Raw genomic sequence first — 60,948 nt, forward strand, 5'->3', positions numbered from 1 at the left:
ATATTTGTGGGCCCACATAAGTTTTCAATCAAGATAATATTTGTGTTTTCAATTCATCTCAGTAGGAATGATGCTATGAACGGTATGGATGTCATTGAAACATCACTTTCGACCCAAGGAGGTTTCAACAGTAGGAATTTCCCTACCCACCTTTTCCTTTAGTGCGGCCCACTTGAGTCTTGGATCCGGCTCATTTTTCGCCCTTTGTCCTAAAATGATCTCCAAAAACGGATGGATGGGGTGGATTTCTCACAAACACTACGGTTGGCCCTGACTGAACACATTGCAACACTGACCACCCTGAGGATTTCTCAATCATAGAAGTTCAATTCAATATCAGATTGCATACTGAGTTAGTCAGTACACTTTTATCGTACTGAGTAAACTCAGTTATGGCCATTATAAATGTATGCCGGTGGTCCACATTGTCCATCCATTTTTCCTGCTAATTTTAGGGGTTGATCTCAAAATTGAAATAAATCCAAAGCTCAAGTGAACCATGCCATAGGAAACAATGTAGAATAATGATTTCCACCGTTAAAACCTTCGTAGGGCCCACAATAATGTTTATTTGTCATCCAACCTGTTCATAATATAACAAAGACATGGATGAAGAGAAACCACAAACATCAGCTGGATCCAAAACTCCTGTGGCCACCAAGACTTTTTTAATGGTATAGGTTCAATCAAACTATTTCCTGTGGTGTGGTCCACTTGAGCTTTGGATATGCTTATGTTTTGGTCTCAAGCCCTAAAATTATCTGTTATAATTGATCAACGGAGTGGATAAAATAAATAAATAATGATACCCCACAGAGTTTACTTAGCATGCTAAGGGTATTGAGTTAGTACCAATCTACTTCCGATTCACATTGTTTCTATTTACTTCCATATTAAAAGGCATAATGGAATCCAACGCTAGCTGGACGCGGATTAGCTACGGACAGGTTCAGTAGCTGCTATGTCACCAAGCTCTTTGGGACTCACCATGATGCATGTGTTATATCCATACCATCCATTCACTTGGAGATATCAATTTAAGGCATAAGACAAAGAATGAGTCAGATCCAAAGCTCCAATGGACCCACCGCAGAAAACAGTAGATAGAGTGATGCCACCATTAAAATTTTCTAAGGGCCACAAAAGTTTTCGATCAAGCTGAAATTTGTGTTTTCCCTTCTTTCATGTATGTCTTAACTTATGAATAGGTTGGATCTCAGATAAACATCTAATGGACCTTAGGAAGGTTTCAACAGTGGGCGTCACTCTTCCCACTGTTTTCTGTGGTAGGGTCCTCTCCAGATTTGGATCTTACTCATCCTTTGTCTAATGCGCTAAAATGATCTCTCCAAATGGATGGCTGATGTGGATACAACACATACATTATGGTGGGTCCCACAGAACTTGGTGACATCACTTCCGTATCCAATCTGGCTACTCAACCTGTCAATATCTAATCGGCGTCTGATGCCAGCCTCCGTTCCTATGCTTTGAGGAGCTTCTCTAAGACGTGGCATCCGAGAGAAATCCTCAACTGCCCTTTGGTTTTAATTCTGGTGGTTAGATCTTTAAAATCCTCCGTTTTACCAACTCATTTTAGGATAGAGTTCAAAATTGAAGTATATCAAAGATAGATCAAGGTGGACCACACCACAGGAAACAGTGGGGATAATACGTCCATGGTTAAAGCCTTTCTAAGAGTGGGGGCCATCTTGATGGATTTATTATATATCCACGCCGTCCATTCATTATTACTGCCCATTTTAGGTGATGAGTTCAAAAATGAAGCAGATCCAAATTCCTAGTGGACCACCCTACAGGAAACAACAGGGATTCAATGCCCACCATTAAAAATGTCTTTCAAGGTAACAAAAGTTTCGAATCAAGCTGATATTTGATTTTAATGGTGGATGCCCAATCAATATTGTTTCTTAGGGTGTGATTGACTTGAGAGTTGGGTCTGCTTAATTTATGAAATCATGCCTTGAAATAAGCTTGAAAAATGGATGGACGGTGTGGATATACAATACATATATCAATGTGAACCCCATGGTCAGGGCTACACTGTGTTCAATTAGGGCCAACCGTAGTGTTCGTGAAAATCCACCCCGTCCATTAGTTTTTTGAGATTATTTTATGACATAAGGCAAAAAATGAGACGGATCCAAGGCTCAAGTGGGCCGAAAACGTTAGGATTGAATGCCCACAATTGAAATATTTGTGGGGCCACAGAAGTTTTAAATCAGGATAATATTTGTGTTTTCAGTTCATCTCAGTAGGAATGATGCTATGAATGGGGTGGATTTCTCAAAAAAAAACCACGGTAGGCCCCACCTAGGTTTTTAACGCAAGGCTTTTGCAGAAAATACGTGTGAGAGAGAGAGGTGGAGGGGTATTTTAATAACCGGTTTCACCGGTTTTGTTTCTCTAGTTTCCCTATAAAATCTCACCATTTGTTTAAAATTTTTACTATCCCACGAATAACGTGCCGCCAACACTTGAACTCATGGGAATGTAACATGCGGTCGAGCGCATAGTACTTTTCCACACACACACACACATACACACCTTATTTAGAAATTATTGTTTGGTGACATTTTAATTTTACATCCTAATTTTTTTAAAACTAACAAAAAAATTGATAAATTGTAATATATATATATATATATATATATATATATATATATATATATATATATATATATATATATATATATAAAACTTTTTTTAAAGAGTTTAATTGCCTTAAATGGGTAGTAGTTTAGGGTTTTAAGTATTTTTAAAAATATTAAAATGAACTCCTTAAAACCTCTTTGCAATCTCTCTCTCCCTCTCTCACTTGAAGGTGGGGCACCACATGATGAACTTACAATACATGCCACATAGGTTTTGCCCTACTTCAAATATTTTGTTTGATTTATTTTGATCCTTTTCCTCTATAAAGTCATTTAGAACGTGTTCTGCATTAAGCTGACAATAGATCAAGTTTAAGTTAGGTCACGGTAGTTAGGCCTAACTCGGACTCATTTAGTTCTGAATGAACCAAACTCATCTAAAATTCATCAAACATATGCTTGACCTGACCCAAACCCATTTAGTAGTAATTGTGTCAAGACACTTCATAGATTACACCGGACCAACATTGTTATACTTAGATTTTAGGGTGGAATATGGAGTTAAAGGTATGTTAGTCTTGACTAATTAATGGAATAAAAACAAACATGCATACATCATGTGCATGTGCCCATAGTTATGATATAACATCTCATATTTTTGTTATTTTGAATTTTTAAAAACTCTTTAAATTTTTTAATATAATTAGCTTACGTTGTTATTTATTGACCCTTAACACTCGAGATGAGCCTAATTGCTGGTTATACCAATAAAGAACTTCACAAATCTGATTAATTAAGTATAAGAAGTCAATGAATTCACTCGATTACTTGAACTTCAAGTCTAGCCTTGTGATTTGCTTATCTAGGGCCCAAACTTAGCCGACCTATTACTAGCTAATCAAGAAGGCAACCACAAATAAATAAAGACAAAACAAAAGCCAAGACAACTAAGGGTCATATCTTAATTAACAAATCAAATTGGCCCAGTTACTCATTTAATTTAAGAAATAATGGTTTATGGTGATTAGGATTGAATCGTCATTTTTACTAATTATAAATAATTTACATTATAAACTTAGTTAATCCAAACCTTAATCATTAGGCACAAAAAATATCGTTATCCAATTCATTTCAGAAATGCCCTGATTTTTTAAACTTGCTCTACACTGCTCGTTAGTGGCCCAATAAACCCAAGACTATAGAAAAACGTTCATCTTAGCGAGCTTGTCATCCATCGCAGGACATCGAACCATTAGATCGTGACCAAATTTAAGACAAAAACCTAAGGTAATACCCTACACATATCCATATAGTCAAGGCCTCGATCGACCATCAATGACCATAAAACTGACTTTTGATCATACCCATTGATCAGCGCATTCAAATGGTAGGTTAATCGAATCCATACATAGATCATCACCAGGGTCAACTATCCTACGGTGTATATCGACCCCATACCTCACAATGTACCCTGAAGGTTAGAAGCACCCTCACATAGGGTTAATGTAAAGAAAAACTATGCCTTAGGGCCATTTGCACATTTTCTGATGCTATAAATAGGGCATTCAAAGGCGACACTTGCTCTCATTCAATTTTTACCCTAGAGAATGAGAGAATGTGAGAAATGAGAAGAGAAAGAGCAAGCGCAGGGGAGATTGGTATCTCATTCACTGAATCCTTCAATCAAAGCCCCGGGCTCGATCGTTATCCTCCACCGAATTCGCCCCACTCGTGATTGAGAGTTAAGAAATGAATCCTACTTCCCAGCCTAAATTTTTCTAGAATGAATTGTATGAATCTCACCTAATTTCTTTGAATTTAGTGTATGAATCATTTTTTCAAAATTCTTAATCTTAACAGTTCAAAAATCAAAAAATCTTTCTTAAGGTGTGGGCCATTATTCCTAAGTTACCATTTATCAATCCCTGAGGATTTCAGTTAATGATTTATTATTGTAGATGGCATGGTGTATGTTAGCATATCTATATTTCAATTTTGATTGCAACATATGATATTGCTTATTTATTGATGCTCACATGTTTGATAAAATGTTTAATTGATTGTGTTGTATTGTTACTACTCATATGTTCGATGAAATGCTCAAGTGATTGTATTGTTAAATTTAAGCTTCATATGAAATCTCATTATAATTGTCTAATGAATTGTTAGCCCTTAGCGATATTTATATTTGCTTACGATATTAGGTCAGTTAGTAGATCGCCCGAACCAAGCGGTAGCCTGAGTTAGGTTAGCTACCATAGGCTTATTCGACTGACTTGATTTGAACATAGATGACCAACAGTAATTAGACTACATGGGATGCTTACACCAAATGCCGATTACACCGAAGTTTTCCCAAGTCAATCAAATAAGTCTACTAATTAACTGATCATGTATGTTCACCATGTATGACACGACTAAATTAAATATAGGATACTACATTCTCATGGACAAGTTCATTCATAACTGTTAGTGTATTACGATCCCACTAAGACTCATGAGTCGTGCATGGTGGTATGAGACACCGTGTTCGAGCTATCGGACTATGTTGTGGTAACGAATCTCCCCGTAGTGACTAGTGAGTATTGATGAAGGTAATAGATTGTTGTTCGAACGACCCCCGTCAAATACCCGGCTGATGGTTTCGTGCCAAAGTATTGTTCGAACAACCCGAGTGTGAATGGAATTGGATGATGAGTCATTTTCTTTGTGTTGATTTAATTTTTATATGACAAGCTCGCATCTCTAAACTGAGTGATTATACTTTGTGTTTGGGTGATGACCTATCCCGGGTTGATTCACATACATTTAGGTATTATATCATACCTTTGAAATTGTTAATTTGTGATATATAATGGGTGATATCTAAATTTGGGTCAATGGACGCTGGTGGGGAGTCGATACGTGCCATAACGAGACATGTGATCCAGATAAGGACTCGTGATATAACGTCAGTATCCTAGCTTCGCCAACCTACTGTTTAGACCGGAAATAATAGCTACTTGGCTAATCATGCATATCATTACATTGTTGGGTTGTGTTGCGGGCCAACCATTGCGCATATATTGCGTCATCGCTAGCAATAACATTTATGTGGAAAGTTTACGATTGTTGTATTCCCCAGCATTTTTCATGCTAAACATTGTTGAGTTGTACTGCAAACCAATCATTGCCCATATCATCATGCCATCCATGTATTTCAATAATTAACTTATAGATTGTTTGTTTTGCAATGTTATCCTTATATGTGTTGATTGAGCCGATAACATGTTTAACTTAGAACTAATAAAACCATTGAGTTAGCTATTCATTCCCACCTGGGATGGTATTTTAAAACACCAACTATGGAATATTATCAATGCAAGTACTATCAAGATCTCGGACAAGTAGGCTTAGATCGGCTTGCACCACTGCTGTTATGTTTTGGAGATTTGGCCAAAACTAAAAACTTTATACTTAATTATTTTAGGTATGAATATTGTGGCTTGTATAGTACTCATTTGTGCAAACATCACTCTTGGAGTTATACATTTTAAATATTAGATATATATTTCTGTGCTTAGTTATCTCTGCTTAACTTTTAATGACGCTGATTTAAAACTGCTAATTTGATTGGTGAACGTTAACCGGTCTGCGTGAGCACGTGAGAACTCGCCCACGTGTACTTTTATTAGGTTCACACCAAAAAAAACTTGGGATCAGAGTTTCCATACTCGAGTGTTGATTTTCGGGGTGTGACATATGGTTTATTAATTTGTTTAAGGTTTTGGGCTGGGACTGACCATCTTGCCTAACCATTTTTAAGATATATAAGCTGGTCGAGTGAGGCAAGGTTCAACCTATGCCCAACCCATTCACTTTAATAGGCCACTTTATGCAACTTGAGTATGACCAACTACCAATTTATCTTTGCCTAAACCCACCTCAGAAGCAGGTCAAGCCAATTGATCCAAGGGTTGACTCGGCCCACTGTCACAAATGGTTAGGTTCATTGATTGCTACGTGCACCAGTGTGATAGACAAATTATCACATTAAGAGGGCCCTGACCGGATGGTTAGCATCATCTGCTAGAGGAAATTTTCAGGTATCTTCCATCCACTGTGGGGCCCACCATATAAAAATGGTACAGTTTGCATGAAAAATCAAACGGGCCCTGGCCATAGCATGAGAAATCAAGCAGGGCCTCGTGATGAGTACAGACCAGTATGGTTTGTGATAGGTGTTCCCCAATGTCAGCTCATGACACCATCCATTAGTGTCCCCCTTAGGTAACTGACCCATGGACGATTGAGGAACCTATTTGAGTATGCTGCCACCACCAACCACTATGTCGTTGGACGAATTAGGCCCAGCTTAAATTGAACGACTGAATCATTGTTAAAAAATAAAAAACTATTGTTATTAGCAGGGGATGAAGATTTAGGCCATAATGCTAGATTGAACAACTTAAATCTTGATAAAAACATACTTGCTGTTTAGATTGGCAGGGGCTACGCGAACGCGTACCCCCTCGATCACAAATTATGACGTGCACTCTCCTACTAGAGGAGATGCTAAGCCAACGCTCCTCCTAAGTGCAATGGAAGCCGTTGACCTAAGCCATGGGCGTTCTTGATCACCCAAAAGCCCCGTCCAGGTAAGTATGGAGCCATGGTTGTACTCAACTTTCTTTAATACACTCCGTTTTTACTATCTTCTATTCTCTCTCCCCGATGTGGAACTAAATATTGCAAGTAGTTGCCCCCCTTCTATTCTGTACTCCTGCCATGTCATTCCGATGGTTCATGTCATCCGCCCCAACAGTTATACACGTGCCATATGTGTGACTCAAATTAATCAGATCATAGCCCAGCTTCAATAGGGGTCGTTAATCCAATTTTACGCTAGATTTTGACCAGGCTAACCGATTAATTATCATTGTATAATGAACGGATAGGATGAACATAATCAATGGTCCAGATTCAAAAACAGATCTCATCGTCTAGCAAATATTGGGCCTAAAGTTGGTCCCACCATCTGAACGATTTAATTCGAGTTTTGTGCCTGCCACATGTTCAATTACTGAGTGCATGCGCCCTTCTGGAAATCATCTTGATTTTGAGGGTTAGATTTTTGAAGTCTAGATTAAGGCCACAATCTATTAAATCGTAGCCACTCATCAATCATATCGTCGCATATTCAATTCAGACCGTTCAATCATGGGTGCCATTATAGATGGAGAATCAGCCATAAGTCACACTGATCGGGCAATGTTAAACATGTAATTTCACCCTTGGAACTTGTAACATTAACCATGTTATTTTTAACCGCTCATTTAATTGCTAGTAACAGGATGGTTAGTATTAGCAAATGACTCTGATTTTCAGACCATGTTCAGCCCAGCAATCAAATGGTCTGGATTGTGATAAATGCATGCCATATAAGCAGCTCCAATGCATGTGAAAGGTACATGCAAGGTGCTTTGCACCTTATGGACGGCTTGGATCTTGCGTAGAAGTGGTAGGGTCGGCCCTGGTCATGTCTATTTGGCCCAACATGGGTTCGGGCGTGGTTTTTACTTTGTGGGTTGGCTTTGGGTTGACTAACCTCACCCGATCCTAATTGACGATTGCGTACTAAGACCCGACAGGTAGCTAAACCCAAGAGGGCCCGGCCCAACTACCATTAGCTGGATTCAGGTATGGATATCCCAGGATCCAACCTGAACCTTGCCAGTCGGGAGCCCTTCCTCATAGCCTTCATGGGCTGTCACCCATATCAGATGGTCCCCACCAAGGAAATGGGATTGGGGAGAAAATGAAACTTCCAACTGGAAGATCTTGACCCTTTGGCCCATTTTTTATATTGGACCGTCGTTGTACCTTTGTTAGCAGCTATTTGTAAGTGAGGTCTCAAGTCCAACTGGTTGGATGATAAGTTACAATCCACCGGGGTATATCTTCCAACCTTTCATGTTCAAATGACATCAAACCCGTCCAATAGGTTTCCCGAATCATGAGGATTATCTTGCACAAAAATCAGCAACATATACTCATTGACTGGACCACCCTCATATTTTTATATTTATCAATTGATAGAAATTGTTTCTACGATGTGCCATTATTTGTGGGTACAGATTATTTTTAGACGAGGCGTTCCCCCATGGTGGGTCCAATATTGAAAGGATTGAATGTCTCTTGCACTTAATAAATTAGAAGTTACTCAGTAGACCATAACTTGTAGTCCAACCAATTGAACTAGAGACCTTCTCTTAATAGATATTATTAAGTAAAAATAAAGACTGGCATAAGTCTCTGCATCACCTTAACCCAGCTCAAAATTGACTTGAGTTTTGAACTATTCTATTATTAGATCACATATGGAAGGGTTAGAATCATAGTTCAAAAGGTTAGAAATTGATCCACTCAACTTAATGTCTAGCCTAGCCACGTCAAGTAAGCTAGAAGTTTGACTAAGTTTATGACTCGATTGGATATTATATAGAATTTTTTAAAAAATTAGTATGAATTATTAGTAAGAGGAAGAATTTTTGTTATAAGAATCTTGTGTTCAAATCTCCACAATGATGTCGATGGGCTCTGTGCATGCAACTTTGCATTTTTCATATATGCATGGATTCATTTAAGCTATGATGCAATTAGGAAGTAGTTACGTAGACGATGAACATGATGAGGATAACTACTCCGAATCCACAGAGCTTCTCTGGACTCCTCACAGAGACTTCTTGAATCCATGAGGAAAAAAGCAGAAAATAGAAATAAATTCTAATAAATTTGAAATTGATTAATTAATTAGTAAAAATAAGTTCACAACCCTTTAAATAGGGATACCAAGCAATGAGAAAGAAATCAGAATCAAACTACAACTAAAACTCCTAAAATCTGCAACTTACTATAAATAGTAAACTTACTATTTATAGATGGTCATGATGTCTAGTAGTGCATAAGGTTTTCGGCCAAAAATAGTAAGTGTCCTATTTGGCTTCACCAAACCGTTCTCCTGATTATTCTAAGCTCTTTTCATGTTGGACGCAACTCCTAAAACCTGACGGATGAAGAGTTATAATCAAACTAAAACTTACTATTTATAGTAAAAACGAAATTAAAACAGGAAAATGACCGTTGATCCAGGGGTATTTCACAAATCCGGCTTGCATAACCCGACATAGCAAGGTTGGTTGGCTAAAGCAGCTCATTCTACCCCAAAATCATATATTTTACGCCTGATAACTCATTTTGGACTGTGAGATACGGCCGATTTATGGTCCGATAGTCCAGATCACTTCTGTCGTCGACCGGGCCTTTTCTGATCCATCTTAGCCATGAAACTGTCCACGACCCGCTCTACATCAGAGTAGTTATATGTGTTAACATGTGTCAATTAATTTTTATTATTGTGTAACTATCTTTGATAAAAATAGAGATAACTACTACAAGAAAATTGTCATTTCAATTCATGACATAATTATTATTGTCAGTGAATGCATGTGTGAATATCTTGAAGCGGAATAAGAGTGTTTCTCTAGGAATGCTTTGTATCTCTACAAGTTCCATATATTTTGAATATTATAGTTAATGAACAAGACAATATTTTCAAATTAAGCTACTTTACTCTTCTAATTTCACCTCTACATTTTTGAAAATATATGTTGAAAATATTTTTATGATCTATATTATTGTCAATACTTAAAAATTTATTCAATGCTCAGAGGTATAAGTTTGTGTGTTGAATTACAAATTTGTAAAGTCATTGTATCCTAAAGACATTTTGTCATCTTCCTCTTCCATGTTTGGTGGAATTTTTAGAAAAAAAAATTTATCAAATCTATCAAGAGATCTTGAATAAAGTCAAGAGTTCAACTTGTAAATCTATTAGTTATTATGTGTGTGTGTGTGTACGTATGTATATATATATCATTCCTTGGTTGCCTATTATAAATTTCAACAATTCATGCTGGGTCAAGTAGACAAACGAACTAATTGATATGTACAAAGGAATGATAGATACATTTGGTTCTACCATAACATATGAGAACTGCCCCATGCCTTGCATGGTAGAACACCCAAGACACCCAATCATGAGTAGAGCTGGGCATCGAGTCGAGTCGAACCGAGTTAGGGTTGACTCGACTCGATCTGGTTTTGAAATAGGATTGACCCGAACTTGATCCGACTCGAGACCGAGTCCAACATGCCTGACTTGATCCAAGTTCGGTCTAACCTGGACTAATCCGGACCGAGTCCAATCTAGTCAGAAGTACCGAGTCGAGTCGAGTCGGCACCAAGTCGGATTGAGAGATGAGTGAGGGAGGGAGTGGAGAGGAGAGAGAGGAGGAGGAGGAGGAGGAGGATGAGGGTGATGGTGGTGGGTGGTTGTTGGGCTTGGAAGAGGAGGAGGATGAGGGAGGGAGGGAGGGAGGGAGGGAGTGGAGAGGGGAGAGAGGAGGAGGAGGAGGAGGAAGGTGATGGTGGTGGGTGGTTGCCGAGCTTGGAAGATGAGGAAGATCAGGTCGGGGTAGGGTGCGGCGGGTAGAGTTAAAGGGTTGGGTCGAGTTACCAGGCAACGCGAACTCGACTCGGTTTGAGTTTGGATTGGGCAAAGCCGACTCAGTTCAGACTAACTTACCCATTCGGTTCGAGTCGAGTTAGATCTGAACAAGTCGGATGAGTCGAGTTAGCTAAATCGTGCCCACCTCCGATCATGAGGATCTTTCAGTTGATAACCATATCACCTCCATAGCATAAGTGGCCACTCACTTATGACCACTCCGAGTGATGTGTTGTAAGGTCAGTGATGATAGGCTGTCCATCCGTCAGGCCTTACTGTGTCTGATACATTGAAGAGACACTAAATCAAACATGCAACTTTAGTTGTCAAAATGTGACCTTAAAATCGACAGTGAAAATTAAAAACCATCAATGGTCGAATCCAAATGAAAAAAATAATAATAATCTATTAATCAGATGCTTATACCACTCAATCAAGGTGGTTTTTTGTAACATGCGCTATTCATGGTACTCTCCCTCATTGGATGACCTAGATTTAATGACCATACAGCCACTTATGCTATGGAGTGGCAACAAAACCATTCAGAGGGACTGAAAAGCTCTCGTTAAAATCATAACACAGTAAAATAAAAAGAAAGGAAATGTTAATGTCCCCTCCCTCGTGTGCACGCAAGCATCCAAACACTGTAAAAACAACCAACCGCACATGGTGTGTTCTGGTTGATTTTTATACAAGGCAGATTTTTGTTCTCTCCATTACGGTGAGTCACATACGTGATTAATGATACACAGCATGGTGGCTCTGGGTGCCTATTAGCTACGATCCTGACTGTGGAGCCCACTTCAATGTATGCATTGTATATCCATGCCATCCATCCATTTTTACAGCTCATTTTAGGGCATGGTGCAAAAAATGAGACAGATCCAAATCTCAAGTTGGCCACAAGGAAGGAAAACAGTGGTGATTTAACACCCACCATTAAAAACTACTTAGGTCACACAGGCCTGGTTGGAGGGAAAACATAAATAGCAGCTTGATCCAAACTTTTGTAGCCCAGTGAGAATTCAATCCTTACTGCGTGGTCCACCTCACATCTGGATTAGCCTCATTTTTTGGGCTATATCTAAAATGAGCTCGCAAAACAATAGCATAGATATACAACACACATGTCAAGGTGGGCCCCACGGTCAGGGTTGCACCCACTTGGCTGGATCTGTGTTTGCAGTTATGCCGCCTCAGGGGACTCTGAATACAAAGCTATGATTGGGTTCCATCCTCATTGTTGCATGTGGTGGCCCGCTTGATTTATGGCATTAGGGTCTAATAGAGAGTATAGAATCTAGAGCTGTACATCAGTTGAATTGAGTTGAGCTTGGCACAGCTCGGCTTGGCCAGTAGCTAACCCCAGCTCGAATGGGACTCGGCTCGGTCCTCGAGCTTGATTGGCTAACTCGGCTCAGTTCGGTCAGCAGTTCAGGCCAATTCGAGCCGAATTTAAGCCCCTGTAACATTTTTCCAAACACGAAGTGCATTGTCAATTTCTTACCAAATGTATAACAGTAACAATACTTAACAAGTATTTCATCAAACACTCGGTGAACAGTATCAAAATCAAGATACAAGGAGAATGTATGCACACAAAACATAGTGATCTGTTTCGTATTCATTCCTTCCTCGCCACCAGCCAATGAGAATGTATGCACTCGCAACAACAATTCGTTGAGTCATTTCATCTAATACTTGGTGAGCAACATCAATATCAAAATAACCGAGTCACCTAGCCGATTCGACCCGAGTCGAATCGAGTTGAGGTTCAATCCGAGTTGATTCGAGCTCTGGTAAACTCGAACACGGCTTGGATTTTGTTTTTTAGCTCCAAAAACCAATTTAACTCTGTCCGAGTTCAATTTTGAGCCGAGGCAAGTCAGCTTTTCCCGGTCGAGTCGAGCAAGCTGACCGAGCTAACTCGACTCGTGTATTAGAATATGATAGGCAGAGTGTATTTTACATACACAGCGTGGTGGGCCGACAGACTTGGCTATTTTAACAGGTGTGGCGGAGGATTCAGTCTATCCAAGACAATCCCTCCTCTTCCCTTCCACGTGCATCGCACATGCCATATCTACTATTTTAATATAATAACACAATACAAACGAGACTCATTTTCCAATCCTCTCAAATGTCAAACACCTAGACGCTCACCAACGCACCAACCTAGCATGCTCGGAACAAAGAAAAGCCCGCGCATGTGATAGACAGAGAAGGGCCTGCCGGCACACGTGTAACGATGTCACACATGTTAACCAGGCTTATACACTCATTAGCTGGGCCATACCTTGAATGTGAGCAGAGTGGACCCACCAGATCTTTCATTTAGAGCATTCTCAAAGTTGGCTCAGCTAACAAACGGCCTAGAAACATCACACGCGTGCCATTACCAGGGCTCGTATGTTGTGATGCAGTTATTGGGAGCGGTGAGAAAAACAAATGCTCCCAGTCCCAGGTCAACCTCCCTCCAACATCTTTAATTGCAAGATATCTTCTCAGACTTATCTCTTGCTTCCATTCAAGGGATCTCTATATCTAGAAACAAACACCACCAGCCTCTGTGTATGTTTTCTGAGAGAGAGAGAGAGAGAGAGAGAGAGAGAGAGAATGGTTTTTCTAAAGCAAATAGATTGGGTTTTGTACCAGCTCTTAGCAAACACATTCTACAGGGCTGCTAGGAAGGTATGCAACTATGATGTCCTGTTTAGGAATCCTTCCCTTAGGACACACAAAGGTACCATTTACCCTAGTGTAAGCAAGTGTCCTCTTGAATGTAGGGCAACCAAGACATTGGTTTGTGACATCCATGGCACCTTGCTAAGGTCACCTTCTTTCTTCCCATACTTCATGTTGGTTGCATTTGAAGGTGGTAGCATTTTTAGAGCCTTTTTGTTGCTTCTAGCATCCCCCCTCATGTGGGTTTTGGGCAATGAGATTGGATTGAGGGTCATGATCTTTCTTACATTCAGTGGCCTTAGATCGAAGGATATGGAGGGTGTGGGAAGAGCAGTGCTACCCAAGTTCTTCCTTGAGGATCTTAACCTCAAGGTCTATGAGGTGTTGGCCTCATCAGAGAGGAGGGTTGTTTTGACAAGTGTCCCTAGATTGATGGTTGAAGGGTTTTTGAAGGAGTATCTGAAAGTGGATGATGTTTTGGGGACTGAGTTGCAAGTTGTTGGGGGCTTTTTTACTGGTTTTCTCACTGCTTCTGGACTGCTTGTGAAACACAAGGCTTTCAAAGAGATCTTTGGAGAGAGTAGGCCTGATGTTGGCATTGGTGGATGCAATCTACAAGACCACCTCTTCATTTCCCTTTGTAAGGTATGCTATCACTCTGCCCACTCAAAACCAACCCATCATGTCAAGATGAGAAATTTAAAAAATAAATAAATAAATAAATCTTCATGTATCGTAATGCAGCCATTTCATAAAAGTGGAGCCTATTTTGGTCATCCAGGCCGTCGATAGTATGTGGCCCACATTGGATGGGAGCAAGTTCAATATAATTTCCAGCTTGGGTTAATATATAATGTATTAAGAACATCTGTTGATGTTTTTTTTTTTTTACACGCACCCACACTCCCACACACTCACGCACTCACATCGCAGTAGGCACTACAATGGATGCTGAAACCTTTCACTACAATGGGTACTGGAACCCATGATCTCGGTGTTGAAACTCTTGCGAGTACCGTTTATATTTTAGGCCATCTAATCAACTGATAGGTGAGATTTCTTAGGCACCACTAATCCATTTTTGTTTCTTTTAGATCAACGGTCTGGATTACAAAAGCATGAACCCTTGGTGTATCCGGGCGCTGAAGGGACCCACTAGTCACCCAAGCTCTATGGAGCCCGCCAGCTGTATATGTGAAATCCACTCCGGGCATCAGATTCTATCCTCGATCTAGGACCTGGTCCACAACTCAGATGGGCTACACGACACTTAACAACGGGGATGAATCACAACCATAGGTTTGTGAGTGAGGCCACCATGGTGTATTTCTTTTATCAAACCCGCTAGTCAGGTGTAACTCACCAGGATGAAGTGAAAATACAAAAAGCAGCCTGGTCCAATATCAGGCAAGCCACACCACGTGAAATTAGTGGTTTTAGAGTTTTACATTTTTCTGATTGGTGGGGCCAATAGGAGTTTTTAATCAGTCTGATATTTTGCATGTACGGTTAAAATGAGGTTTCTCACCTGTTGGACGGGGTGGATTTACAAATACAACATGGTTGGCCTCGCATAGCTTGGGTATCTTACGCATTAGCGTAAAAGAAGTGGTGTAGGCGATTCGGGTCCTCCGTTGGTATGTGGTAATGCATGCATGCATACATGTATAGTTGTCGGCATGTAATTTTCTTTTCATGTATGTGACAGGAAGCTTATGTGGTGAACAAAGACGACAGAAAGACCAGTGCAAGCACGGTCATGCCAAGAGAGAAATACCCAAAACCTTTGGTATTCCATGATGGACGGCTAGCTTTCTTGCCAACACCAATGGCCACATTATCCATGTTCTTGTGGCTGCCACTAGGAATACCCATAGCCATCTTCAGATTGCTGGTTGGGATCTTTCTCCCTTACAACATAGCCATCTTGGTTGTGTCATGGACTGGTTTACACATCAGGGTCAAAGGGTGGGCCCCACCAAAACCCAGTCAAAGAAAAGGGGTCTTGTATGTCTGTACACATAGGACTCTTTTGGATCCGATATTCCTAAGTACAGTGCTACAAAAGCCTGCGACTGCAGTCACATACAGCCTAAGCAAGATGTCTGAAGTCATTGCACCAATCAGAACCGTTAGATTGACAAGAGACAGGGACCAAGATGGAGAAACCATGCAAAGGTTGCTGAATGAAGGTGATCTGGTGGTCTGCCCTGAAGGGACCACATGTAGAGAGCCATATCTATTGAGGTTCAGCTCTTTGTTTGCCGAATTAACGGATGAGATTGTTCCTGTGGCTATGGACACTCATGTTACCATGTTCTATGGGACTACAGCAAGTGGGCTCAAGTGCTTGGACCCCATCTTCTTCTTGATGAACCCTTTTCCTGCCTATGGTGTGGGATTTCTTGGGAAGGTGCCCAGGGAGCTAACGTGCGCTGGGGGCAGGACAAGCTGTGATGTGGCCAACCATATACAGAGGCAGCTGGCTGATGCATTGGGGTTTGAGTGCACTACACTTACTAGGAGGGACAAGTACATGATGCTTGCAGGGAATGAAGGGGTGGTCCATCATAACAACAACCGTTGATTTTGAGTGAGAGAGAGAGAGTGAGTGATTTTTACTGTTGATTTCTTTATTATTCTCTTATAAGGTTTGCTTGAATGCTTCACGAATTTCAATAAGATACATCAGACCTCTAGCTATTGAATTTGGGCTTTTTTTATAGGAGCCAAACCGTTTATTTGGCGGGCCACCTTTGATGGGATGCCAAAAGAACTCTCACACTGAATATTTTAAGCTTTTGATTATGCAAAGGTTAAGGTGGCCGTTCATATAGAAAGTAAAAGAGCCAAATTATCAAAATGTTGAAATAATTCAATTGCGAGTTTCTATTTGTTGATTTTCCACCGTTCAAAGTGAAACTCATTATATGAAAAGGCTAATGTGTCAAGATATCTAGTGTTGCAAACCTATCTTTTTATTGCAATCACTAAAGGATTGGTAATTACATCTTTAAAGATGTGTTTGGATGCTTCTAGGCTTTCATTTCTCATTATATGCTGAGATTTGCATTGTTTTCAAAGAAATGTGGTTACCCTAAAATGATCTCAAAAAATGGGTGGACGGTGTGGATATATCCCACACATCATGGTGGCACCTACACAACTTGCTAACATTGAGTGATATTAGCACGTGACCCGATACGACTCCATCTAGCTAACTTCCAAGCTTTTACACCCTTCCCAAACATGGAGTGGAATTGGCACGGGACCGGATGCAATTCCATCCCACCTAAGCCCATCTAATCCAGCCGGCCAAACAGGCCCTAAAGGATTGGTAATTACATCTTTAAAGATGTGTTTGGATGCTTCTAGGCTTTCATTTCTCATTATATGCTGAGACTTGCATTGTTTTCAAAGAAATGTGGTTACCAAGGCGGAGATTGACCATCCGTTACGCATGGTTTGTGTAGTTCTTGAGTTTAAAAATCTAACTGTTCATCAAACTTGGCATCACAGAAAACCCACATTTATGAAATTTCAGGCTTACTGGACGTCCAAGTGGGCCACAATCTTAAGCTCAGATCCAGTCTGATAGGTTATGATGCCTGTCAAGAGAAAAATGTGTTAAAACATTCTCGGAAGCACTCAAACACAACTTAAGCATTGAAAACTACTAAACAATGCAATCTAAAATGACTTGATAATGTCTTTTAAGAAATTAAAATATTATTTGGGTACTTAACATCTTAAAATGCAACAAAGAAGAGGTTTACGATCGACTGTGTCACAACGTATTTTGTATGATTCATTAGGACCATACCCATTGGATTTGGCGCCTTGTTTGGTGATGCAAACATTGATTTGATGAGAGTCACAATTGACTGTTTTATGAAAGATACTTAGGGTCAGTTTAGGTTTAGATTATGTAAATGAAGGTAAATGAAATGAAATATGAGTAAATCGGCTTGTTAATAATATATAAGAAAGGATTTGAAAGTAAGAGGGAGTGAAATGACTTTTTGAGCTCCTTTATAGAGTCGCACAAGTAAACATAGGTGCTGCTACACACATATCCATCATACTTGTAACACACTGATAATAATATGAAACTATCCAATTGTCGGCTACATTACTAAAATCACACAAATAAAATGGTCCAAACTGTCCAAAGTTAACCATCTAAATGGACGATTAAAAAAGATGTTCACAGGTTGTTTGTTTGTGATCCTCACATTTGTGGACCATCCATTGCTCAAAAATTTCACATTCTTTTGTGAAAGTATATATTTCAATAGCTTTATCATAATCATTCTATTAAATATCACATATACACAGTCATTTGAGATATTAAAAGTGATTTAAAATATCACATATGTTCATGTGAATATATTAAAAAGTGCCAATCGTTCCAATTCCTCCCATTTACATCTTTTTACTTCCATCCAAACGCAGCTGAATAAGTCATTTACTCCCTATTGGAGGCAAATGGAGATAAATGGGAACTTATAAATGAAGATAAATGGAAAATGAAATTGCAAGTAAATGAATTAAGAATAAATGGCTTATTCATGCGTGTTTGGACGAGAATAAATGAAATGCTTTTGAAATCCAATTATTCTATTAAGATGGTGAATGGGAGGAATTGTAATGCATTGTAGTTTTTTAATATATTAATAGGAGCATATGCAACACTCTAAATCAGCTATAATATATTAAATTAGTGTACATATGTGATATTTAACAAATTTATTATAATAAATCCATTGAAAAATATTCATTAACCATAAAGAAGGAAATTTAAACCTTGGCATAGGCCACAAACTTAAAGATCACAAACAAGCAACTTGCCAATATTTTTTGATCCATTCATTTAGATGGTCAACATTTGGACGGTTTGGATCATTTTATTAGTGTAACTTTAGCGATGTAGCCAATAATTAAATGATTTTAAAGTATCAATAATGTGTCGTGTGTATGTCGAATATACAGGTAAGGGCATCTTTGTTTACTCATATTACTCTTCAACGGAGTTCAAAACGGCATTTCATCCCATTTACTTCTAAATCTTTTTCTAGAGAGAGAATTTCATTTACGTACATATTTACTTCCATTTTATTTATAAAAATAAATAAAATCAAAATTTAAAGTCAACAAATTTTAACTAAAAATCAAGATTCAGCATTAAAACTACATATTTTACGAAATTGTTTAGGCCAATAGCCGTAAGCCATAATGGGTTACTGATTTATAGCTAATAAAAGCTATAGTGTGCTGAAGATCTTTAGATCGAACTTTCTGGCCCAATCTCTTTAACCTCTCCGAGAGACTGTCCTCAAATTTGTTTTACATCAGCATTGTTTCTAGTTATTGATCATCTAAACTGGGCCAGGACAGAATAAATTCAATTTCTAAGTAATCTCAGAGTGGAAGCATATCATCCCTCAGTCTGACAGATGATATGCTGGTAAGTGTGTGGTAAGCATATCATCTCTCTTTCTCATGTTGCATGGTAAGCGTGCGGGATTTGATGAATGCATCGCAATAAATGATAAGATAAATGCGTGCATTGAGTGTTGCATTGAATCCTCTTATGGTCGTTGGTGGCAACATAATTCACGAGGACGGCTGGCATCCTCTCCCTTTATGGAGAGAGAGAGAGAGAGAGAGAGAGAGAGCACGAGCACCCCCAACATCTTCCGATCACTGGTCTGTTGTATTTCCCTTCTCAACCATCTAATCCGAAGGCCAGCAACCAAAAGGTCAATGTTGTCCTATCAAGGATATTTTTAGCATGGTACATCCAAGCTCGAATACCACGGACCAATGGTCTGGATTGCACAACCATGCCCTATCTTGTCAGAATTGAAAACCGTTACAAATGCAGAGAGAGGGAGATCTTCTATACTAATCCGATCATCATCAACGTCCAAGACATCGAGGAATACAATATTCCTATCGTCCTTATGTCTCGTGCATTCTTTAACATTTCAAATACGTGTGGTGAGACTTGCACTGAAATTTTCCTCAGAAATGCTAAATATAGCACACGTAGCACACATGGGGGAGATCTAGGCCATTCCCCAGGCCTAGAGCATACTGATGGAATGCCCTAGTCCAAAAATCAGGCATGTTGACTCATCAGGCAACCACACCGACGGTTGATACAAGTTGACAAATGGTCTGATTCAGGGTACTCATGATCCATGAAATGATTATTTAAGCAAGGGACTTGAGGCTTGCTTTCTGGGTTTGAGCCCGTGTCTCGGTGGTAGTCGGGTCTAAGCCGCTCGAGTGCTGGTTCAACCGTGTCAACGCTTAATCAAATTACTAAAAAATACTAAAATAATAATAATAAGAAGAAGAAGAACAAGAAAAGTGAAGGCTGGTGGTTCTTGTCCAAAACTGGCTAGACCACAATAACCCATATGGCCCAGGTGGTTCGATCCAAAGAGGATCCAATGCCCAAACTAGTCAGAACGACTATCCATTCTGGGTTGCCTGTTTGTGGGAATTAAAAATGAACCAGTGTGAAACTGAAAGACTGAATATTTGCCATGGCTGAATCCGAATCACTATATTACTCGTAGACCTGGCAAACAAACTCAACCAATCTAGAATGTTACTATATTATATTCCTGAAATTTTGGAGAAAAAACTGATAGCTATTTGGAGACTGCTAACCATTCTATCAGTCAAGCTTGTTTAGGAAAATATTCTAGCATATGATTTTAACCATCCATTGGATGGGGCCACCGTGGACTCTTTATGATTCCAAAGGATTAGGAATCCGATTAGAAGATCAGCATCCATCAATTGCATGGAAAATGAATGACTGTAAAAAATAAAAAAATTTAAAAAGAAAAGAGAGAGAGAGAGAGAGAGAGAGAGAGAGAGAGAGAAAGAGTTGAAAAAGCTGTTTCACATGACACCCAGCACTCATATTTAGAACAGTTGGAAATAAAAGCTCAGATTGAGAGGAGAGAAGCGACGCTCTCCTCCACATTATAAAGAAGGGGGTAAAAAACAATAAAAAATGAAAAAAATAAAAATCTTGGAGCACCAAAGGAAAAATGTCTCAGGGACAGCAATTATCAAAATGTCCTCTTCACCTCTTTCTGCCTGTTGAATGCAACTTCTGCTTGCCATACCCCACCAGCACCACCAGTAGTTGCCCCAAGATAACCTACCTATTGCAGCTAGACAGAAGGCAGAGGACTGCATGAGATCGGACCGTACCATTGCAACACCATCCAGGACTCAAACTAAGCTAGGAGGTTCAGCAATGAACACCCTGATCCATAGCTCAAGTGGTAGACTGAGTGAAAGATACCTCATTTCAACACTGAGGTCTTGGTATCGATCCCTAGTGGAGGGTGGCTAACAGTGAAGTGTGAACTGACAGTGGGGTGTACTAACAAGCTAACAAAAAAAAAAGGGAGGTTCAGCAATGGAAAACCCAAGAGCCAGCATCTTTGGCAACATGGCCCCTGATCTGATATACAAAAGAATTAGTTTTGAGTATGAATCAGCTGCGAAGCAGGACTTAGCTGCAGATCACGCTGAAACTGCAACAAAACATTGTTGACTTGTTTACTGCAATCTAGAGGATATATGGTGTTGGGATTTGTGCTACGGAATCACACAAATATAGATCTAGGATAACAATCCAAGAGCACCAAGCAAACACAAGAGAACACAAAAATTTAACGTGGAAAACCTTTGTGGGAAAAAACCATGACACAAAGCGATAGAAAATTCCATCATGAAAGTACATATTACAAAGATAGAGGATTTATCCGGCTTGAGCAATCCTCAAACCTCACCTTTTCTCCACCCATTGAAACCCTAGAACTCTTTTAGAAACCCTAGAATGCCTTAGAATTTCCTTAGAATACCTCCTAGTTCCATATATAACCCTTTATATAGCTTTAGAAATTAGTAGAACCGAAATAGGAAATAAAAATCGCAGAATCTGCGTTTCCATAAATGAATCTGCGTAAACCTTCGATGATATCAAACTACATTCGATGTCATCGAAGAATGACAAAAACAATCCAGCGAGCAGGGGTGAAAATCCCGAAAATACTCGATGGCATCAACCGGCTTCGATGTCATCGAACCATGCATGCTGACAGATTTAAGACATCTGTTATCAACAATCTCCACCATGTCTTTAATCTTCAAACGTAGTTCATTTTCATCTTCTCTTATCTCTGCCTCGTATCATAGCTTCATCAACGTTTATCGTGCACATTCCGTCCTTCTATTATGTCATTACCAAGCCCAGAGAAGTTGCACAGAACTTGAACTTCTCTATAAGAACAACCTTGGTAAGCATGTCTGCTGGATTCATGTTAGTATGAATCTTCTCCAGTGTTACACCTCCTTCTTTAAGTACCTATCGGATAATTCTACTTCAGTTGTAGAAAGAGTCATCACAGACTGAAGCTTCGACATCGAACTAATTGCTCCACTCGTTAATACAAACGAGTAACCTGAAATCGACTTTTTGGAATTCACACTGCCTGTATAATCTGAATTCATATACCCTACTATCTTTGTCTCTGTCTTTTCAAAAGTAAGATGTAGTCTTCTGTATCTTGAATATATCGAAGTAACCATCTCACCGTCATCCAATGTTGTTTGTAAGGGTGTTTGCTCACAATACCAATTGCCTGTGAAATAACCGATCTACAAATCATGACGCACTGCAAACCGCATTCAAATAAGGCTCATAAGACATATCCTGTTTTTCCTCATCTGTTTTGGGACATGTCCTGAGGAAAACTTGAAGTGAGCTGTATAAGGAACGCTTACTGACTTTGCTTGGTCCATCACATACTTGATCAATACCTACTCAAGGTATTCTGTCTGAGATAATCAAAGCCTGCTCCTCTTCCAATCTCTATGAATATCAATGTTGAGAACCATCTTTGCAGCCCCCAGATCCTTCATCTCGAACGTCCTTGTTAACCGAGTCTACAGTATATTGATTTCAAACATGACATGATTGGTGATCTACATGTCATCAACATACAATTCCTAACTCACCATGAAGGAATCAAATTTTATACCACTTTGTAGGCGACAAGTCGTACCATGACCTCCTGCAAGCTTTTTTCTCAGCACCTTTAAACTTCGAACCGCTCCGGTTGCTTCATGAATAACAACACTTCCGATTTCTCTTTCAGCTCAAGATCGTATTAGGCAACCAGAGCCAACACGAATCGGATAGACACCTGCTATACCATCGGCCCGATTATCTTTGAAAAGTCGATCCATTCTTTCTAAGCATAACCCTTCGCTACCAGCCTCACTCTGTATCTATGTTGTATCATCTTGAAGATCCACCTGCATCCAACCGCTTTCCGGCTCACTGGAAGCTCTACTGGCTCCCATGTGTTGATCTGGTACAACGAGTTCATCACATCGTCCATGGTCACCTTCCACTTCTCAGCACAAGGTTCACCTAGAGTCATCTGAATAGTAGACAGATCCCTCTCATTTTTAACGAGAGCATATGCGATGTTGGAGTTGTCCATGTACCTCGCCGATATTATGCGATTATGTTGTGTGATTCTTTTCACAGGTGACTAATCCGCTTACTTTGTATCTATGTCTGTGGGTCTCAACCTTCATGCCCTACCCACTCATGTGGTCATGCCCAGCATGCCACACACGTGCAAAGGTGAAATCCGCAACAGCCACTAGAGCTCCACCTGTTGAAGTGCTCTTTATCAACCTGTAACGGTTTCTGTGCTTTTGCACTTTTATGATTACCAGTGCCCCCTTAGATATGTTAAGGACACCATCAATACCTGTGAACTTGCACCCTATAGCCTCAAGTATACCGAGAGAAATTAGACTATTCTTCATGTCAGGAATGTGCCTTACCTCAGTTAGGGTATGTTCTGTCTCATCAAACATCTTGATGTGTACTGTACCAATAGCCACAACATTGCAGGCACTATCCTTGTCCATAAACACCTGTCCACCATCACACTCTCTGTAGCTAGCGAACCAACTCCGATGATGAGTCATGTGAAAAGATGCCCCTATGTCTAGAATCCACTCCCCCATGCGATCATTGTATAGGCGTTTGATCATAGACATAGATAAGACATCACCATCACATCCACTCGATCCATCTGACGTGGCAACGTTGGCCTCCCTATACGAAGCCTCAGATTCTTCTCTCTTAGATTTAAGATTTGCACAATCTTTCTTCTGTGTCCTTCCATCTCACAGTTTTAGCACTTTAATTTTCCTTTGCCCTTACCCTTGCCCTTGGATTTGGATCTAGAGCTTGAAGATCCTTTATCTTGTTTAGAATTTTTGTCCATCGTAATCAATGCATTGGAAGATGTCCCCATATCGCCGTTAAGCTTTCTCATGACCTTCCCTTGAAGAGCTGAGATAACGACGTCAACACTCAGGGTTTCATTTGCGGTGCACATCGTATCCTTGAATGACTCATACAATGTCGGAAGAAAATTTAACAACATACATGATTGTTCCTTATCTTTGATCACTTCCTTCATATCCAGTAATTTGCACACCAATTTATTAAATTTGCTGATGTGAGCCTTCAAATCTCCATCATCTGTCATCCTGAAGTAATACCATTATAACTTCAAGTGTAGGCAATTTTCAGATGTTTTTTTCACATATACATCCTCTAACTTCGCTTATAACTTAGCCGCAATTTTCTCTCTCATAACGTTGTAGAGAACTTCATTCGTGAGACACAAACGGATAGAGGTTAAAACATTATTATTAAGAGTCTCCCAATCTTCATCCTTCATAGTCGATTTTCACTCCTCAAGAGCCTTAGCTTCACCTTGCTTGGTTAATAGACTAATCATCTTAATATTCCATAACTTAAAATAATTTTTACCCGAGTATTTCTCAATATCAAACTTGGCGTTTCTCATTGATGTTAATCCTGCGGATTCAGATTTGTGTCTCAATGATAGCTCTGATATCATTTGTTGAGATTTATGTTGCGGAATCACACAGATATGGATTTAAGATAGCAATTTAAGAGCACCAAGCAAATACAAGAGAATATAGAAATTTAATGCAGAAAACCCTTGTAAGGAAAAACCATGGCACAAAGCGACAAAAAATTCTACTATAAAAGCACAGATTACAAAAATAGAGGACTTACCCAGCTTGAACAATCCTCGAACCTTACCTTTTCTCCACCCCTTAAAATTCTAGAACCCTTTAAGAAACCTCAAAATACCTTAGAATTCCTTTAGAATACCTCATAGTTCCATATACAACCCTTTATATAGCTTTAGAAACAAGTAGAATTGAAATAGGAAACAAAAATCACAGAATGTACGTTTCCACAAATTAATTTGCGTAAACCTTTGAGGACATCGAACTACCTTCGAAGTCATAGAAAAATGACAAAAATATTCCAACAAGCAGGGGTGAAAATCCTAAAAATACTTGATGGCATCAACCGCCTTCGATGTCATCGAACTGGCTTCAATGACATCGAAGCTGATTAGATGTCATCGAACCATGCATGCTGATATATTTAAGACATCTGTTATCAACATATGGGACTTTAGTTACTAATATCTTGTTACCCCACCAACACCAGGGAAACAGAGAGACTTCACCTGCTGAAAAATAAAATAAAATGCAAAACAAGTGGACAGTCTCACTAAGAAGCTGACAATGGTCACCCCAAGGCAGCTCCAGTTTTCGAAGAGTAGCCAAAGGCAAAAGCAAATTCTGGATCGCAAAATAGAAGCAAGGAAGCTGCTCATGTCTATCTTAGGATGAAGGAACTCAGTCCACGAACGAAAGTTACTGCGAGGAGAATCCAGCCACTAAATCCTGCTGTCCACCAAGTTGGAATCCGAACTGCCTGGAAAAAAATAAGATCCAAGACTCATATGTCTACAAAACTAAGACCTCATTTGGTATCTAGGATCTTAGGATTCCAAGAACTTAAGATCTTGAAATTACTGCTGATCCAGTATTTGGTGCATTTAAATTCTTGAAGGTTTGCGGTCCAAGCAAGCAAATGTTAAAAATATTTTAAAGAAAATCTTAGATTCCCATTGAACTGGTGTTATTTCAAGTTGAAAGAACTTTGAGAGCCATCCTGCCTCTGCACATGACTCTACATGGAAATCCATACAACTCATCAAGTCGGACCAACCATGTGGTGAAAGCTCACACTGGTTACATGATCCTGCTTGTCCAACCAAAGGCAGGACCAGCAGATGAATTATCTAGATCAATTATTACCATAGTTAAAATGGATCATCCACTTCCCTAGACAGTCCATTGATCGGACAGCTAGGATCATCTAATTGAAGTGATTAATTCGAGAAGGATGGACAATCAAAGGTGGGACCTACATGATGTAAAGTCTAGGTCAATTCTTTAACAGTATCTAGTATAATCAATATGAATCATCCATTTCCCTAGTGACTGACTGGACAGTTAGGATTACCCGGCCAAAGCAATTTTCTGAGGGATAGCCAATCAAAGGTGCAGCGCCCACATGATGGATATTCAAGATCAATTATTGAACATTTTCTAGTACAAAAATATGGACCACCTATTTACCAAAGCCATTGACTCAACGGTTCGGATGGGCATTTACAAGCAGAGCCAACATGATGGATGATATACACCAATGATAGGACCCTTTTTTAGGAGTATCTGGATCATCCATAATGATAGGGCCCTTTTTGGTGTAATCAATAAGGCCTGTCCATTTCCTCCTTGTACATTCATTGGATGGTTAGGATCATCCAATCAAAGTGGTTTTTTTACAGATGGCAAATCAAAGTTGCTACCCACACAATGGATAATCTAGATTAATGATTGGACCTTTTCCTTTACAAACAATAAAATATGGGCCAACTCTCTCTATGAGTAGATGATGGTTAGGTTCATCCAATCAAGGTGACTTCTGGGAGATGGGAAATCAATGCTTGGACCAACAAGACGGATGGTCTCAACAATCATATCATTTTTAGCATAATTGATAAGAACCGTCTATTTCCCTAGCCATTGCTTGGATGGTTGATCGTTCAATCGAAGTGATCTGTGAGAAGGATGAACATTCAAAGGTGGGACCCATACAACAAAGTCCAGGTAAATGAGCAAACATTTAATAGTATAAACAAAATGGACCATCCATTTTTCTAGCTACCAAATGGATGATTAGTATTATCTGACAAAAGTGATTTTCAAGAGAGATGGGCAATCACAAGCAGGCCCCACATTATGTCCAGTCTAGATCAATGATCAGAGCCTTTCATGTATAATCAATAAAACTTCCTTTTCTGAGCCCCCAAAGAGAAACTGTCAATATTTTAGGGGAGGATATAATCAATGCGATCCACCAGATGGAAGCCTTTTTCCTTGATTGATGTGAAGAACATGTTGATTCCGAAACTCTCTTCTACCAAACAGTGGAAATCTAGGAATTATATTGTGTCATCCAAGCAAGAAAAAACTGAGTCCTAAATCGAGGACTTCCTGGAAGTTATGGGTCAGGATATCAACCAATTCCAAGTTCTTCAGATTCTATACCCAAAACAACCTAAGTTCTGCATTCAACAACCTCCAAATACTTCTCTTACGCATGGAATATCATGAATAAGAGGTTTTTTTCATTCAAATAATATTAGCTTCAAGTGCTAAAATGTGGTACATCATGTTTGCAGTTTTGTTAACCTTCTGTCTTGAAGTTGCTTCTTTCGAGGTTACTCTCAACAATCAACATACACCTACCTATAAAATAGAGCTGAGGATTGTGATGGAAATGCCATCTAAGGGGTTATGATTCACCCAAAGTGCAGTTTGCAACAGACGCTCCAAACAGAAACTATGAATGTAAGGTGCAAACAGAAATTGAACATAATTAGTGGACATCAATGTATGGAGCAAAGAATCACACCCAAAAATAATCTGCCTTCGGTTACCCCCATGTTACAACTTACAAGAGACCTCTGTAGTAAGCCTACACTTGCTGTATCTTGGGCCCAATTCCATCAGCCAAGAAGCCCTGAGGATTTCTATCTTCTTTCATTACCTTAAATTACTTTAAGAAAAGACAAGGAAGCCTATTAGCTCACCGTTGAATCTGACATGATGGAGAATGAAAAGAAATAGTAAATGCCATTACCTCCTTTACAAATCAACTAGAATAAGATGTCATGAACCATGTGCAGGGATACCCGAGCCAATTTTTTCATTGCTTTTTCATGATTTTTGTTTCTCAGCAGCCTGTTGAACAAGATGAGTTTCCTTGTGAGTATGACAACATTCCAACATGGTGGTAATAAAAAATAAAAAATAAACATCATACACAAGTCTGGCCATCACAAATATGAAGCACAATCATTCATGCTTGCATATAAACTAAACAGCTTTGTTCGTTTTACAAAAAATAAACAGCTTTGTTAAAACATACACAACTTTCACCTTCCAGGACAAACAAAACAGCACATCTTTTAAGGGGAATATATGGGGAATGCTAACATGTCCCTCTTCATGGGCAAGTTAGCATTTGTCCTATTTATTGACCATGTAAGTATTGCTTTGAAAATGAAAAAGATGGCCATATTTAGTACTTTTCTTTTCTTTTCTTTTTTTTCCTTATTGATTCTTCTACAAAGGTTCCGAAATCCTGTCTTTCTGCACGAAGGACCCTATGTAATATATCTCTTCCATCAAAGTTATGAAATGTGAAAGTGAGGCCTGTGAAGCCACTGATTGGATGTGATGCAAAGTTCCAATATGAATATTCAAGCGCTCCATGAATTCCAAGTCCCTAACGAGGGAATGGAACCAGATAGAGATGGTGAATGGACTCCCAACAAACAGAATGAATCCAGGAAGGGACCATTTACTGTTTTTGTTCAAAACAATCCAGTGTCTTCATCCCAGGAAGAGATCGCGAAGATTTTCAATGCATTTGGGCATCAAAAAGAGATCTGTTAGCAGTAGGGGATTCGCTTTTGTAAGGTTTCCATATTTCAATGAAGCCCAGTCCCAGAAGGCCAATTTCAGATGATGGATTGTGGGAAATTGAAAGGAATAGTGCAGATATGTGTACTGAAGGACAGCCATGGTCGAGAGGCTACACTCAGAGCGCACATCTGCTGCTTATCTATTCGCCTGGAGTATCAGCATTCAGATGCCAAGCGGGCTTTGGCTCCAGTGAGGGGTGGTTCATACTTGGTTGCTTTGCACAGGCCCAAATCATCTGATGCCTCACCAGCTTCAATGGTGGCCAACTAGGTAGTGTGAGTTTACAATGTGATTGAAGACTCAAAGATCTAGCACAGCCTCGTTATTTCAGTTGAAGAATTTGGGTGGAGTCTCCACGAATATGTGGAGAGATTGAACTCATCCCATTTGGTAAGGCTAATATTTCAGCCTCCGGATTGTCCATTTCAAGCTTTCTGTTCTCCTGTCTGTCCAGAGTAATTGAGATAGCATCTCCAAATGATGTCTCCATACAATCAGCCCTGGAGATTTCAAAAGTTGTGCCCTAGTGTCCATCTAACTTGATTCACACAGAAATTTCAATCAAATTTTTTGGTGTTCGTGCATGTACTTGGTTGGAATCAATCATTAATGCAATCGTGTCTTAACTCAGGAAGGTGTTGGACAGTGATGACACAGCATCTAGGATGAAATTTCTGTTTTTTTGCCAGAATGAAAGTACTTCTAGATGTTTAAGCTAATGTACAACCAGTGACAGAGTTGGAGGAGTGAAGCCTATCTTTCCCATTTCATGCGTGTATCAAAGCCCCATGCCTAATCAAGATAGAACATCTGAATCCTGTCAAGGCATATAGAGTTTCTAAGGCAGTTCTGGAGCTCAAATGAGATACCAGGGAAGCAAAGAAGGCTTCTAGGGAAGTGCAAATGAATTTTTGACACAAAGCGTGGCACTTTATGGAGATAGCTTATTGCAACAATCTGTGGTTCAGCAAAAAGAGGAGCAAAATTGTTAAACGTTTATACACTTAATGGCTGAGAGGGTGAAGGAAACTATTAAAAGCACAGTGGAAGAGTGATTTGAAGCGGAAGTGGGGCGGAAGCAGGAGTCCGAAGAGTGATTTGAAGCGGAAGTGGCGCCTAGTTAAAAGGATCCTGCAACTAATGGTCAAGTGCATCGATCCCAGACATAGCATGGGAGGTGTGTCGACTCCTAAACTGTGGCTTCATTGGTTGTCAGTTGGGGACAGATTCTTACTTGCGACCAATTAAGAATTGCACAAATCATTGACCTAGCATGAATTTCATGTGTACAAGATAAGCAACCTGTTCACCACTTCTCCTACACTGCAAGAAAGCGATAAGCATTTGGACTTTGACTTTTGGCAATTTGTCCTCTTTGGCACTATATAGAAGGTGTTCTGTAACGGTAACAATGGATGTAACGGCCACCACCGTTACCTTTACGATACGGGTCATAACAGCTGTTACGGCCCTGTAACGGCCATTCAGTCTCTTTTTTTATTGAAAAAAAAATCCCAAAAAACCTGTATCTACCTCGTAATGTTGATTAATAAGTATGGAAAACCTGTATTTGCCCCATAACAGACAATTGCAGGCCTGTTATGACCTTTATAGGGGACATAATGTACCGTTAACAACAATTACGGGTCATTTTTTCCATAACGGCTGTTACAGCCGTTATGACCCTGTAATGTGTAACGGTTGCCACTGTTACCTTTACGTAACGGCCTTTACGGCACACCATAGAACAGTTCAATTGATGAAGGAAAAAAACTAAACTAAACATTCTTTGGAAGATGACCCCCTTCATCATCCTTTGGAACATCTGGGTTGAAGGAAACATAAGAATCTTCAAAAGGGAGAAGACATTCATCTTACAGATTATTGAGAAGATTAAAGTAATGCTCTTCCATTGGGCCCTTAGCACAAAAGAACTTGAAGGTATCAATTTCATAGCTCTCTCCCTTCAGTGGACTGCCAGCATAGCAAAATGCCAACCTGAAAAGTAGAGGCTGCTTAGGGGACCCCTCCATCAATTTTCTTAAGCTCAATTTTGAAGGAAGCTCTTTTAGGAATCCAGGACTGGCAGCGACTGGTGGTGTTATTAGATATTAGAAGGTAGAGGTTGGTTACTCTAATTCCACTCTTAGGAATCAATGAGTCTGATGAAAGTGAAATAGGGGGCTAGAGCTCTTTCCAAGGTACTAATTCTTTGAACCTTAAAGACCAAGTTCCATGGAAGGATGATCATCAAAAGAAAGTCTTCCAATGTTATCTCTTGGGCTACCAAAAATGAAAACTTGTAGGGTTGCTTTTTTGTCACAAAATTCAGATATTGCTTTGGTGTTAAATGTTGATTTGTCTACATTCTGAGAGAAGCTAATGATCTTGCAGACGCCTTGGCAAAAGCACAGGCTCATAGAGCACCTTTGTTTTTGGGGCAGAGACCCCTTTCCGATTTTGTTTCTTGATCCTTCCTAGTGCTAATATATTTGTCATTCATTAAAAAAAAAAAAAAAAAGCTACGTCATTCAAGAATCAAGACCAAGGTACTTACAGGTTTGTTCTATTTGTTTTGGGTCCTTTTGTTTTATGTGAACACCAATAGTTATGAAATGCAATCCACCTTTTATTACTATAACTTTCTGACAGAGTTCTCTTTTGCATTTACAGTGTTACATGAAGCGTATCTCTACTCTGCTTCACTCTTTCCTCTCTTTACTCCCCCCCTTCTTTTCTTTGTGGATTTCTGATGAATTGCTCGAATTTTAATGAGAAAATTTAAGGCTCATTTGAGAAAATAAAGTAATCAAGCAGTCAAAAAACTTCAACAGGAAGTCAATTGGGTTCAATAAACCTGGGCAACAGGAATATGCATATGGACCAGTCCTACAAAATATGGTCAACTTCAAATTGCATAGAATCAAGTAGAATTACTAAATATTATCGCAGATTAGATTAAAGTTGTATGCAGTGTTTTAAGTTTCAAATTTTCAGAATTCTGTATCCAACAAATCCAGAATAAGTGAAAAACAAAAAAGAAATATAGCACTGAATCACTTAACCATGGCGGCAGAGAAACACATAATGGTTCTATTCTCCAATCTAACACCTGGAAGCTCCTCCAATTAAAAGTTAAATTGCAGTTATTCTGAAGTGCACAGAATGAGACACCGATGAGCTAAGCAAAGAAGAAAAGAAAATGAACCACACATTGAGATACAAAAAATACCAACATGAGAATGACAGAGAGGTAGGAAGCACCATCCATCATAGTTCAAACAACAAAGTTCAAACCTTTTGGAGCTTCTTTAAAATAGAATCTTCATAAGCCTGATATCCAGCACCAACAAGATTGCTTAGACTTGGAGCGTCAGACTTAGCATGTTTCATAGGAGGTGTGCTTGATAAATGATTGTCATCAGGATGTAGAGGAACAACATCAAGAGGGTTTGATATATCCCCACGCATACTTTGTGATGCAGCAACCTGGCAAGGGAAATACAACAGATGAGTACTGAATTGAATACTAGCTGAGAGAGAATTATTGATGAATACAATAGCAGATAAAAACTATCATAACAATAAACAAACACAAAACAAGTTCTGGATTGTGTGGGGACTTACAACAAGACAAGGATAGACCATTTATAATAATAATAACAATAACAATAAATGATGCCTGATAGGTGCTAACATAGTAATCACAACAATCAGATGAAAACAACTATTCCTTAGTATTTATGTCACTAATTTCACAGGCCCTTCTCAAGGTATCAAATGATGTTTGCATGGCAAAAAATCGGGCATTGTTTGAAAGCCTATTGAGTTAGCCTTAAAAGTTCAAATGGACCCAAGATTATGTGATTCTAACATCATTTAAGGACATGTTAAATATGATTCAAGATGCATGGATTAATTGACTTGAAAAACCGATGCTCTTTTTAGGTGATCTATTATTGGTGGATGCGATATAGTCAATAATTGTTCTATAATTGGTGGATGCGATATGAAAAACCGATGCTCTTTTTAGGCGATCTTTTATTTTTTCCATTTTTTCCCTGAATTTTCTATAAATAGTGGAAAGATCTTACAGTTTAGATTTGGTTTAAGAGCTGGTCCTACTCAAACCCTATCGTAATTGACAATTCAATCCTAATTTTAGAAACACCCATTAATTATTATTTTAGTTGATTAACCGGTTATTTACTGTTCTTTTGGAACCTGTAAAATTTTAAGTTGTAAACACTCTACACCTGAAACTTTTGGCTTTAAGCTATAAAGAGTTTACGGGTAGTTGCTAGCTGCAATCCGAGAGAGAGCCTATTTTTATTTTTAATGATGACAAGGTGCCCCTCCCCGCTGCACTTGAAGAATATAAATAAATAAATAAAATGACTGTTGGTACTGTAATCGGACTTGTTATCCAAAACACAGAAAAATGCTAGGATTCTAAAGGGAGTTGATTATATGTGGCCCTTACCATGGGGCCCACCTTGATGTGTGTATTCTATCTCCACGCTGTCCATCCGTTTTGTCATATCATTTTAGGGCATGAGGCCAAAAATGAAGTAGATCCAAATCTCAGGTGGACCATACCATAGGAAACAGTGGTGATTGACCATTAAAAACTTTTTGTGGGCCACCAAAAGTTTTGCATCAAGCTGATATTTGGTTTTTCCCTTCATCCGGGTTTATGTGACATTATCAACAGGTTGGATGGAAAAAACATTATGGTGGGCTCTAGGAATTTTTTAATGGTGGTATGTTCAATCGCCACTGTTTCCTATAGTATGGTCCATCTGAGATTTTAATCTGCTTCATTTTTGGGATCATGTGCTAAAATGATCTGGAAAAATAGATGGACAGCATGGAGATAGAATACATACATCAACATCGGCCCCATGGTAAGGGCCACACCATCTTGGGTCCTAATCTGCTCCCAATTCTAAAAGCCCCTGTAACCTGTAAACAGTTTACAGGCAATTACAGGCATCCAAACAGCCCATGTAATGTCTTTACCTGCAAACCCTTTACAACTAAAGGATTTTATAGTAAGAGCGTGTAGTTGTAAGTAGGAAACAATCATATAGCATTTGGAAGTTTATGGTGAAAGAGAGCAGAGAACGACATACTAGTTTGTATGAGGTGTTGTTGGAGTATGTATTTCCGTTTTCTACAAAAATGGAAAGGAGAACCGAGTCTTCACAGCTTAAGACTCAGCTTACACAGTTATATTCTACAATCTAAATAGCCAGATAACAGTCTGTTTTGGTAGTATCATGCGAATTGATAGTTTTGCAGAGGAAGAAATAAACGTACCGCACCCTCCTTTGTCGCCATGACAACGAGAGCTGATCTCTTCTTCTTCGACCCTTTGCCCCGGATCACCACATCCTCGACCTTGCCAAACCTCGTGAACAACTTCTTCAGCCTCTCCGCACTGTAATCTTCTCCATCCCTTTCCCAAGAGACCTTCAAAACTCTCGCCTTTTCCAAACCTTCCCCGGTCCCGCTCCCCTCCTCCGCCACAGCCGCTTTCTTCTTGGCATGCATCTCACGGATCTTCGTCACTTCTTCCTGAAACTTCCGCGCGGCCCTCTCCTCCTCCGCCCGGGCCTTCTCTTCTGGATCAACGGCAAACGCGGCACGCTCCCGTTCCTCAAGATCGGACATCATCCTCCGGCGCTTGGAGTCGAGATGGAAAACACGGCGGAGGCGATCGTTCCTGGCACGGAGGAGGGCATCGAAGGCTTTTCGAGCATCAGGATTCTTGAGAATATCGTAAGAGGAAGTGATTTTCTGGAAGGTGGAGTGAGCATGGGGGTCGTCGGGGCGCTTGTCGGGGTGAGAGGAAAGGGCTTTTGCCCTATATGCTTTCTTGATATCTTCTGGGGTTAGCTTGGCGCCCTCTTCGCCCGATGGAAGCCCTAGAATTTCGTAATGATCATCTCCTTCCGCGGCGTCCATGCCTGCCGCTGCTGCTACTGCTATGCAGAACTCCCTCTCTCTCTCCCTCTCTCCCTCTTGCGTTGTTTTCTACTCTCTGCTTGGGTGCGGAGAATTCGGGTTACCCGGGCAGGGGTCGTTTGGATGCCCGTAGAGTCCACGGTTTCTATTCATGTATTTGCCTGGAAGGCTTTTATTGGCCGTAAACAGATAACAAACGGCCTTTCGCAGGAAGTTCCTGCGCTGGAAACTGAGACGGAGCCCACCGTAATGTTTGTAAGGAATCCACTCCGTCCATCCGTTTTCTAAGCTCATTTTCGAATATCAAACCAAAATTGATCAGGATTCAAGACTCAAGTGGGCCGCACTAGAAGAGAAAGTAGTTAGGAAAATTTCTACCGTTGAAACCTTCCTGGGGTCGTCAGTGATGTTTAACATGCCATCTACACCATTCGTAACCTCATTCCTGCTGGGATTAACTGAAAACACAAATATTAACCTGATTCAAAACTTCTTTGGCCCCACGAATATTTCAACTGTGGACGTTCAATTCTCACACCATCGGCCCACTTAAGTAATGGATCCGGTTCACATTTTTCCCTAATATCCTAAAATTAACCTAAAAAACGGCTTAACGGGGTGAATTTCACGTAAACATTGCAGTGGCCCCACCCGATTCCCGCAGAGGAACTTCCTGCGAAACGCTTTTGCAGGAAATCAGCGTCCTCGTAAATGTTATCACACAGTGGTTAATATACATTTATAATATACAAGGCCCACCATAATGTGCAGGTTACATCCAATTTATTCATCATGTACTCTATTTGATGCTCTTCTTTGACCTTAAAAATTAAAAATAAAAAATAAAAAAATATCTCATCCACTATTAAATAGACCATACAAGGGAAGGCTAGGATGTCCACCGCTAAAAACTTCTAGATTACATTTGGGCCACCATGATGAGTGGAAAACATCCAATTTTGCTTGGTATGTACATGCTTTAATGTCCTCTTAGGGCTTTAAAAAATTAAAGTCTTTATCACATGATTTTTACATATTTTAGAAGTTTTGTTGCTTTTATTCATCATAAACACTTCACAAGCTAGCTAGACAAACAATTTTTATTTACTCATAAAAAGAATACTACTTAAAAGGCAAACAAAATAGTATATAAACTAATTAGACTGAAACTCTTTATAGGTGTAATGTGTTTACAACTAGAAAAATGACAGGCATCCAAGGAGTTGTTCAGATGCCTATAACTTGTTTAGTTATAAATACATTATACTCGGTTTATATGCTATTATGTTTGGATTTTAAGTAATAATCTATTTATAAGTAAATATATTGTATGTTTGCCTAGCTAGTAAAGAGTTTACAATGAATAAAGTATTCGTGCCATATAGCATGGGCAATGAACCTTTCAAAATTTGCAAATCATATAAAAAATGCTTGATATTTTTTTAGGCCTCAAGAAAGCATTAAAGCATGCACACATTAAATGGATTGAATGTCTTCCAATCTTCCACCCATCACGGTGGCACCAAATGCAATCCAAAGTTTTTAATGTTGGATGTCCCATCCTTCTCTCGTGTGGTCCATTTGGTAATAGATGAGCTGTTTTTTTAGGGCTACAAGAGAGAATTAAGGGAAGTATATGATGTATATATTGGGTGCACCATACACATTACGGTGGGCCCTACACATCATGAGTGTATATTAACCATTGTGCTTTACACATATAAAACACTTTTTTAGCCGTGAAGACTTTACCTGTAATATAAAATATAACTTTTTTACCAAACTTCATATTACAGTTAAAATCTATAATTTGCTACGGCATGTAAAGGCTTTACAAGCAAATACATGCATCCAAACAACCCTCGTGATTAGACTACTTGTAATCTCTTTATAAGTTAATGACTTTACAAGCATCCAAATTGTTACAACCTAGATTTTGGGTACCTGGCGTATACTTGGGACCCAAGATCCACGTCATGACTTGTACACTAAGTATACTTAAATTGTTAAATTGCTTATAAAAATCTATCTACCTAATAGCTCTACCGTAAATCTACATTCCATTCATACTCAGCAGCATCTTATAAATAAGAAACGATCATCCATTCCAATAATTAATTATAAACATGTTTAATAATCGTCTCATTCAGGGTCTTATGAAATGAAATAAACATGTCTAGTAACTTAAAAGAATTAATCAACAATCTAAAAAAATTAATATAATTAAAGAAAACAAATCATGGTTACTCTGTGGCAACAACTTATTCCTTTAACACAGCCACGTTTCCCTTAAATCCTCTTCCAGCTCGACCACGTATTTTTGTTCTTGAGCCACTGGTTCACCATCATTCACATATGTATGGTTTTACATCAATAAAGGTTAAGCTGGTCAGGCCTAATGATAATTTTTGACATAGTTCTTTACATTAAATTATAATAGAATGTCAATAGTCATACACAATATAATTTTTAAAAATTGCAAATATTATGCAATGAATGCATCAATGCATCTAGTGGGAATCCGACCACTTGCCTAAGTTGGAAATCCGTCAACTTGCATCTGCCCATTGACAGGTTTCTACCATTTGGTAGGCATAAGCAAGGCTCGCATTTACTCATTGAGTAAACTTCTACTAGTATAGTAGGCTTCTGGTAACGACACGTGTCGTAAATGCAATAAATAGATGCACCAAGTACTTATGAATTATATATTGCATAAATTATTTTAATTATCACATTTGAATCGACATAGTCTAACACATTAATCAAATCATATTATTATTATTATATTAATACAAAATCACACAGTCATCTAATCAATTAAGATTGCATGATAATTAAATTAAGGTAATTATACAACATATCAAATAATCCATTTATTTTAACTTCATGGATGAGAAACACATCGGTATCACTCACTTTGATGCGGTGGAGATGATTTCGCGAACCAATAGTTTGAATTGAATTAGGACTTTATAAAATCACATAAATAAAAATTTCCTTTAATTTTACGATTACACGTAATGAATAAAACGTATGATTTATTATCTATCATTTATTCAGATCGATGTTGTCGATCTAATCGTCCGATCGATATAGAATTTAAGATTTTAATTTATTGTAATCTTAATGAACTAATGAATGGTGATAATTTAATTACACATTTCGAATCATGTCATATAATTCATTGTGCCAAGTTGTATCTTGTGCAAATAATTACTCTTCTGGTTTTTATTTAATTTTGTCAGATTAATGAAGAAATTTAGTAGATATATGATCAGTATGATCCATTAAGGTGTCAAATTGGTCTGATTCTTAAAAATATCACATAATTAAGTCTTATAACACATATGAACAGTACGGATCATACTAATCACTGTCCATCATGGAAAAATCTCATATTCTACACATTTGTCTTAAAGTTATGCACATACCTTAAAATCTCATATTCTATACATTAGCCTTAAAGTCATGCGTATATTTTTTCACATGAATGAATTAAACCTACGTAATGGATGTTTGATTAATCTAATCCATCTAATGTGTAGATCATGCTAAATTAACTATTGCATAAATAAAATAAAGGAAAAATAAAATAAAATACTAACCTAAATAAATGAATTCCAAAAATCTTTATTCTCCACTTTTCCTTTCGTGTTTATTTTATTATCATTATTATTATTATTATTATTTTCTATGAGTTTTTCTTTGATTATTTAATTTTGATAGGATTCTAGCTCTCCTACATTCCATTTTTAAGAAAGAAGGTTAGTTGAGAAATTGCAAGATACGATGAGAGTTTTGTATAAATAGAGATAAGAAAAATGATGATGAAATTGGTAGATCTCTTTTCCATTTAAAATTTAAATTTTATTTTGAAAAAAATACGGTCGTTACATAAACAACCCCTTAGTGGGTGTTACCCTTACCATGGGGGTACCCCGATGATGTGTTGTATATCCACACCGTCCATCTATTTCTCCAGCCTATTATAGGTTGTGTTACCAAAAATTAAGCATATCCAAAACTAAGGTGGACCACATCAACAATGGTATTTGAGTGCCTCACCGTTAAAAATTCCAAAGCGCCCATATGTTAATAAGAGCTATATGAAGGGAAAAATACAAATATCAGCTTATCCAAAACTTTTGTTGTTCACAAGAAGCTTTTAATAGTTATTCATAATTTTTGTAGTGTTGTGGTCTGGGATATGCTCGAGGTTTTAGATCGCTTCCTAAAATGAGATGGAAAAATATGTGTGTGTGTATGTGTGTGTGCATGTGTGGAAAAAGGTTTTATGTGGTAGAGTTCATGGGAACTTCCCATGAGGTCAAGTTATGTGGGCCCCACCATGATGCGTGTCAAACATCAACACCATCAGTCAGATGTACCATTCCATGGTGGGCTTAGGGCTTAAAAATCAAGTCTATTTGTGACTTGTGTGAGCCAAACCACATATAAAAGTTGAGAGGGGTTACCCTTCATTAAAACATTCACAATCATTTGTTGGGCCCATTGAGTCGTGATTCACAAATATAGCTCATCCATTATGTGTGTTCCACTTGGATGAGGGGTTAGACCAAGTTTCAGACGCATCCAAATTTCAGGTGGGCCCACCAAGTGCTTTTAGGGATGTCTTTACATGATTTTAGATGGTATGGCCCACCTGAATTCCGTATACAACTGATTTTTGGGATATCCTATAATTTAAAGGGGACCCATCAAATGCACGGTGTTGATGTTTGACATACATCATGGTGGGGCCCACACATTTCGACCTCATAGGAAGTCCCCACACATACATATAAAATATAATATAATATAATAGTTGCCCACACACGGTTGGGGTATAATAGCTGATCCGCTCCCATATTCGAGATGGAGAGGCACAGCAAGTGGCTATGGCAGTGACCACGCCTGGATCTTTATGTGTACGTGTATGGCCCACCTGATGAGCAGAATCACCTAATTTTTGGATTACCACACATGCACAGGTGTCTAACGAACCATATGTGGATACAAGTAGTGTTGGCTGCAGACACGAATGTTATCCACAAGTAGTGTTGGATACAATTTGAGTGGAACTCAAGGTTGGTGGATCCCTAATTGTAATGTATGTGCCTTACATCCACCCATTCCATTCATTTTGGCGGCCCATTTTAGGGCATGATCCCAAAAAGTAAGCATACCCAAATCTTAGGTGATCCCTAATTGTGGGACCCATTATAATATATGTGCCTTACATCCACACGGTCCATCCATTTTGACAGCCCATTTTAAGGTAGGATCCCAAAAGGTGAGCAGACCCAAATCTTAGGTGAACCAGGACATTTTGACAGCCCCTGTTAGGGCAAGATCCCGAAAGCTAAGCAGACCCAAATCTTAGCTGTACCACACACCATATGAAACATTAGTGATTGAATCTTCGACATTAAAAACTTCATAGGGCCACTGGAATGTTTTTTTCGGTCACAAAGACCTGGCTGAAAAGACCACACAAATATCAATTTGATCCAAAACTTTTGTGGCCTAGGAAGAGTCTTTAATGGTCGATTACCAGCTTTTCGTGTATTATGGTTAACTTGAGATTTGGATCTGCTTCAGTTCTTGGAACATGCCTTAAAACGAGTTTTCATATTGGATGGACGGCGTGGATATAAGACACATACATCAAGGTGGGCCCCACGGTCAGGGATCCCACCGAAGCCGCGCCCGTACCGAGAGAGGGGTCACTGCCGAATCCAAGTCCGCGGCGACCTGACCCTACAACCCCAGCGTTGCAAGAACGCAAAAAGATGGATGCATTGAATTCGTGCTGAGGAGAAAGAATGTATACACAGTCATTATATAAACGAAGAGGCGATTTTTGCCACCTGTGAGCGATGGAGAAGGTCAAGGAGAAGCAGATATTCCTATTCCACTGTGTAGAGGCGGAGGATCTTGCTCGGAAAGTCGCCGCCCAATCCGACTGTATTCAGCTCCAGTCCATTAACTGGAGGTGGGTTCTCCCTTTTTTAATCTATATGTGGGTTTCTTTTTATCTTTTTCCCTTTTTTCCCGAATGGTGCTTTTGATGCTTATATCGTATGAAATTTGCTGTTTGATTCTTCCTTTGGCAGTTTCTTCATCTGGGGATTGTAATGCATATTTGATTTTCCTAGTCCAGTCTTGAATTTGGTGTTTTCAGTGGGTATTTGCTTTTGGGCGTTGATTTTCTCCATTTCATATGAAAATGGTTGCCCTGTCTGGTAGTAGTTGCCACTATCTGTAATTTATACAACTTTTCTTTTATTGATTCGATGGGCGATAAACATTGTTGTTGTAGTTGTTTGTCCTTTTTTTTTTTTTAATTTTTTGGGTCATTAAGATGATAACACATTGAGATATGGCTTTTTAGTTATCTTCTTTTGTCGATGGAATGATGAACTTGTATGTAATGAAATGCTCTTCAACTGTCGACTTCCCTCTTGGAAGCATGAGACTTTCTTTCCATCATAGGCATTGGGCTTATACTTATGTATCCACTTGGTGATTACTATTATGGTGAAAGGGCCAGAGCCTCCTAAGGGGCTGTTTGGATTCAAGCAAAATTGTGTTTCAACAGGCTATCCATGGACATGATGTCAGGACTTGTTCATGCTGTTTGTCAAACACCAAGAATAGAGAGTGAGGATGGATTGCGGCACATGTGAAGCATTATATGGATGGTGGCACATTGACATGTACCACATTTTTGGGTGCTTGAAGATTGATGGTGGCACGGGTGCTTGAACTTGGACAGTTGCACACGTGGCTCATTTGGAACATGTGACACATGTATGGATGGGAGTGTTCCCCATATGCACCGAACTAGGAATTAGCAGTTTCACCATTTTAGCAAAGACAACTACCTTGCTACAATGGTCATGTGTTTGTACTACTTGTCCTCATAGGTAATAGGTTCCCATGCATAAATGAGGTCGACAAACCATGGACAAGTACTTTTGCCCTTGACAAAAGCAACTTTGCATAAATCCAAATAGCTTGCTTCTAAGAGTTTCATGAACTTGGATTTCATGAAATACTCTTCACTTCAGTCATCAAATACTTTCCCAAAAGGTTGATATTTGGTTTCCAATGAAGGCACCAAACTTATGCCAGGGTTTCGTTTTTTCTTTTTTCTCCCCCTCCCCCCAATTTCTGGCAATCCAAGAGTCCCAAGGCAAAGCAATCCCTTCCTTTGTATTGTGTTTGAAGACCTTGGGATACTTGCAAAAGGCAATGTTGAGTGGTGTGGTTGATAGGTGGATTTGTTTGGATGCAAATTCCTTGAAACTTGCTAGGTTGGGAGAATAGTCAAGGGTTTTGATGGAGGACAATTAATTAACTGCTCTAAAAGCTCGAACTGTTAGAGTATGGCGAATTAAGCCCTTTATCTCATAGCCCAGGCCCCACATCTTATGGGTTAGGACCTCGGCCGAACTCTCCTCGTGGGCTCGTGGGCCCAAAATCACATGAGCCGCTTACCCTGAGTGTGTCCTCGCATCCCACGGGCTACCCCACTCGAGCCCAGTATGAAATGTGCATTAATCACCCTCGGTGAGGAGTCTTGAGCACAAGACCTCCCCCGTGGGCCCTAAATCACATGGGTCACCCACCCCGAGTGTGTCCCCGCATCCCACGGGCTACTTCACTCGAGCCCGGTGTGAAGGCATTAATCACCCTCGGTGAGGAGTCTCGAACACGAGACCTCCCGCTCTAATACCGATTTGATGCAGGACAATTAACCACTTGCTACCAAGTACTAAAAGCTTGTCACAGTAATAGACTTCGTGGAAATGTTAGTAATATGAAGTTAAAGAAATTATGAGAGAATGAGAGAATGCCCACCTTTTAATGATGATCTATGAAATGACAATCAATCTCAAAATATTTGGTCTGTTCATGGAACGCAAGGGTTGGTAGCAATCTGTAGTACTTTGGTTATCATAATAAGATACATGAGATGGGAGTAGAATGATCAAGACCTAGATTACTAAGAAAATGACAAAACCAAACAACCTTAGAAGTTGTGTGATCCACAATAGAATTACTTAGTTTCATCACTAGAGTGAGAGACAAATCTTTCTTCTTTTAGTTTCATCACTAGAGTGAGAGACAAATCTTTCTTCTTATTCTTCTTCAATGGAAAGGAATCTCCTAGAAAAATGCAAAAAACCACTGGTAGAGCCAATTGAAGCCTCCAATCATGCCAGTGCACCTAGATGATCAAATCAAGTATTATCACCATCCCAATTTGCATATGCATAAGCAGTTAAGCACACAACTAAAGCAAGGTGTTCCGTAATGGTAGCATTGGTTGTAATGGCCTTTAAAAAAAAATAATTGTTTTTGGACCATCATAGGTATTTTCATATTAATTAATTAATTAATTAATTATTATTATTTTTGTCTGTAACAGCCGTTACGGCCAATTTGGCCCTGTAACGCATAACGGTTATCACCTTTACCTTTATGTGACGGCTGTAACAGCCATTATGTAACCGTTTTGGGCCTTTGGCATACCATGAACTAAAGTAGGGAGGTTAATTGTAGCAATAAAGCATGGTCCACTGTTCCCAGAGAACTGAGCAATGTGAAGAACAATGACATGGTGAACAGAGCGGGAAGCTAAACATGCTGGCTAATGGTATGGACATCATACATGTGGAAATGAAATATTGTCAAATCAATGAGAGTGTTAATAAGCTAGTGGTAGGAAGCCGAATCTGGAAACAATTATGTCAATCAGATTGAATAACACTAATTTCCATTGATGTGTTAAAGTTCATGTTTGGTCAGTTGAACATGAAGACTAAGATCAGAAGTATACCTTTGTTCGAGAGAGTAATTAGCCATGAGGAAAGTTGGTATCCTTGAGACATAAAAAAGGTAATGAAATGGGGTGAGGTCATTCGTTTCAAACTACTTATGAGGATCTACTTGATTATTGAATATGAGAACAAGATCATTGACTGGAGATAAGCATGTCATCCACATAGAGTAATAAGACAACTGACTGCGAGCTTTGAGTCTAGGAAAAAACAAATATCATTAAGTCATGCTCCCTGCGGATGAATCCAACGACAATCATGGTGAAACTAAACTTCTCAAACCAAGCGTTAGAGCTTGTTTGAGACCATACTAGGCACACCAAAGGTGACATCCATGATGTAGAGGATGTGGAAGTCCTAGAGAAGGTTGTATGTAAAATCAAAATGTCAAATCATGGTGAAGAAAATGCTTTCTTCACATCTGTTTGATATATTAGTCACTAATAGTTGGAAGCTATAGTGAGTGATCTCTCATCATCTTCTTGTTGCTGCTTTGTATATATTTTTTTTTGTTCTAAATTTTCATTAACATTTCAAGAAAAGAAAAGATGGTAGCAATAGCTAGAAGAGTGTGAACGGAGGTCGATTTGGTCATGGAAGAGACATGACAAATTGAGCAAAAAGATTAGTATGTTGGTGCATTGGAAGCCGAACAAGATAATTGCCCAAAATAGACGGAGCCTAGATTAGTCGGGCAAATAGATACACAGGCCATTTGGCGATGCTCATAGTTGTGTTTGGGTTGCCTGTTTGGGTCATAGAGCCGTTGGGAGAGTAATTCTTGGCTTGTCATGCACCCTCTCACACGGCAAGTGAAAAAAAAATTTGGGGACAGGCTTCCCCAATTATATTGTTGTAGGGATAAGGAATGGGTAGCATGCCTCTATTTTACATCGGACAACCAATCCCCCCCCAAACAATGAGCAATGATGCCCTACAAGGAAAGACAAGCAGGAAAGGAGGACGGTACATCCTCTTCACCTATATGGAAGAAACACTTTGATTTTGTTAGAGGATTGAGTGTAAACCATGGTAAGATAATGAGTATTAAATCTTCAAAAGCTCATCTTGTGAGCATCAAATAAACCTATGTATAACATGAATAGTCATTGACAAATATAACATAATAGGAGGAGCCTTTGTAGGCAATTGAGGAGTAGGACCCAAAACATCAGGATGTATTAGATCAAAGAAGCATTAATGGAAGTGTTCTGCCAACTTGCGGTCTTCTAAAATTAAACGTTGGAAATAGAAAGTTCTCCCATAACACTAGAAGAAACCATATGTCATAGTGCAAAAGTAGAAACATCACTAAATCTATTACACCACAAAGAAAGGGATGGACTGGACCTAGAAGCAAAATAAGGAGAGCAGTGGAAGAGGAAGGAACTTCTAGGTGATCCACAAAGTAAAGCCTACAAATCTACAGTTAATCCAATTTTCTTCCTTGAATGCCTTTCCCACACAAGACAACCAAAGGATGAAAAATTACATGATATCAAAGATCCGTTCTTGCACAACACAAACCAAAGGATGAAAATTTACATCATGATAAAGATCAGTAAGTTCGTCGTCATCATCATCATCATCATCTAAGCCTTATCCCAACTAATTGGGGTTGGCTACGTGGATGCTTTTTCACCATTCCACTCTATTAAGGGCCATAACTTCAGTTAGACCATAGGCCATCAAGTATTTTCTTACTACCTTCACCCACATGTCCATTTGGACCTTGTCCTTACCCTTTTAGAACCTTCAACTTGTACCAACTCACTCCTAAGTCCTAACCGGCATAGTTCTTAGTTTCTGTTGCACGTGACCAATCCATCTAAGTTTACTTTCCCACATCTTATTACCTATTGGTGCTACTCCTAAATTCCCTCGAATGCATTCAATTCTAATCTATCCTTCTTTGTCTTGCCACTCATCCATCTCAACATCCTCCTTTCAACTACACATCCTATGAACATGTTGTTTCTTAATCGCCCAACATTCTATCCTATAAGGTATGGTTGGTTTTATAGCCATCCTATAAAATTCCCCTTTCAGTTCGAGTGCTACACAACGATCATATAAAACTCTAGAAGCACATGTCCATTTCTTCCACCTTGCTTGAATTCCGTGGGCATCATCCTTCTCATTCTCTCCACTCTCATGAATTATGGACCCAAGATATTGAAAGTGGTTATTTTTTGAAACTTCTTTGTCAGCAATCCAAACTAATTCCTCATTCCCACTCCTATTGTTACTAGAATTGTACTACATATACTCCGTTTTAGTCTGACTAATTTTAAATCCTTTAGATTATAAAGCACCCTTTCACAAATCTAGCTTTGTGTTTACCCCCTCCCTCTTGTTAATCAAAACCATGTCATCTGCAATAATATACACCATGTGATTTCTTCTTGCAAATGCCTTGTTAGCTCGTCCATAACCAATGGAAAAAAAGGTTCATGCTCAATGCCGACCTTGTTGCAAGCCTATAGTAATTGGGAACTCATTTATCTCTCCACTAGTGGTCCTCACATTTGTTTCCGAGGAATAGTAATCAATAAAACTTGATGGGTAGCCAAATGTACCACAAGTAGTTTTAGTAGAACCAACCCGGGCAGCCGTTAAGGGGTAACCATTAGCAACCTGAATAGAAAACAATGATGGCACAGGTTTTTTTATTTTTTAAAATAATTTTTACATGCACTCACACCACAATGGGTACTCGAACCCATGACCTCGTGTTGAAACTCTTGAGAATCTACCATTGAGGCATGTGTAAGGACCTTGATGGCATAGGATTGCACGAACCAAAACAAACACGTTTGAAGTTACTTGGTCAGCAACACAAAAATAAAAAAATATCATGAGGAAGAAGAATACCTAAGGTAGATGTAGTGTAATACCCTGAACTTTTCAATACCCGAGGATTGAAAGTTTTCGAGTGTTACCATGAAATCTAACTCAATAGGTACATGTGTATGATGCCAATCTAACCATCCTAAACCTATATCTATTCTCCAACATGAATCTTATCGTTAAGAATGGTTTTTATCCATAAATCAAGTAATCTGACCGCTGATCATGTGGTTTGATATATGTACCTTCCCTTAAATGAATTTGGTCAATAACTCTTCATCTGTAATGATTTAGATGTAAGTCCTTTTGTAAGAATTGTTTATAAAGGTACATACAACCATGTAGAACCATTAGGTTTCACAAAACTCTTAGATCAACAATAATTACGAAAATGCCATTAACCTAAACCCTTGAATTCTAGATCACATGGTTCTCATGATCCATTTCACGTGAAATTTTATACCAGACCTAATTATCATAAATTAACCATACACGTCGAATTTCAGCCCTTAGATCATAGTAAAATAGCTACTTGACCTCTACATCCGTCCGTACACTTATCAAATCGAGATTCCGACCCGTTCATCTTGTTCACTCCACATGAATATGCTTAACCCACCATTAGAATTACAATTTGTGGAACTTACACATGTGAACAAGTCACTCGAATCTAACAGTATACGTCTCCTACCCCTAATCACTCCAGAAACCCGCTTTCTGTCCATCTATTTACGAAACTGACCGTACATCCACCTACATACATGGTCAGAGTGCTAACCATCAAATCCCCTTATTTTTAACAAGTCATCTGACCATCTGTCATGTTTGGATCTGCCAAACGGGCCACGCGAACATCATGGTAAACCGATCATCATGAAGATCTTAGGGTCTAGGTCCAAACCACCCGGTAACTTATCAATCAGAGGTGTACAAATGTTATTTTGAATTTTGGAGTGTGTTAGCCACTAAAGGAGCATCTTTGTCATCCTTGATGGATCAGGGCTCAAATTTAACTAGTTGAGAGGGCGTGTAAAATAATGATCACCTGTCAAATTTCACCTCGTTTAGAGGGTGAAGTGGTAAGATACGAACGACGGAACTTTGAACTAAAGAAAAGGGTAGAATTGTACTTATAACCTACTCATGTATATACCAAGATCGTGAGCAATCTGCTGTGAAGTGTTGATTTCATGTTGAATTAGAACCAGCACATGATTACAATGTGTGGCCCACCTAGTACTTAGATGTGTCCCATATTTGAGCCCATGGCCAAACATGACCTTGTAAACATGATGAATGGAGTGGATTTCTCACCAAACATCACATTGGACCCCACCTTTACCCAACCACTCACAAAAATCAAGTTATGTGCAATCACTGCCATGCATGTAACTAATTCCCCATAATGGCTTGGTTCAACGGTGAACCTAAAACCCACGTGGATTAATGGTGTGACCCACTCCGAACCTGGATCCAGTCCATCTTTTGGCCTATAGCCTAACACAACCCTGTGAAATTGATGAAGCGAGTGGATTGTATGAAAACTGATCGTAGTGGACCCCACCTATCCTGAACAATCCAAACCGAATAGCATTCTTCCTCGTATTGTAACAGCGTCAACCAAGAATAGGGTACAACAAGGAGTTTTACCCCATCTCCACGATCCATATGTGGCCCACCAGATCAATGGATCCACCCCAAATTCAGGCCCATGGGTAAAAACGAGGCAAGGAAGCTCACAAATGGTGTGGATCATCAGAAAGACCACCACAAGTGGGTCCCACAGACTCCAGCAAGAACTGGAAACCAAATCTTCCGCCTTCCTTCTGCAGACAACGGAGAAAACGGACGCGTTTTCAGGCCCATGGGTAAACACGAGGCAAGGAAGCTCACGAATGGTGTGGATCATCAGAAAGACCACCACAAGTGGGTCCCACAAGCTCCAGCAAGAACTGGAAACCAAATCTTCCGCCTTCCTTCCGCAGACAACGGAGAAAACGGACACGTTTTCCTCACGCGTAGGGGAACTTAAGTCATTTTTTCAGCTTAAATCCAAATCGTCCAAATCGGAGAAGTCTATCCGATCCTCTCCAAGGAGTCTATTTGGAAAAATCCCACATAGGATCGTTGGCCATCTCGTCCTGCATACGCAAAGACGCTGCCCGGCATTCCTGCGTAGAAACAGGGCTGCGTAACGAAACTGACACCGGTTTCCTGGCTTACGCACCCAGGACTGCGTAAACGCTCCACCGGAAGGACCCAGAAGGCCTTACATCTATAAAAAGGGACCTCTTCCATCCGACTTGAGAGAGAAAAGAAAGGAGAAGAAACGTGAGAGAGAAAGAGAGAAAGAGAGAGAGAGAGAGAGAGAGCAACGTCTAGGAAAAAGAAAAGAAGAAAGGAAAGGAAAGGAAAATAAAGGTGCAGGAAGGTAGGACGTCGACCTAGCATCCACTAGAGCCAAGATAATCTCAAAGGCTGCCTGTCTAACAGCCAACTTCGGTCCAGGTTCACGGTTTATATCTTCTTTTACTCTTTTCTTCCTCCTTCCACAATGATAGATGTATTAGGATAAAACTTAGATACGATCTAATAAGACTTTAAATTCTAACTATTTAGGTCATGTGGAATAGGATAAAGGAAACAGGTTGGGACTAAGAGTTCCCTAGATCATCGACGTCATCAATTGGAATATCAAATAACACTAGAGGTGAGGGTTTTATCCTTTAAGCTTACTTTAATTTAATTGATATATCTTGCCTTTTCATGCCTTTAATTATATGAATTATCCTACCTTTCATGTTTATATGTTTCTGAGAATTATCTTATCAATTGATTTTGTTGATATCATCGTTTACTTATCCTTTGAGAATTTTTGATTACATATGATCTTCATGAATTTATGTGGGCCTTGGGTACAAGCCCTGCCTTTGCCTTATCAAATTTATTAAGTTGGCCTTGCCACGCCCTGCCACTCTCTTTATTATTGAATCGGTCGTTGCCGCTCTTCTATTTGTTGAATTAGCCATTGCTACTCTTCTTTGATTGAGTTGACCATCGTCACTCTCCTATTTGCTTCTTTGGCCATTGCCACTGTTTGAGTCGACCATTGTCACTCTTCTTTATATTGGCCTTGTGCTATTTATCTTTAAGGCTTGGGCATGTGTCTTGATATTCCAAAATTCCCATGATTCAGTTTATATTCTTTATAAGTGCAAGCGATGTGGTCAGATGTATCACAATTGATGATTCTAATAATCTATTATGGACGTAATGCGCTTTGGGTAGAGACCCAATTGGTCGACACATAATTCCATTGGTTTTGGGTAGTGGTGCACAAATCGATGTGTGTAATTTACAAATGCAGTGTCACATCACTTCCGAGATTGAATGCTGCAAATAGTCGCTCCATGAACAAATCGTGTCACGTAATTCATTCCACTCATGTTTTGTGCGCCTTGAGGTGTTCACGTAAATCCACGGCAGCGTTGGCCATGCCAGCGAATATTCGTATAGTGAGAGTGCGGGTCGAGCTGGATATCAAGAAATTGTTTCCCACATTGAGATGATCCCTACGTATGATGAGCCGCACACGCTTTGCTAGGCATGCATCTCATGTAGGTTGTTTGCGCATGCTGATACCCTCGTATTAGTGGAGTACGAAACATATCAGACCCTTACAATTACTTTTATGAATATCTTAAATTATTGTTAATCTTAAAGGATAACCATCACTATGAGTAGGGCATTGACTCTCTCCCAACCGTACAGATTATACAGGTGACGTACAGATTGAATACCTAGTGAACAATCTCCCTTAGGAAGATTGTGTTGAAAGAATAAGAAGACAGTTTTATGATTTAGTTTTGTATTTCCGTTGCGAACTCAATAAATGTAATAAGCTCTTATTGAGAGGGCATTTGATTATTCTTTTTACTCTGATGAAATATAATCAATACAGCTAATTTTATTCTTGTGAATGTTACCTTCATGAATGTATCTGGATGTGATCTAAACGAAAAAAAAAAATAAGGTGCGATTTTCAAAAGCATCCAATTTATAAATCATCAACACCTGGTTTTCTCGGGCATGAGTATAAACTCTGGCTGTGAAAATTCGGGATATTACAAATGTAGTCGACAATTCAGAGGTAGAGCAAGATGACCCGTAGTGGGCAGGTCTGTGAACATCTATAAATGAATATAAGTGAGATACTTGGGTCATATTGGCTCAATAGGAGAAGACAAAACATTTGTCTATTCATTGGTCTGTCTAGTCGGGCGCTACAACATACAGCGGGTTGGGCCTTCGTATACCGTAATGACGCACTAGACATGTTAAGGATCCATTCTAGATTCATTTAAAGGTTTTTTTTTTTTTTTTTTAATTAAAGATTCCCATGTTAATAATAGCATATTTGTGAATACCCGCATAAACTGAGCTTCCAAATAACCATTGCTAAGTTGCTATTATTGCAAATAACCACAATCCATTAGTTTTTCAGAACTTCCATTAATCGTTAGAGATTGAAGAAAATGCTTATATGATACATACCACAAAACTCTCCATCATGGACAAACATAAACCCTTTAATTTGTGGCCTTCAAATTTGATGGTTAAAAAAAGAATTATAGACGCGTTGTTAGTTAATCATCTCTTCATTCATCATCCTTTTTCTCAACGGGTGTAGGAAAGCTTCCTCGATCTTTTAAAAGTATTTCATGGGCCGGGGTTAATTGAAGATCTTCTCTTTGCATGGCACGGAGGAGGTGTTGGGAAAGAAGAAAGGGTGGTGTGGGCCGTGCGGCGGCTTGTCTTGATGGTAGTCTTATGGGCTCTTTGAGAGGAAAGGAACAATTTCATAATAAAATTAGGTCGGTGTTAGAGGTGTTTAGAAGGGTGAGGCTAGATGTAGTGGGATGGGCCTCTTGTTTAAAGGCTTTTGATTGTTGTAATTTGTCTTCCTTGTTTGGGTTGTAGTTGTTGTTTTTGCCGTAGATTTTTCTAGTGCTTTCTTTTACTAAATGTTGTACCTGTGAAAGAAAGGAAAAAAAAAAGAAAAGAATTATAACATCCATCCTCATCCTACTTAGAAAAAACCAAAACACAGATGGAAAGTCCTAGGATTCTCCAGCCTTGGAGGTTCTGGTTCATGCTTCATACACATGAGTCTAAACGGTTGATGACCTAGATCACAACCTTCGACTGTTGATATGATGATTCCAACCTGGATGGATAATACCTAGATTGATGATTTTATTAGATGGATGGCATGGGTCTCATGGATGGGGCCCACAAATAATTCTCCCAAATTTGGAGGGAGAGACAAAACAGAAAGAAACAAAAAAATAAAATAAAAAAAAATCAATAATTTAAACCTTCCTTCTCTTGCAAATACCCCATTATTTGTGTAGGTGCCCCCTCCGGTTTAAATTGGGTTTGGTGGCCCCAAATGTTCCTCCAATTATGAAGAGACTTCCTTGAATTCATTGGATGTGCTTCCTATAAGCAAATACGACCATGGAGATTAGGCAACTTTTTAGATGAGATGCATGATATCTAGCTTCACATTGAGGTTCACTTAGGGCTGTCAATGAGCCGGGCTGGCCCTTTGGGCTTTGGGCTGTAATACTACGCTTGAGGGCCAGATCTAGGCCTAAAATTTAAGCCCGTTTATTAGTCAGGCCGGGCTTGGGCTGCATCTAAGAGCCTATCAGCCCAAGGTGTTCTGTAACGGTAACGGTGGCCGTAACGGCCACCACCGTTATCGTTATGATACGGGCCGTAATGGCCGTTACAGCCCCCGTATCGGCCGTTACGGCCATTTTTTATTTTTTGAAAAATGTACTTCTTGGACCATTACGGACCATTATGGGCCCTTACGGCACAATTTTCTGTAACGGCCGTTTCGACCCCGTAACACGTTACGGTTATGACCGTTATTGTTATGTAATGGCCGTTACGTAACCGATTTGGAATACCATGTATCAGCCTGGGCCGAACCTAACCCTTTGAGGTTTCAAGGGCAATTTTGTCATGCATGCAAATGAACAGCCCCTATCTTGCATGATAAATGGTGGCTGGGCTTGGGCTCAAGTCGGACTCGGGCCAGGCCATGCATAATCATCATGGGCCAGGTTCAGGCCTGTTTGTAAGGGCCTGTCACAGGCCTGGGGCCAGACTTGGGCCTGGGTTTTACTTTGTGGGTCTTGGGCAGACCTCTGCCTAGTCCGAAGTGGTTCGTTGGCAGCTCTAATCATATGGACAGGCAAGGCTAAGTGGCTAACGGCTACATTGACTGTTGGATCAAGATGTCTCAATTCAATTTGCATACAGTCAGGGATGCATACTGCTTTTGTAACTTGCCTTCAGAATTCTCACAGTATATATGCTTTTCCCTGAACTTTAATTTTATTTTGATCAATAAATGTTTGTTATTTGTAGAAGCAAACGGAAATATATTTGAAAAACAAGAAGAAAACAGAAGGATAGTCTATGCATCACGTGACAAATACTTATAAAACAATTAATAATTAGTAGAACTAGGTGGCTACTGATTTTTCAGGCAATTGCCTATTCTATTTTTAGCAAGAGACATGACATTCGCTTCCACAAGTGGCTTGAAGTCCTTTTCTTTTGAAAACCTCTGCTTAACTACAGATCTTTCAAAAGTGATTGCATTTTGTTAATTGGAAAAAGAAAAATCTAGACTATGCACAACCAGCAACTTCATGAATAAAACAAGGGACATGTCATCACACTTCTACCGACTTGCTTATTACATTACATGATATGCGCCTATGGAGTACCTGTGCAGTCAAACACTATCCTGGACCTCTATTGTCCAAAATTTTGGTGTGCTCTAGAAGAAATTAAATAGAATTTTTACTTGCACCTCTCTGATGCATCACAAATGATTGCTACTTGCCCTGTATACTTTTTTTTTTTTCAAATCTGTGTCATAGCTTGCCTACTTTTCTAGTGAACTTACTCTATATAAGTTCATTTTTGTGGCTTTAATACACATTTAAAATAGTTTTGAGTTGGCTTAAGAGTTATGACATTGTCTTATTTTGCTGAAAAGATCACCTCTCATTTTCTGTCTGTTAGCGGGGCTTATGCTCATTAGAGGGGGAGCAATGATGCTTTTTTTGTATATTTCAGGAGCTTTGATGATGGATTCCCGAACCTTTTCATTAACAATGCACAAGATATCAGAGGCCAACACGTTGCCTTTCTAGCTTCTTTCAGCTCTCCAGCTGTCATTTTTGAGCAGCTCTCTGTCATATTTGCTTTGCCACGACTGTTTGTTGCTTCCTTTACATTGGTTTTACCATTCTTTCCAACTGGTTCCTTTGAACGCATGGAAGAGGAAGGGGATGTGGCAACTGCATTCACCATGGCTCGAATTTTATCAAATATACCTATATCTAGGGGTGGTCCAACCAGTTTAGTCATCTATGATATACACGCTTTGCAGGTTGGTTTTGCTTACTGCTGAAGCTGGGTTGTTTCATTTAGGAATTGTTTATACGTTTGGGGAGTAGATGTGCTGCTTTTGATCAATGCTTTATTCATTTGGAATGGTGATAGATGCTTTATTCATTTATCATGTTTTGGAATATTTTCCATTAATCTGGATTCTGAATCATGAATTATGAAATGAAACCTTGAACTAGGAATTACAATTCTGCAAATTTGCAGACTATGCTGAGTTAATGAGTCTATTAACAAAGTTTTTTTTAACTGTTTTTGAGCAAAGTGGTGAAGCATGAACTTGAGGTTTGATTATTGACATTTCTTTTAATCTTTATACTTATTTAACTTTAGCTTTGCTAAGCCTACATGTGTGTACAAGGCAGCTTATGTATGTACTGGCCATTTTGCCTGTATGGACATAGATAAGGATCCAATCCATCCACCAGAGGGGTACTGCTGTATTGACGCTCTGGCCCAAGAATCAGGTTGGTCCTGTAGTCAGGTGGGACACAGTTTGCTAGACATATACGCACTCAGCAAAAGTTATTTGAGGTTTTCTAACCCGTGCACATATTTCTATCATTGTGGTCCACCTGCTGAGTAGCCCAACTATGTTTTTGGGCAAGAACATTGATCCGACCCACCTGATGGAAGGCTTAGATATCGCACCTGTCTGCCACACTGGCACATGTGTTGGCATGTGGATGGTATGCCTTGTATGCGCATGTGGGATTAATGAATCTGATCTATCTTTTTTTCGAAGATTGATAATCAATTTGTTAAGGGTGCAAAGCGCCAAAAGGAAAACAAAAGGGGAAAAAAAAACAATAGAGACGCCTAGCCCAACTGCCCAAAAGCTACAACTCAAAGATAGAAGAAAAGGAAGATCGATCCAGCGAAGAGAGGCTAGCCGACCAGTTCAAAATGTCTCAGGAGCTGGAAGCTACCACTAAAGTGATAGAAGAAAAGACATTCTTGAAACAACAAATGTTTCTCTCCGAAGGCCCCAGAGAATAGCCATAATCGGCAATCGCCAAATCACGGAGAGATCCTTGCCCGCTCTTCTACCATGCCAGGCAAAGAGCAGATCCAACGAATGAAGAGGCATAACCCAAGAAATGCTTAATAGAGAGAGGAAAGCATACCAGACTCCTCAGGCGAAGTAACAATTGATGAAGAGGTGGTTGGTAGGCTCCTCATTTCGCATACACAACAAACAGATGAAAAAAGAACCCCTATTGCACTTTAGGGCTCAGGGAGGCAATTGCATTCCAGACACCAAAAACTCTCTGTAAAGAGAGGCTGGATTGATGTATCAATCGCCTTTGGAGGAGCCATATATATAGGTGATAATCTCTCTCCACCAAGTCTCGACTTCCAAACCAAAATGCGAGATTCATTGACTGAGGAGGGCCGAATTAACCAAAGCCAAGTCCTGAATACTAGTTCCCCTTTTTGGGCCCAGCTCACATGGTGGAACTTGCGAGAATCCAAGGACCATTCCCATATAAAATCTCTCCCCAGCTTGTCTATCCTAGATAGGACTAATTTAGGGCAACAAAAAATAGAAAGTAAGAAGGAAGGTTGCATGGGGCTGTAGCAGGCCAATTTCCTCTCGATACGTTCAATCACCATGTCCCACAAATGTTTCATAGGTTAACCAATGCAGAGGGGAGGCCCAGATAGGATGAGGGAAAGGAGCCAACTTTACAACCGAAAGAATCCGCTAAGAGGAACTGAGGGAGAGATTATGGTGGGGCATTTTAATTCCCAACATCTCACTCTTAGAAAGATTGACTTTAAGGCTTGAAACCACCTCAAAGCAGCGGATGATTTTCCAAAGATTCTCAACTAACTCCTTGACCTCACAAAAAAGGAGGGTGTTGTCGACGAACTGGATGTGGGTCACTGAGGGGCCAGAATACACCACCGTGAATCCACTGAGAAGGCTGATCGACTCACCCTTTCTTAGTGTTCTAGTGAGGCCTTCAACAACTATAACAAACAAAAAGGGGGATAGCGGGTTGCCTTCTCTTAATCCCCTGGAAAGGAGGAAAAAACTTTTGGTGGAACCGTTGACCAAAACAGAGAATTTGGCTGAGTACAGTTTTTTATCCATGTGTGCCATCTCAATCCAAAACCAAGACAACCCAGCATATAGTCCAAGTAGGTCTAGTCAATGTGGCCAAAGGCTTTCTCAAGGTCAAGCTTACAAATGACTCCCTTCACCCCGACTGATGGCAGGAATTGATGCATTCGTAGGCGATTAGCGTGCAATTGAGGATTCGGCGATCAACCACAAACACACCTTAAGCTTCATAAACCACTTTGGAAAGGGTAGGATGGAGCCTGGAGGCCAAAACTTTAGCAAGAATTATGTAAGGACCCTACAACAAGCTAATGGGACAATAATCCTTCAAGTGAGAAGCCCCCTCAATTTTCGGGATGAGAGCGATGAAAGAAGCACCCATCACTCGGGGGAGTCAATTGCTAGGGAAGAAGTTAGCAAAGAACGCAATTAAGTCTGACTTAGTCACATCTCAAAAAACTTGATAGAATGCTAAGGGAAACCTGTTAGGCCCCAAGTCTTTATCTCGGGCGAGAGAGAAGACAATGGCCTTGATTTCTTCCTCAGCGGAAAAGAGGGCTTCAAGGGCCTCTGACTCCTCAGCAGAGATATGAGAGAATTCGAGAGAGTTGAGATTGGGGTTGTCCCAGTCTTTCGAAGAGGGCAAGTTGGAGCAAAAGGAAGCAATGTGATCACAGACCAACTACTTCCTCAACTCTGGATTCACCAATGGAGATGGAACTTATTTTGTTACAGTGAACCCTAGCACTACCTATGCTATGGAAGAAGTGGGTGTTCTTGTTTCCTTCCTTGAGCTAGAGGGCATGGGACCTCTGTGTCCATTTAATTTCTTCTTGATTAATATTACCGGAGTGGACAGGGTTATCTATAGAAAAACTTCAACAACCAAATTGATTAGTAAACTGAATCGCTAGCCAACTAATGAACTAACACTCAAGCATCAACTAGTCAAATTTGAGTTTCAGGTATTTAAACCATAGGCAACCTCTGGGGAGTGTTATTACACTTATCTCTGGCCTTCTGTGAGTTAAAGATCACTGAGGGGCTTAGTTGCTGGATTCTTCTACCAAGATACCACTCCTGCTTCAAACTTTGATTCCCTCCAATGCTTCACACTTGCTAGAAATGGATGAAAATGGCCTATATAATGGGTTAAGGCTGCACTTGACTCGTGCCATTTCAGGAGTGGAGAAAAATAATTTCTGATTTTGGAATTTCTACTCTTCAATGGATTTCCAAAAATTCCGAAGACAATGGACACATGCATTAGGATCCTTACTCATGCTCGGGTGGTAGACTCTCTGGTGTTTCAACACCCGGTCAAGGGTTCGAGTATCCATAGCTGGTGAAATTCCACCAGCGTGAGTATGTGGGGTGTGTGTGCGTGTGTAAAAAAAATAAATTGGACACATGCATTAAATCTTCAAAAAAAGAAGAAAAGGACATGCATTAATTTTTATTGGGGAGACACCACCCTTCTGTGGTGTGATCACTTTGCATATTCCCATGAATCCCATCCACTAATAGAATTGTCACACGCATGCACGCACGCACACATTACTGATACTCATTCGAATATTGTCCTAAACTGATGATTATGGAGCCTAGCCTATCAATTTTAATCTACCGATGATTATGGAGCCTATCAATTTTAATCTACGTGTCATGCATGTTTTGTAGTTATGTGGGATCGATATTGCTTGGCCTTGTGCCTTGTTTTGATGAAGAATATCTAGAGTGATGGCAACTAAGTGCTTGATTCATTCTTTAAATTTCTTGCTTGATTTGAGCAGGAAAGGTTTTATTTTGGGGATCATGTTTTACCTTGTTTTGAAACCGGAATCCCTCTACTGAAGCAGCGTCTTCACCAGCTTCCTGATGCCGACAATGTGAGTGGAATAATAACCTTTGCATTATAACCTTTTTAATCATCAGTTCTTTTGTTGCAATGGTTTTCTAGACAAATGTGACCCAAGGGATTTGTTGGGAATTGTGCTAGGCCCATATGCACCTCTGTGCACACACTTCTCCCATGGTTGTCCACAGTGACTGAGCAAATTTGTGAGCTTCTTACCCATGCATCAGGTGGGAGCATGGTCTAGATGACCTAGCTGAAAAATCAGGATGATCCCCTCGTCAGGCGGGCCACATGTATAGTTTTAACAGAGACCATTTTTTGCATTACTTTTTGATTGCTCATTGATTTCCAATGTGTGGTTCACCTGATGAGTTGACCGGCTTGATTTTTGAGCAAGGAACCTACATAGTGTAGCCCATGGCCCACCTAATTCACAGCTCAGATGTCCCACAAGTGCCGGTTGGCACACATGTTTTGGAGGCACATCTTCCTTTTGTATTACCAAATTGGCTATTGTCAAAATATTCACGTGACGTGTTGCAGTTGTCAACATCTCGACTGCTTATGTTTTAGAATCATAATTTCATCTCTGTGATCCTCAGTTTAACCCTCTTTCTAGATAATTGTGGCGTTTCCAGACGATGGGGCATGGAAGCGATTTCACAAGCTATTGCAACATTTTCCCATGGTAGATTTCTTGCCCAAGTATATGCAGTCAGTGTACTTGTCATGTTCACCAGCCCTATAAGATGTCATCGTAAATGTTGAACGGCAGGTTGTCTGCACTAAGGTCCGTGAAGATGATAAGAGGATTGTGCGTATTAAGGAGGGGAATCCAGCTGGTCGCCATGTTGTCATTGTTGATGATTTGGTGCAGTCTGGAGGGACACTTATTGAGTGCCAGGTAAGAACTGAGGCTTTGATGTTACTCTCTTCTGTCTATTGTAGCAGGCCGCCTTATGCTTCCCACAAATTTTGAGAATTTGTTAGTTGCAAAGATACAAAAGTTGGTATTAGAAAGATGTGGCCTTGATTTACTGATATATAGTGAATGGGTGCGATTTAAGTGGGGGTGATGTCATGTAAGAGGAATGCTACAATGACGCTTGCACTGAAACATCTCTATCGTACATGTGGCAATTGTGTACAGTTATTGACCAGGAGCATTTATTTGGTAGACTAGATGGACCATATCCATCCCAAAAATCAAGGTGATTGGTCTGTGCTAACCATCCAATCAGTGGCCTGAAAAGTGATGGCTTAGTTGAAACAGAGCAGTGGTCCACACTAAACGGGCATAACTTAAAACAACTGGGTGGTCAAAGTTGCCCACTCAAAGAGACCTTTAGCCTAAGGTTTATCCACCATATTGACAGTCTTGATCACCATTCGTGTTTGTTACGTCGGCATTGAGGAGTGAACTGCATGGCATGGTTTTAAAACTCACTGGCCTGACTTGAAAGTCGGCCGAGTCAACTAGAAATCTCACCAAGTCTCCAGGAAACTCAAATCTGTCAAGTCAGTGTGACACTCATTGAGTCGATTCAACATGGCTTGGTCTGAATTGGTCTGAGCCACTCTTTTTAAATTAAGAGTAGAAAGAAGACAAGCAAGATTTGAACCTGTTACTTCTTTCAAAGATGTAGCAGCAGTCTAACCACCAAGCTATGCAATATGTACTTGTTTACTTTCTTCTTTATAATACTTAACATGAAAAAGAACTTATTTTTTACTGTTCCTACTATTTTTAATTTATGGTTATTAACTATCGATTAAGGTCAGGTCTAGTCGACCTGACCTGAATGAACATCGAGTCGAGTCGAGTTTTTTGGGTTTTTAAACTGTGCTGCACAGAACTTCTAGGATGCATGCAGTAGAATTGCATTTCTCATCATCATAATCTCACCTCACAACTGACAGGCATTAATTCATTTTTACCTTTTCTCAGAAAGTTTTGGCTGCTCATGGTGCGGCAAAGGTAAGTGCTTATGTTACCCATGGCGTGTTTCCTAAGAAATCGTGGGTGCGATTTACTCACGAAAATTCTGGTAATTGTTCTGCTCACATCATTTCTGCTCTTTATATCTCTTTTTTCGTCGGGGTTTAATTTCCTTCCATGTTGCTCTTTCAGAGGGCTCAGAGAGGGCTTTTGCATACTTTTGGATCACGGATTCCTGTGCTCTTACTGTGAAGGCTATTGCGGGCAGGGCTCCTTTTGAAGTGTTGAGTCTTGCAGGGTCCATTGCAGAAGCCCTTCAAATCTGAAACTTTGTGGTGTTTGGTTGGGATGATGGCTGATGCCTGCTTGTGGAAGTTCACGAGGCATGTTCAAATAATCATCTGTTGGTAGGTGTGCTTCTGATTAGGAAGTCTTCATCGTGTCACTTCAGATAATGGTGTTTTTTGGAACCTTACATTTTTCAATCTGTAACCTATCTTGTCTCAACGAAGTAGAGCTTTTTGGTTTCAATTTCTTACATGGGTTTCTCTTGTTTCATCTCCTAGCATGCTCTGTTCTAGTAACAGTGTCGTTCACAGTTTTTTTTTAAAACCCTTTTGGTGGATGTACCATGGCTCAAAAGTCTCATAGTCATTCAATCCCAGTGCAATGTGGGCGATTTGATTGCCACTGGGAATGGTGCACAGTGATTCTGTAACAATTCTGTTACTACTGACACTAGAAAGGGACTATCGTAGTTAGAATCAAGGACTGAAATCTCATTAGATGGAGAATTCAAACTTCTTGTTCTCATTAGAGATAGAACAACATCTGTTAAGAACTTTAAAATTTCATTTATAATCATAAAGATGTAATACGACTCTATCCCTGTCTTAGTAATAATCCAATTCTTACCTTATTATTATTATTTTCTAAAAACTCAATTTAAATTCAAAAGAAAACTTACTCTTTAAATTCAAAAGAAATCAAACAATTTCGAGCAAAAAAAGGTATTCAGATTCAAAGGAAACTAACTCAAATTCAA

At 39.6% G+C, this 60,948-nt stretch overlaps 3 protein-coding genes and 1 non-coding gene across 7 annotated transcripts; 2 read left to right on the forward strand and 2 right to left on the reverse strand.

Annotated features, from left to right (window-relative positions):
- Window positions 1-7,100: 7,100 nt before the first annotated feature.
- On the reverse strand, window positions 7,101-7,260 carry LOC131241554 (U1 spliceosomal RNA). Its single transcript, XR_009169115.1, has one exon. It is a non-coding gene; the product is annotated as a U1 spliceosomal RNA (small nuclear RNA).
- A 6,503-nt stretch (window positions 7,261-13,763) lies between these two features.
- On the forward strand, window positions 13,764-16,556 carry LOC131240795 (glycerol-3-phosphate acyltransferase 1-like). Its single transcript, XM_058239266.1, has 2 exons — window positions 13,764-14,493; window positions 15,557-16,556. The coding sequence occupies exons 1-2, from the start codon at window positions 13,780-13,782 to the stop codon at window positions 16,433-16,435; spliced, it is 1,593 nt and encodes a 530-aa protein (XP_058095249.1). The 5' UTR covers window positions 13,764-13,779; the 3' UTR covers window positions 16,436-16,556.
- A 10,925-nt stretch (window positions 16,557-27,481) lies between these two features.
- LOC131240798 (uncharacterized) lies at window positions 27,482-34,927 on the reverse strand. Of its 4 annotated transcripts, XM_058239275.1 has the most exons (5): window positions 34,189-34,926; window positions 32,164-32,355; window positions 31,932-32,017; window positions 28,019-28,119; window positions 27,482-27,934 (listed from the first exon to the last, which is right to left on the reverse strand). In XM_058239275.1, exons 1-4 carry the CDS (start codon window positions 34,834-34,836, stop codon window positions 28,035-28,037), a joined length of 1,011 nt encoding a protein of 336 aa, XP_058095258.1. In that variant the 5' UTR covers window positions 34,837-34,926; the 3' UTR covers window positions 27,482-27,934; window positions 28,019-28,034. The 4 variants fall into 4 exon arrangements, 3 of the variants coding, with proteins under 3 accessions (XP_058095258.1, XP_058095259.1, XP_058095260.1); XR_009168865.1 differs by lacking the exon at window positions 31,932-32,017 and having other exon boundaries at window positions 34,189-34,920; XM_058239276.1 differs by having other exon boundaries at window positions 27,482-28,119; window positions 34,189-34,927.
- A 5,570-nt stretch (window positions 34,928-40,497) lies between these two features.
- On the forward strand, window positions 40,498-60,455 carry LOC131240799 (ribose-phosphate pyrophosphokinase 4). The gene is made up of 7 exons (XM_058239278.1): window positions 40,498-40,834; window positions 53,703-54,018; window positions 57,900-57,995; window positions 58,584-58,652; window positions 58,740-58,868; window positions 59,913-60,012; window positions 60,096-60,455. The coding sequence occupies exons 1-7, from the start codon at window positions 40,719-40,721 to the stop codon at window positions 60,227-60,229; spliced, it is 960 nt and encodes a 319-aa protein (XP_058095261.1). The 5' UTR covers window positions 40,498-40,718; the 3' UTR covers window positions 60,230-60,455.
- The last annotated feature ends 493 nt before the right edge of the window (window positions 60,456-60,948 follow it).

Source organism: Magnolia sinica, chromosome 3 (assembly GCF_029962835.1).
Source record: "Magnolia sinica isolate HGM2019 chromosome 3, MsV1, whole genome shotgun sequence".
NCBI classification, from domain to species: Eukaryota; Viridiplantae; Streptophyta; class Magnoliopsida; order Magnoliales; family Magnoliaceae; genus Magnolia; species Magnolia sinica.

Excerpts from the sequence above, each read along its gene's own strand:
- LOC131240798 (XM_058239276.1), bottom strand. The coding sequence starts at position 34,836 with ATGGACGCCGCGGAAGGAGATGATCATTACGAAATTCTAGGGCTTCCA. Across the intron at positions 32,356-34,188 it reads TGGCGACAAAGGAGGGTGCG|GTTGCTGCATCACAAAGTAT; the intron begins GTACGTTTATTT and ends TTCCCTTGCCAG. Across the intron at positions 28,120-31,931 it reads TGTGTTTCTCTGCCGCCATG|GCTGCTGAGAAACAAAAATC; the intron begins GTTAAGTGATTC and ends CTTGTTCAACAG.
- LOC131240799 (XM_058239278.1), top strand. The coding sequence starts at position 40,719 with ATGGAGAAGGTCAAGGAGAAGCAGATATTCCTATTCCACTGTGTAGAG. Across the intron at positions 40,835-53,702 it reads CTCCAGTCCATTAACTGGAG|GAGCTTTGATGATGGATTCC; the intron begins GTGGGTTCTCCC and ends TGTATATTTCAG. Across the intron at positions 54,019-57,899 it reads ATGATATACACGCTTTGCAG|GAAAGGTTTTATTTTGGGGA; the intron begins GTTGGTTTTGCT and ends TGATTTGAGCAG.
- LOC131240795 (XM_058239266.1), top strand. The coding sequence starts at position 13,780 with ATGGTTTTTCTAAAGCAAATAGATTGGGTTTTGTACCAGCTCTTAGCA. Across the intron at positions 14,494-15,556 it reads TCTTCATTTCCCTTTGTAAG|GAAGCTTATGTGGTGAACAA; the intron begins GTATGCTATCAC and ends TGTATGTGACAG.